Raw genomic sequence first — 71,124 nt, 5'->3', positions numbered from 1 at the left:
TTATCACGTAAAAGCCCAATAAAACACATCCCACTTTGTGGTTGTAACATGACAAAACCTTATGGGGTATAAATACTTTAGCAAGGCGCTATGTCTCCAAAGTAGGCAGAATGCTGCAGGATGTTCATTACGAACTACATTCTGGTGCCAAACGAGCGGTACTCTGACCCAACGGGTTTAAAAATAGACGTACAAAGCTGAACAGAATGCAGTCAGTGAATATTTTAGGCAAAGATAAAAGAAGTCAAACGACTGTTTGCAGCATTGATCATGATTCTGTGGGCGCCTACCTGGTGACAGCTCCTCTTTCTGCCAGTATGAAGGCAGCGGTGGGGTTAGCGGAGCGTACCAACTGCTGAACATGCTGCATGAGAGGGTGCTTCTCCTCTGCTGTCAGCCCCGTGAACACCACTGTACTCACAATACCTTGCATACAACACAGCACAGTGAAAACGGGAACTCAACAGGAATATGGATCTCTTTCCTGAAAATACAAAAGCCTGCCTGTCTTGCCACGACTGAAATGCCTTATTTTACACTACGTTTGATTTACTGGCATTTTTTGTTGCTTTGTTCTTTTTGGGAAAAGGAAAAAATCTTAAGTGACACTTTTATTCCTTTCGGTGACTTGGAAAATATCACACGTCATAACAAATTTTGAAGAAAAGACAAAAAAAAGGGCATGGGAGTATTTTCATACTGTGCTCAACCATAATCTTTCTTGTTGTTGTTGAACACAGCAGGACTAACCTTGACTGCACTGTTCCAACAGCTTGGGGAAAGCAAACCTGAAGTGAAAGACAAGAGACAGAGGAACTCGGGTTAAATTCACAAGTCACTTCACAAAGCAGGAACCGACCGGCAGACATACTAATACATCTCTGTGACTAAACCAAGTAATTCCATGTTACTGACCTCGGTTCGTGAGTGGATTATCTATCACAGGGATTTTCTTTTGGATGACATCAATATTTTGATGGGCTACCGACTAATGTAAAAGCTTTCTTTAATCATAATCGCATATTTTATTATCATAATTTAGCCTTGGCTTTCAGTCCAATCTGAGTCATAGAAATTCATTTCTGGTTGGCCAAGTGTTCCGGCTACCACCACAAAAAGCTCTTAGACACCCCGCAGGCTAAAAGGCTCGGTAATTAGAAGGTCATTTATCTTTGCTGTCTCGATGTAATGAACTGCTTTTATCCATCAAAAAGAAGAGATCATGTCTGACTGATGAGCTTCATTCGGAAGAGTGCGTTGATTACAAATGTGGATCTGGGGGATTAAAGAACTACGCTGAAGGGTTGAAAAAGAGGTCGGGCCTAAGCAGAGCTGGAAACTGAAAATTGGGATGTGTGTATGTATCTACCCCCTTTGCTATGAAGCCCCTGAAAAGTCTTCAAAAGTCTCATAAATGGTGAAATGAAGTCCACCTGTGTGCAATCTAAGAGTCACATGACCTGTCAGGATAAACAAACCTTTTCTGAGAGGCCTTAGAGGCTGCAGCACCACTAAGCAATAGGCAACACACCAGGAAGACCAAGGAGCTCTCCAAACAAATTGTTAAGTACAAGTCAGGGTGGGGTTAGAAAAATAAATATCCACATCTTTGGTGTTAGCCCATAGCACCATCAAACCCATCACCTTCAAATGGAAAGCACGTGGTACCACAACAAACCTGCCTAGAAAGGTCCGCTCACTAGAACTCACAGACCGGGCAAAGAGGGCATTAATCAGACAGGCGCCGAGACCAGAGGTCACCCTGAAGGAGCTGCAGAGGTCCACAGCAGACTGGAGGATGTGTTCATGGGACCACAATAAGCCATAAAGAGCGGGGCTTTATGGAAAAGTGGCCAAGAAAGGCATTACTTGGTGTTAGAATAAAGGCGGCATAATTTGAGTTTGCCAAAAGGCACGCGGGCAATTCCCCAGAAGTTTGAAGGAAGGTGCTCTGGTCAGATGGGACCAAAATTTACATTTTTGGCCACTAAGGAAAAATGCTAAATCTGGTGCAAACCCAACACATCCCATCACCTCAAGAACACCGTCCTTACAGTAAAACATGGTGGTGGCAGCATCATGCTGTGCAGATGTTTTTCAGCAGCAGGGACGGGGAAACTGGATGGATGGTGTAAAATACAGGGATGTTCTGGAGCAAAACCTGTTTGTCCGCCTGTGATTTCAGACTGGGAGAGAGGTCCAGCTTCCAGCAGGACAATGACCAGAAGCAGAATGCTAAAGCAACACTTGTCTAGTTTAAGAGGAAAGATTTAATCGTGGCTAATGGGGGATGATGACACAGTTATGCATGCTAATGTATGCCTCACATTAAAAAAAAGGAAAAAAATAACATATTTAATGGTGCAAACTCAAACCATCCATTTTCATTCCAGGTTATGAGGAAACAAATCATGAAAAATACAGGGGGGGTGGGGAAGAGGGTGTTTACATGGCACTGTATGCAATTTTTGGCAACAGGCTTTATGATGAGGTTTATTTACAATTCCTATCAAAATAAATTATCCAAGCTTTTTTTTAACCAACGGACCAATTGTGCCATTGAGAGTTTTAAAAACCGTATTGTTATATTATTTAGATTTAACATTTCTGTCATTTCTCTGGTTCCTCTGACCCTTTTTTCTTAGGTCCTTTGTCATCTGTGCCTCGTTTTATATAAGGCAATTGTTAACTAGGGGGAATATCTAATTTTCCAACTTTTGTCGAGCAAATTCGCCGCCATCGCTGAAAGGCAACCAGACCCCAACAGTTCGCCAAAGCTTCTAGATCAGGACGCACAAAAAAAGAAAGAAAAACATCCTGTAAAATGTAGAGACTGAACTAATCTTTATGTTAAGTATAGGGGTCTTGGTCCTGCAGTCAAAAGCCTCCTAATAGTCAGAGTGCAATGTCATGTTGTGTGTAACAGCTCTATCAAACTACAGCAGCGAGAAGCACTGTAAGCTGCATCTAACGCCAGGAACAAAAGCAGAGTGAAATTAAATGCAGGGCTGATCCTCTCTGATAAAAAAGAAAAAGAAAAAAGGTCCAGCCTCTAGCTTTAATAGCTCAAAGTGTCATGTAACCCTGTTCGGGAAGCATCCTGTGATCTAACAAATTTATCAGCATAAACTCCAATCTTTAATCTTCTTGTCTAAAATGTTACTTGAAAGCACAAATACTGATTTGTTTTAGCTTAACTGTTATGACTTTGCACAAAAAGCCAGAAAACAGTGCCTGGCAAAAACAATTCCCAACCCTTGAAATGTTCATGAAATCATACATGTATTTAATGAGCTTTAACTTCACAGACCAACACAGAGAGGCACAAATTTGTGAAGCGAAAGGAAAATTATTTTCTTGATTTGCAACACAAGTAGGGTCCATCTGTCTGTGACAAGTGGTAAAAAAACAACATTAGAATAGTTTGTTTACGGTTTGCCAAAAGCTATGGAGACGACACAGCAAACATGTAGAATAGCAAAATGCTGCGATGAGGAAAATCAACACGGAATATCACTAAGAACACACCACTCCTATAGTGAAAGATGCCAGCATCATGCTGTGGGGGTGCTGGCATCAATCAGGGAGGGACAGGGAAGCTCAGAGGTGATGGGAAGGTGGATTGAACCAACAAAGGACATTCCTGAAAGTAAACCTGTCAGAGGCGGTGAAATTCCTGAGACTGGGGCCTGGAGGCGCAATTTTAAGTCGAATAACAACCCTAAACATACAATCACAGCTACGATGGAATAGTTTAGAATGCATTTTCAAGTGTTGGAATCCAGACCAAAATCCATTTAAAAACTGGTGTTTAGGGTTGCTGTTCTCCATCCAATCTGACTCAGCTTTAGATGATTTGCAAAGAAGAATGGGCTGAATATTCATTAGCAAAGCCAATAGAGACATGCCCTCAAAAGAGCTGTAACTGCAGTAAAAGAGGTTTTCTGCAAAGTATTAACTCTAAGGGGCTGAAAAAAAAATGGAGACCCATTTTCATAAAATTATTTATAACAAATGTAAAGATCATTCATCATTTCCTTTTCACTAGAAAATTATGCATTACTTTCTGTTAGTTTATCACAGAAAATCCAAAGAAAATTGTGGTTATAATGTTCTAAAACATAAAAAAACCTAATGTACATAGGTACTTCTGCAGGGCCATGGTTGTCTAGGTATGGGTGTTCTTTTTTTAGCAATACCTTTTTCTTCAAGAACCATATTGCTGAGTAGAAGCTGGAAATGAAACTACTGGCTTGTAGGTCGGGATGGGTACCGAAACCCGGAATCAAAACGGCCCCGGGGCCACATCTGGTGGTGTTTTCCTCTTAATGGTATTGGGCACGGTGAACTCTGTGGTACACTGCACATTGTGTTCATACTGTCAGTGGCGCAGACTCCACTCAAGTATGTGGTGCTTAAGGACGTATTCTACTTTTCATGAAGGCTCCAACTCAAACAACATTTTGTTACCAATCCCTCCTCCTTACGATGTACACCTGCAGGGGGGGACTGTTGGGAGGGGTTAACGTTCGGCTCTCACTTGTTCGCCTTGCTAGCTCATCCAACATAAGGAAAAGTGCCCCGCTCCCTGATAAAGGTACAATGGCAGACCGCAAAAAAAGGTCCAAAGTTTGGCTTTACATTTCCAAAATAGTTGTCCACAACGCACGCACTGCAATACCAGCTTTACTTGCGAAGGCGGGAACACAAGTCATTTGACAAAACACCTCACGAATGTGCACCGCATACAAACAGAAAAATGCAAAGTGTTCAACCGCCCGAGCGCAGCAACAAGCTCTGCCTCTGAATCACATCCAGCAGCTAGCTAGCTAGCATGTATATATGTACGCACGCAAAGCAAACACATGAAGCTTTGACATGTTTGCATTCATTCTTGCATTTAATAAGTGCACCATGTTCTAATCGTGATGTTTAAAACAAACAAGAAATGCATGTGTGGTGTAAAAATTATTTGCACATTTAATTTTAATTTAATTATTTTATTTAAGTGTTGTCTGTCATTGTGTTTTCACCCTTTTGTTTGTTAAAAAAAGCAAAAAAAAGGTATCGATAAAGTATTGGAACGATAAGGAGTATCGTTAAGGAGTAGTAGTATCGTTAAGTCCTTAAGGATTCCCATCCCTACTTGTAGGTGGATAGAAAATGATGGAATATTGTAATGATGTGAAAATTCGGGTTCCAGTGGCTACTTTCTAATCGTAGCAGAATTGTGTCCCTGAAACCTTACCGATGTTCCATGCACGACGCGAGTGGGTTCACGCAGGCAGTGACAGCACCAACGGTGAAACAGCCTTGGACATCTGGATCTGGATGGAAGAGCACCGCCTGGACAACATCCAGAACATCTGTGTATCTAAACCGGGAGAAAATAAATCCAGTATGTCAAATCTTCCTTAAGAGTCAATTATAAAAGAAAATATTCACCAAAAAAAAAAAAAAAAAAAAATTCTTTCTGTAACAGTAATTAAAATAGAAGTGATACAAGCAGCGTTTTCTCCCGTTTTGCTGGATCGGTTTCTTTCCGATCGGATCTTTTTTCTTACCCGGGTGTAAGCAGCAACAGGCGAGGCTTAACTCGTTCTCTTTGGCTCTCTAGGAAGCTCGACAAATACTGCTGGAGGTGTGAGACTGAGAAGCTGTCAGGTTCATACACCACCCACCTATGTGTGTAATGAATAGAGACATTTGTATTGTGTTTGTTTTGGTTGTAAGTGGTGTATCTGCTGTGGTCGTTTGTCTTTGGAAAAATAGCTTACCTTCCGACATCCTTGTTCTGGTCCACTAAAAAGTTACAAAGGGTGCTCTTGTGGCTTCCTGGTAGTCCGGTGATTATGTTAATGGTAACCTTTCAATTGATTAAAAGATTGTTTTAATTGGTTTGAATTTTATAATAATTAGACACAGGAAATCAAAGAGGAAACTGAGGAAAGTGCTTTTAGTGTAAAGATTTTTTTTTTTTTTAATGATCGAAATTCACCAAACATTATGTCAGGGTTCTCACCTTGCGTCCCTTCTGATGGGTTTTGTTCCTAACCTCTGCAGAGGGGAACAGCGCCTCCAGGTGGTCGTACAGAATGGGCTCCTGACTGATGCTGCTTAAAGCAAAGTGTTGAAGAAACCTGGTAGAGGTCAAAGCACAGTCTGCATCAGCATAAGCTCATAGGCAAAGAAAAAAAAAAAAAAGAAATAGTGCTGTTATCATACATTTTTAACAAAAGACAGACTTTTAATTTAAATTATGCCCAAGCAAGTTCCTTACCAGATTAAGATCTGGTTTAGCCTTTAGATATAGACACAGGCCTACTGATAAAGCTTTTTTCATTACTGCGAATCCAGAGATCATTTAAGGCTGAATTATGCAAAGGAGAGTGATTAACTTATCACTGCTGAATCCCAGGTGGGGATCCCAGGTGGAAATTTCGGCTGAGGGGTATGAGGTATAACAACACCACGAAAGAGCTTCAGTGACTTGCAAAAGTAAATCACACTGTATTGGGATTTTATGTGACAAACCAGAAGAAAAGTACCGCATAACTGTGAAGTGAAAGGAAAAATGATACATGGTTTTCAAATGTTTCTAAATAAAAACCTGAAATCTAAAACCCGCAATAAAATCTGGTGCGGCCAATTGCCCTTAGAACTCCATCCATTCATCGTCTATACACATTTATCCTTGCAGGGTTGCGGTGGGGCGACGGGCTACACCCTGGACAGGTCGCCAGTCCATCACAAGGCAGCTTTTACAAGTCATTCATTCATAAATAGAAAACCTTATCACAGTGCTTTGTTTGATTGCACTGTATTAATACATGAGGCCTATGGTAGCTCTGGAGGTGCTGCAGAGACCTGCAGCTCAGGTGGGAGAAGCTGTTAACAGGACAGCAAAAATGAAAGAAAGTGCTTAGGTCACACCAAAATGTAACTTTGTGGCCTACATGCAAATTACTTTCATCGCAAAATCACCCTGAACACAACATCCCTAATGGGAAACATGGTAGCGGCAGCATCATGCTGTGGGGATGCTTTTCTTCAACAACAACAATGAGCTTAAATTTAATGGAAAGATGGATGGAGCTGGTTACAGCACAATCCTGAAAAGAAACCCAGAAAAATGCTGCAGAAGTTCACCTTCTAGCAAGACAACCTGTAATACAAGCTACAACAGAATTCTGGAACAAATATTCATGTAGAATTAAATGCAACTGAGAATTTGTGGCAAGACACGGAAATTGATTTTCTTCATAGACTGATTTAATCCAATCTGAAATTCAGCTATTTTTGCAAAGACGAATGGGCGCAAATTTCAGTCCCTACATGTGCAAAGCTGTTTTCGACACGTCCTAAAGGCCTGCAGCTGGATTTACAGCAAAAGATCATTCTACAAACACAAAACAAAAAACTGAAACCCTGAAACCTTTCCTTTATTCACTTCACTTCTTACAGCTCATCCCATAAAGCTTAAATAAATTACATTAAACTATGTAATGAGACAAAATGTCAAAAAAAGGGTTACTAAACTTTTGTAAGGTACTGAAAAACTCAAAATAAGACAAAAAGTGCTTTCATGCCTATGATTTAGTCCTACTGATGAAAATGCATTGTTACCTTTATCATTAAGCTACATGTTTATTGCACGTTCTTCTATCTCCTACTGTAAATGCACAATGTAAGAACTGTATAAACAAATAAAAAAGGCTTTAATGCCATTTAGATCATACTTATTAATGATTGAGCAATACTAGCATAAGGTTTATGACTTGCAGGGTCCACCTCAGAGGCCCTAAGATTCAGTTTGCCACCCTGTGAGTACTAACATTTCCTGCCCTGGCAGCTTGGAGTGGGAAGTCTTAAGGCTGCCTTTGCGTTTAGCAACGGGCGGTTCTTGACTGTCATGGAGCTTCTGAACTCTGGTGTGCCTGAAAAAAAAAAATACTACATTGCAATTTCTTTTGATATAATTATCAAACTTTTAAACGATTTTTAAACAATCATTTTATTTTGACTAAAACTGGAAGATAAACAAAACCTTCATACATGTTTCTTTGGTTTAAGGACAGCTGTTCTTGGTCCACAAGTTGCAAACTGAGTCCAGTTTCAGGATTTTTCCATGCTGGCAGAACCTACAACAGCGGAGGGGAGACGGTTTAATGAGATGATCTGTATCTCAAATCAGCGTACAAGGTAAAGGTCCAAAACATTTCCCTGTTACTGGAAAAAAGCTGAATGATCTCCATCCAGAGCCAAGTAGGTCGGTAACAGGAAAGTTCACAATCAAATGTAAATTCAAAAACACTTTAATAATGTCAAACGGAAATGGAGAAAAATTATTTAAAAAAGGCAACTCTTGATCCACAAAAAGGAGGGGGGAGAATTGAAGTCCCTTAAAAAGATTTGCAGAATAAAAACAACATAGCTACTCCAACATGTAGCTTCAGCAGTGCAATTCTAGAATAAAAAAGGATTACAATACATTCCTAATGCAGGGATGCTAAATCAGCCTGAATCATTTAACAAAATGAAATGATTCAATAAGTATATAAATAGGCAGACCACTTGACCACCCTAACGGTAGACCCAAAGGGGCCCACCACAGATAACAGTCACAGTGCAGATAGAGGGGCTGGCTGCCTGGTCAGAGAGCAGAAGGGATCAAAGATCGATCACCCACTTATTTTCAACAACCCCGCATTATGGCCGACTAAAATGACCCATTCTGACTGAGTGATTGTTGTATGTATAAAAAATGCATTACTTTGCCCAACATGCTAGCTGTTCTACAAAGATCTGGGTATGACTAAGTGATTTGCTTTCTCCTGCTGTTGGAAAGTATTATAATGAACATAACTGCACTACGACTAACTGCAAAATCTCAGATAACAGATTTTAAGTCCGATTTTTTGTCTTCGATCATACTCATTAACCTTAAGAGTTCAACATCTGCAGTTTTACATAAAGATGAATCACATCCAACGTCTCTTGCCCCACAAACAGCATTGAACGACCCTGGCTTGACTTCTCACCTTGGTAAAGAAGGCCTTGTAACTCTTAGATCTAGGCTGCAGGGCAAAGACCAGACACTGATCAGAGCTGTGCAGAGGGAACGGAAGGTGTGGCAGCAGGCTTGACTCATACTCCACAAACAGAGAACCCACACCGCAGGAGTCCTGGTAAAATGAGGAAACATACATTAGATGAGCGTGAGAATCAGGGAGCCCATAGAAAACAGGCTTGTGATAAAGTGTTTACTCTCTTGCACTTTGCTTATTTGGTCACTAAATCCTTCAGCTCAAAAAACTATTTTTTGTTTATATATATATATATATATATATATATATATATATATATATATATATATATATATATATATATATATATATATATATATATATATATATATATATAAAAAATAGTGTATAATGGTCAGATGGAAGGAAAATGATTTTCCTCAGTTTTAGTATTCTTTACAAGCAAATGTTTCCTTCACTTTACACTTAGGCACCATTTGTGTTTAAGTTTAATGGTTGTGAATACTTTTGCAACCAGAAAAGGTACAAGTAAATGACAATTGGAAATGTAACACAGAAGTCAATAAAAAAATACATACTGGAGCATAAAAGCTGATTTTACGGATGTGATCCTTTGTCAGAGTGATGCATCCTAATTGGGAGTGGATAAACAGGAGTCCCTCAGAGAAGAAAGTGATTTTACCTGCAGTTATACACGAGACAGAAAATGATTTCCTTTGATAAACTGGACTGATATATAATATAAAAATAAACCGAGTCTGAACTTCTGGCACTCGTGTAAGAGGTTCACCTTCCTCAGGTGAGCAGAGATGGCCACTGGAGAACACGTACGCAGAATCTGCTACGGTCAGAGAACCTCCTAGACAGCCACCATCCTCGCTCTGTTTGGGAAACACAATGTTTCACAAGGTTTTTATCTTGTCTACGTTAGTTTACATTGTGAAGAAAGGCTGGGGGAAAAAAATGGAAGTGTCTCGATAATGTGGAGCTTCTACTAACCTTAGTGACATGCAGGGCTTGTTCAGACTGCTTGACGTCAGATTCCATCTATAAACAGGACAATAAAAAAAAAAGCTATTTTTTAATATAAATACACGAGTGAAAAACAAATCGCTGCCAGATTTTAGATTAAACACGGCTGTGTTTTCATCATGCCACGCACCAGCCAGCAGGCGTAGCGAGGAACATTAGCAGTCAGGATGGTGTAGCAGCTGTCTGAGGACACAGTGCCATCTACAGAAACATAATCAGCAAAGCAAAAAAGCAAAAGATGAATGAGAAATGCAACGCTTGATGCAGGAAACAGAGCTATTTTTAGACTAGTTTCTGCTGTGCCACTGTGACTTTTGTCTTTTTCGGCTAACTGTGGCCTGTGGATTCATATTCCTTATTATATAAATCAAATTTCCTTTGTGGATTGAATCAGTAATCTATTCTAATAAGACTCAATCTAATCTAATCAAAACTGTACCTCTCTGTTGAATGTTGATGCTGGACTCCAGAAAAGAATCAGAGTAGACCACAGTGCCAAAGTCTCCCCTGTTTTCCTCTAGGTCTGGGATGTCGCTGACAATCAGGGAAGCCTTTAAGAAAGCAGAATAAGTAATAATTGTAGAAGCATAAAAAAACACAGGCTATTTCATTGAGATCCTAAAGTCTACTACAGAAAATGGTGGTTTTGTAACTTACGGTTTTGACTAGATAACGGCTGTCTTCATCAGCCAGAGGAATTACACTGACAATTGGTGAAAAAAAGCTTATTAGAGCCCAAGTTGCACATTTATAAACAGGATATTGTGAAAACATTGATTTGATAGAAATAAAAATTAAAGGATTGTCAGCGGGCCGGCATAATATCCCGAAAAAAGGGTTGGAAAACTTACATTCCTTGATTATTTGCAGCTTGAATGCTGAATTCACATTTGGACCTGCAGACCAAAAATGTGCAACAAAGAATATTGTTTTAGATCCCACAAAGGATGCTGCAGGAAAAAAGTGATGCGGGTAAATCCCTACCTGAGATGACCTCGATAGTGGCCTAAATTCATCAAGTCCAAGGTCAGAAGAAACGTGTTCACAGCAACATCTTTAGCCTAAAAACGATTGTTTTGATGAGAAACTGTTCATTTTCTAAAGCACAGCATGGAAAAGCAGGGCAGTTTCTACTTGCCTTAGTGAAACTAGAAGTACTACAGTAGCATTTTATTCCAGACAGGACTCCTTGAACAGCAGCAGAATAAATCTGTGACAAAACTCTGAAAACAAAAGAAGAAAAGAGCCGAAACTCAGCATTTTTACATTCTGAAATAAACAACAAAAGACAACAGGAAGATCTATAAAGAGAAAAATAAAAAACACTCACAAGACTTCTGTTTTCTTTTGCTCTGTCGTCTGAATTCCTGTGGGGAAAACATTGCTATGTGAATGGAATACTGCATGTGCTAAAAAGAATAAAAGTGAATTGCTCATATGCAATGCGTATACACATCCGAAAATTCTGGCTACCAAACAAACCCCGGTGTCACTAATTTATGTGGAGTGCAGGTAGTGGACGTGAACATAAGGCTCACAGGCTTTGGTCTTAATAAGCGTGCCTACAATGACCAGTGCACTATGGGCCACGTTCAAAAGCTGTAATATGAACTTTATTGGATTTAACCGTGGCGGAAAAAACATGATTGCAAGGCTCCACTGAGTTCACCCAAAGACAGAAAACAGAAATGCTGTAGTAAACCTCCGTTCACTCTTCACAAGTCCCCGACAGAAAAGAAAGATCCTGACGGACTTAAAGGATGGACTAAGATTTCAAGGTTTCACACGTTTATTGTGTCTAATCTTCATCTATATGTTGCTATCTAATCTGGAAACCGAGGAGGCGGTCAGGCTCAGGTGGGCTGCCCTGTAGGTAATAGCCCACAGAGGAAGAGAGTAGAGAGACAGAACAATCAGCCCGACAGAAATTTTCTTTTGCTTACTGTCACTTTTTAAATAATTCAAATGTGTCCAGGAATAACATAGAAAAGTTGATCAATATAGTATATGAACGCTCCGTGTCTAAATTAGCAGCGCCGTACGCCGTCATATCACTTCACTCACATTAATGTGGCCAAAACAACACTTTATTCAGGGTGATTGGGTTTTAGTGGATTATAAGGCTTCGACAGACTGGCGACCTGTCCAGGGTGTACCCTGGATTTATCAGTGTCCAATCCATGAGATTTTATTTTGTAGTTACACCCTGCTTTAAACATTTGTTCCTCAGCTTTCACAATGCTTTTTGTTCTCTAATGTTCTCTAGCAAATCTCCAAGTCCTTTGCGTCACCAATAGCAGGACTTCATCTACCAATGAGGGGAGTTCTGAAGGGAATTTGCTGCTCAAGATTTCATGTAAGGCTGGTTCCCATGGCCCGATCTCCCCTTCCGACAGATGCTGACTATCGGCACGGCTCTAAAGATAATCTTAAGAGATGTTCTTGCTGTGTGCGGTGTGTTAAGAGTAATCTGGTCCACTCGGTAGAACGTTGGGACCGCTCCGACCTGAAGGATTTTCAGCATGTTGGATTGTCTTGCCCTGATATCCTAGAGTGGGCGGTGTTCCCCGAGGACAAATGAGCAGGCAGCCTGTTAAATGTGATGTGTAGCCAATTAGAAAGAGAGGTGAGGGAAACACCGTAACAAAAAAACCCCCAAAAAAACCTGGTTGCGCTGTCTCCACTCCTTTAACCAGTGCCTTTTCTTTTTATGTTTTTTCTCTGTTAAAATGAGTCCACAAATTATCCCCATTATTCTTCCCCGTCGTCCATTTTTAATTGAACTTGCGTTTAATCTTGAGAGGTTTTGCAAGATTTCCCGTCTGACATCTGAATGCTCCTGAGTGAAATCTGTTTGTGTGTGGTGTGTTATGCGTGCCGTGTGACCTGTTATATCTAAAAATGTTTGTTGTTGCGTGTGGCGTCTCTCAGGCTTTGAAAATCGGCCGACTAATTTAAAACCTTGCTGTGTGGAGCAGCCTTTAGTGGCATCTGTGGCATAAATTGGGCTGAATAAAAAGCATACTCCACTCTTTGAAACTATCTCTGAAAAACAGTTAAAATCACAAATATTTTTCCCCCCTTTCACATATATACCGGTATGCTACTTAGAGTTGGCCAGCTCTAAATCTCACGTCTGTGTTTGTATGTGACAAAATGTTGAAAAAATAAAGGGTATGAATACATTTGTAAGACACTGCATATTAGCTCTATTAAAAAAAAAAAAGCAACATAATACTCTCTGGCAGTTTTCTGTGATGATTTAATTCAGTGATGTCAATACTTTTCGTACTTGGAGTATATATTTAAAAAAAATATTACAAAAAGTTATAATGTGTTTTTGTTTGTTTTTATCTAATAAAAAATAAAAAATAAAATAACTCATCAGATAAAGTAGTGAGATTATTTTATAGAACAGAAACAAGATAACAGAAGATGTAAAACTTAGAAGATTTTACATATTTGCCTTATTCCTTTAGGGTTCCATAAGAAAAAAAAAAGAACAGGATTTGGAGACAGACTTTCTTTGAAAACACTATCTATAATGAGTCAAGTTTAAGAAATTAAGATTTGGCGGTGCCAAAGACGGATTTGATTAAAAATCCCACCATAGATGTGGTTCCATTTACATGTGGTTAGAGACCAACACATTTTCCTAGTATAAAGATTTTAGTTAGTCCTAATTTTGCCCAAATTAAAAAGAAATGGTCCCCAACTATATCAACCCTCTGTGCTGATTATCTGTATTTGTACCATTCTTAAAGTGCAGTCAGGGTCTGCAAATGGGCCCTGGTCCACTCTTTTGAGTGAAGGTCCTGATTTAAAACGTTCGGTATTGAAGCAGTTTATAAAAAGACTCGCTTCACTTTACAGACTAATTTTCACTTAAATACAAGAAAATCCATAAATCTTTTAAAAATATGCATTTCATGAATATTAACTAAAAGACTTGCTTATTTCATTAAGTGAACCTCACCAAGATATGGGGTATGAGTAGTCCCAAAGAAATATGTTCGTGAACAGGCTAAAGGTCCTTTGGGAGCCACACACTGTAGAATCTAGGAGAGAAACAGTTTTGTTTCAAACATAAGGCAGAGGCAGGTCAGACTAGCAGCGCATTAGAAGCTTTAAAACTAGCATCAGCAATTATTTGTGCGCAATGAGAGAAAGTGTTTAGGAAATGTGCAACACACCTTGTTGTTCCATACTACCTCACCAGATGGTGCTGCAGTCTCTTTTTCTCTTATTTCATTAATATGATTTGGTCAGATGATAAATTACAGTTTTTATTGATTGCTTTGACGCAGCAGTCAACTCAAAACCCACATTTTTCAAAACAGTTAACGCAGAGGCCTAAACAGTGGCAACAATGGTCAAAATTACACATTTTGTTTGCAAAAGGCTCCAACTCTGCCAAAACATTTAAAATATGAACCAAAAGCAAATTTTGCCCTCAAACAACACAACCTGCACACAAATGTTTGAGCCCTTCCAATCATTCGTTACACAAGGGGCAACAAAATACAAAATACTGCACTAAATGTGAATCAATGCGGCAATGCTGGTCATTGTAGCCAATGACTGTACGCAGCTTACATGTCAGTGTCATTTGCAGTCAAATTTGTTGTTGCTTTGAGGAAGGGCATCTGCTCATAGGGGCAGGTGATCATTTACTTTCCATCTCCATGCACTAAAGAATTCCTCTAAAGGAATAGATAGAGATGTACGTATATACTGTATAGCAGCAATACCTGTTCTCTAGTCGAAAAACTCTTACAATGGAAGCAACCGTGTTTCTATTGAGAAAAGTCTGGAATCTTTGTCCAGCCTCTCTAAGTGAAAGGCCATGATTTACCACATGATCATAGTTGCCTACATTTCATCTGTAACTTCAGCCCTTCCAGCTACACCTCCACCTCACACATGGACTCCTCTTCCTCATAATCTTCTTCCCCCTGACCCATCTACCTTTTACTCTGACTCTCATCTGCCTTAGACCATCCATGCTTGCAAAGAACAACACACAACATGGCACCTTTTACATAAAGCCTGCAAACTGACTGCAAATTGAAAAAATGTGTAAAGAAGTGTCAATCAGGTGCTTCAGTGATTTCATTCTGATCAAGAAGTTTCTAAGAGCTTGGAACATATGGTTTCTGTTTGGCTACCACAGCTAAAGCAATGCTCTGCTGAGGTGGTGATGATGAAAACTGAGAGGTTGCCAGTTTCTTCAAACAGGTCAAAGCAACCAATAAAAACTGTAATGTGGTTTTAAATGCTGGATTTTGGTTATATCTTCTAAGCTGAACAAGTGTCCAACTGATTAGGAATCCCAGTAATCAGTGTGTTGGCTTGCAGTGATTTCCCACACTGCTGCTACTCACCATGTTTTTGGCTGTAGAACCTTGAGGCCCTGTGTTGCGAACCTGATGACTCTCTGAAGGAAAGTTGAACGAAATGTTCTCCAGATCCTCTGAGGATGAGTGCTTTCCAAAGAGCACAAAGGGCTGCCGACTTTTACTGACAAGAAAACAAAACCATTTTCCCCCATCAATTAGTTTATAGGAGCACAGATGAGCTGGATATTTAGTATTTAGAAAATTTTATAAAATATACCTTTTATCTGAGATGTTGTTAGAAATCAGCCCGTGAGAATAAAAAGTACGGAAAGCCTGTGAATGGATGATAAAGCCTTTTATATCATACAGGTATACTGGTACTGACATGCCAAACATCTTTAATTAATTAATCTTTTACAAAGTGTAGAATTAATAAGCAGATTAGAGCTGACTGAGCCTGACCAAAAGGGTAATATTACCTCCAGTCAGAGGGAATGTGTTAAAATGAAATAATTTTCACTTAACTGTATATTAGCATTTCCTGCTAACACTTGCTAACTAATGGCTAAACGGCAGTTTATTGTCATTTGAAGATTTAATAGAACAAAGTGCTGATTTACAAACCTCTCCTGCCTGTGCCTCAGAGAGATCCAAGATGGAGAGATGACTCTCGAGGTCGATGCTGGAGAAGAAGCTACTCCACTGCTTTTCAAAGATTCCCAAGTCCTTAAATCCAACAAGCACCACATTAATCACACTGCATTAGAGTCCGATACTACAATTTCAAACACGATACTGGGAGGAAGAAAAATACTCTATACTTGATATTTTCAATACGCCTGCAACATTTTTCAGAGGCACAGGGTTCTTTCTGATAAGCAGCATTAAAAAGAGATTCATAATATGAAAACCTGAACTTTCACACATTAACTTTTGTAACTAGGGTAAAACTAAAACATAGGGGACAGTACTATGAAGTATCCAAACTGACAGAATTAGAAATAAAAGCAGAAATATCTACATGCCCCAACAAATAAACCAACACATGCAAGATGTACTGAATGATTAATTTTTAAAAAATGAGAAAAAAAAAGAGATTTATTAATATGTCTTTGTTTAAAATATTCCATTTATTTCATTAATTTTATTGACCATTTTTATTCTCTATTTCCAACGTATTATTTATTGAAGCATTTCTTTTTTCCTTACAGGTTCTTCTGCGCCTGCTTGCACTAAGCCCCCGAAAACAACCAGAGACGGAGTCGAAGATGAGCACCGAGCAGATGGAGTGGAGTTTGTCAAAGTTGAGCGTGTGAGATTTAAACACACACACCAGTGTCACTGAACAAACACTCAGTATAAAACTATAGTTCTGGCTGAACGGAGCTGTCACCTTTCTTCTGATTGGTCAATTCTAAAGGAGCTGACCCAACGACAGACAGCCCAACTAATTTGAAAAATGAAGTAGAAATGCAATGTAATGTAAAAACAGAGGCAGAAAAATGTGAAAAAAAAAACACAACATGGAAATAAAAAGGCTTATGGGAAAAAAAAACAAATTAAGAAATTTCAAGACGGAAATAAAAGAAAAGACATCTATACATAAAACAACAAGATGGAAAAAAACTGATTAAAAACAAATGTTTAAATAAAAGCGCTGGAAGGAAATTAAGAAAAAAAGAAGGTTAATAAATCATAAAAGGGGTTAAAGTAAATATAAATGGGATATTTAAAAAAAGAGTTATATAAAACACTTTATTAATCAATACATTTTAAATGTAATGTTTTATTTATTGGCCCATTTATATATTTCTTCTTTACAGAAATATATAATTTAAATGTCACTTAATAGATGGATCTGGTGCATACCAAACCACTTTGGATCTGGTTAATCCAAATGATCAGCAGCAGCCCTGCACAGTTTCTGTCTTCAGATGTATTCTTCAGTGATCACCTACAGCAGCAAGGTAGGCAACTGCTGGTTCCCATTTTTTTTCCTCCTCTAATGGCCAGCTTTAGTGTAGCTCCACCATAGCCTGTTTTTTTTTAATAAATCAGCCAAATTAGTCTTCAGTAACAGAGGCAGCGCACTGGTCGTTTTATTGCGTCACCAGTAGCAGACAGAGCCGTCAGCTGATGAACATCTTCCCACACTGACTTCCACCACAGTAGAAAGGTGCGTTGTGTGGTGCAGAACTGCCGATCCTTTAAGCGCATCTGGCAGGTGGAGCTCAGACTGACAGAACCCCGTCACTGGGCTATCCCTGTCCATCAAGCTAATAACAGTTAGCGTTAGCTTATGCTGTCTGGGAGCTTTACTACTTCGCTGCTGGAGACACGAGCTTTACTGGCCTTTTTATTTTGCCTTCAAATATCAATGTTGTATTATCAGCTTGGCATGTGGCTCTGTTAAGCACGCAGTTTTTCTAGTCCATCTGCCTTATAGGGAATGTTCCTCCAGGAATGTTTGTGTTTATCCTATCAATAAAGACGGCCGCATATTTTTATCTGGCTGTTCTCCACAAGTTATAGCAGAGTTTAAAACTTCCAGCTGCAGCTCATTATTTTGGTCAGGTGAGCGGCTGCAGGGAGGCAACAGGCTGAGTATCCCTGTGTGATGCTGTCAGACGAAGTGAGACGATTTGGTCGAACATGAAGGACTTAGTTTATATCGATTTTGACACAAATCAATGTCTTTCAATAGCTAAATTTTATATTGTCGATACTTTCGGGGCAAATAAAAAAAAAAAAAAACTCCTCGTATGACTACAAACAAACTGAAATCATAAAAATAAACAAGGTGAACACATTTCATTATCTTCTCCAGCTAGCTTGTGTTGATGAAAGTAACAGACTTATGAATATTTTAGGTAAAGGTCATGACGGCCTGGTATATGGAAGGTGCATAGTGTAAAATCAAACATAATCTTACCTCCGCTAAGAGATTATCCAGAGACACTGGATCAAGTCTGTTGTAAACCTGCCACAGCTTCTCACTCATATCCACTATCTGTATAATTAAGGAACAGCAGGGGACAAGAAGTAAAATATCACACAAGCATTATACATCATCTGCTGATTTTTTGAATTTTTAGCTTTTTGACTTTGTTTTATGTGTACCTTGTATTTGATGGTAAAAAAGCTTCCTCCACCTATACCTTCAAGGGCAAACGCTTGAATCAGGGGCCACTTTTCCACCACAAACACATCAAACTTCTGGATGTGCCCTTCAAAATCAACAACAGTAAATGGGTTATTATTGCTGCTGTTTTCATAATCACACAGTGATAGTATTTGGTGACAAATTAGGCCATGTTATCTGTGCTAAAGCATTTTCCGTTTATCTGTTTCATCTTCCTTTATCCAAATAAATCTCATTGAGAATAGGGACGCAAGCAAATAACCAACTTCAATTACCGGTAATTGTTTATTAATGGACTACTAGATCAAAGTTTGTTCCATCCGACTGACTGAAAACATCCGCTTATGGGATTTTATATGATAGACAAACAAAGAAGTGCTTCATAGTGAAGTGGAAGGAAAATGATACATAACTTTCTATATTTTTTATTTCAAAAACGCAGCACAAGCAAATTGGTCAATTCCACACATCTGGGCTATATTTAGCAATTACATACAATTAGGTAAGTTTATGCAACAAAATGTGAAAAAAAAAAATTAACAGGTATGAAAACCTTACAAGGCACTGTAGGTAGAAATCCTCCAACAAAGCGTGTGAAATTAATGACTGTGGGGATTAAAATGTGATGGTACACACCTTGGGAGCTGTGAGCAACTCCAATACGCTGGCAGTCCTGCACCATTGTGACAAAGCTGGAGATTTTGAATTCCTCTGCGGCTTCTTCATCTTCATACTGTCAGGGAAGGTGGGAGAATTACAGCAAACAGAATTTATTTGGAGGACACAGAATGGCGTCGGAGGCTCAGTGATCAATTCCAGCTTTTTGGAGTAAACCACTTATTGACTAATGCAGGGTTCTCACCACTGCATTTCAGCATAAGGGCCCGTTGCACTGTCAGTTTTCAAAAATTAAGCTGAAAACGGTCTAATTAACGGCTTATTGGCTCACATCTGGGCTCCCTTTACACAGGGTTTCCCACACTGACATGTCTCCTCCCTGCACCCTGCATACCTGATGCTAATAAAGAGCTGCTGCTGCAAGTTTTAAAGTCTGCTAACATGTGGAAATAAGCCAGAAGAAAACATGCGACAAGATAAACACAAAAACTGTTGTTCGCAGGAACTTTCCCAGGCAGGCAGACAAAGAAGATGTAAATATGTAAATATTGTAAATATATGTTTTAGTCTAGTCTCTTTTTTGCTATGAAACTGTTGCACTAAATGGTTACCTGATTACCACACAGTTTAAATCACTTATTCACCTTGTTTAATGCGTGTGCTCTGATTACTATCTTTTTGGTAAAATTAGGATTTGTCCTTGTCACCACCTTAGTCTAATTTGTCTATTTGTTCATATATTTGTGACCCAGGCTGTAGAAGAGGTTTCAGCAAGACAACAAAGTTATTAAAGATAGTGATTAAGTGTGTTCGGAGCTAAACATGACCTTTATAAAATGATTTATGAAATTTAACACACCACTACATAAAACAAACTGTACCAAAAAGACGGTTATCAGAGGCACACGAAGTGAACGAGTAAAGCTGTTAAGGGAAATATTTTAGTACTACAGTTTCAGAGACAAAAAAAAGACTACTTTATTACTAAAACTTAATTACGTGACGAGGCAGCAGCTGAGATGTGCCTGTGAGACAGCGCTGAGGGAACCAGGAACCCTCATAGCAGCTCTCAGTGCTGCTTCAATACAGTCATTCCAGAACGACTGGTGCTTTCAGTAACGTTTCATATTTAAAGTCATTTCAACCCTGGATTATGGATAGTATAAGTGTGCAAATATAGGCTATACATAATATAGGGTAAATATACCCCATATGCTTTACATCGTTTTACCATATATTTAAAAAAACTGAAAAAAAAAGAAAAATTTAATCCAAAGGTGTGGCGGCTTTTATTTTGCCATGACAGTGCAAAATATATTTATTCATTATAACGTTATATATATATATATATATATATATATATATATATATATATATATATATATATATATATATATATATATATATATATATATATATATATATATATATATATATATATATATATATATATATATGCCTGTGGGCTCCCTTGCCTCTTCTCGTTCACTCATCGTGCGCGCATGTGCAATATCGTACATCCAGTTACATGGTCTTGTAGATATAAACAAAAGCTCTTTGCTTACTAACAAAAGGAGCAAAAACAAAGTGCAAAAAACAGAAATAAAATATAATAAGCCAACAGGGCACAATCATTTAATTTGAAAACCTTTGTATGCAACCATAGAGAGCTACTGGCACAGAAATGCGTAAATTCATAGTATGTGGATAGGACCCTTTAAGGACAAAAAACCCAAAACAATGACATTAAAAAAAAACAATTATTAAATTGTGGAATTTCAGCCTTGTAAAAAATAGCTGGAACTATTGTTTTTACTCATAAACCTTTGAAGGATTGTGACCAAGGCTTAAAGATTCTTGATATGGTTCATCTGTGTCTGGTTTAAAACTGCCTGGGAACTATAAAACCTTAACAAATGATGTACCAGTAGAGGAAGAAAAGTGTTTTTACCTCCTCCTCTGTCATGCAGTAGAGATGCAGGTTCCTCCAGTGTGATACATACGGCAATAGGTAACTATAGTTCACTGGGTTGCAGTATAGATGAACACACTCTGCCTTTATCAGCATGATCACGTCTGACAAGTCAAGACAAGCAATGGTTCAAACGTAGATTCAAATCTAGAACCAGCAGAACAACATGACTGAACAATTAAAAAAACTCACCGTCCAGCATTTCTTCGGGAAAGTCATCAAGCGCATGCTCCAGGTTTGGTTGATTCCATTCGTATAGCCCATAAAAGAGGTATTTTGCCAGCTCTGTGCATCCCTCGTTATATCTGCTGTCTATCCCTGTTTTAGTCAAAAAGATGTTACCATTTGTTGGCTTTGGAATGAGTGCTTTCTATTCCATTTATTTGTATAGCAACAATTCACAACACATGTCATCTCAACGCCATTTACAAAGTCATTTCCCTCGGATCATACATCCATTCCAACTGATCCCAGTTATCAAACAATGCAGTCAAGTTCAGTTTATTGCCAAATTAGTTATAGTGTCCTTATAACAATGTACTACTTTGTAAAAAAAAGTGTAGATCTTAACATACCAAGAGAGCACAAGATGCCGTCAGGAGTGACTGAGCCTCCTTCACAGAGCAGGGCTTGAACTTGACGCAGGCGAGAGCAACTGAAAAACAGAAGAAAAAAAAACATAACATTTCGTTTATCGTTTCCTATCTCTGCACAAGTCGAAATTTAGACACAAGTAGTAGCTGGAACTGTTTTTGCCACTATTCCAGATTTTTATAATTCTTCATAAGGACCATGCAATATCTTTAGGCTTTTTCCCCCCGGGAATTCTAGTTAGAATATTGTTTAGGATAAGATACAACGCCTTGCAAGAGTATTCATAGTCATTGATTTTTTTTTTCCGCATTTTGTCACATTATGAGCACAAAAGTCAATGTATCTTATTGGGATTTTGTGTGATAGACCAAAACAAAGTGGCACATTGTTTTAAAATTGAAAGAAAATTACTGTATATATGGCTCGTTTTTTTTTTTTTTTTTTTTTTTTTTTACAATCAAACATGTGTGCCTTTGCAACAAACCAACAGCCTTCAGAGGTCACCTTAGCAGTAAAATCCCCGTTTCTAATTTCAATTCAGGTTAAATCCAGAGGCTCTGTGGAGGCCGCATAGGTTTGTTAGACAAAAAGCATAATGAAAGCCGAGAAGCACAGCACACAGGTCAGAGATACAGTTGTGGAGAGCTTTTCAACCAGAGTTACTTAAAAAAAAAAAAAAAGCCCGAGGTTTGGACATGTTTCAGAGCAATGTTTCATCATAATAATTCATCAAGTTAAAATGGACAACAAATCTAACAAGATACATCTTTCTTCTTTACTGACAACAAGCCACTGATAGCAAGCCAAGATGTCCAAAATAACTGGAACTGCAGAGATCAACAGTTCAGGTGGGAAAATCATTTGACAAGGTAATTATCACCCCTGCATTTCATAAATCTGGCCTTTATGGCCTGTTGGAAGAAAACCAAAAGACTGACCACAAAGCAAGTAAAGAACAAGTATGGGAACATTTGAAAGAAGGTATTCAGGTCAGATCAGACCAACATTAAAAGTCTGAACTGCATACAGACACTGCACTGCCATCCACAAACACTCTGAAACAAGGCCACTGTAAAACATGGTGGAGGTAGCATTATGGTGTGTGTGGGTGTTTTTCTTCTGCAGGGAAGGAGAAACTGGTTACCATTAGGAGATGGAGCAGTATACAGGGCAATAATGCAATCCCCCCCCCCCCCCCCCCCCCCCCAAAAAAAATGGTTCTGTAATGCGAGGGTCTAGGGGAGCTGAACACAAATGCACGCCACACTTTGTTTGTAAGTTAATTTGAAACCATGTATCAGTTACCTTTAGCTTCAGAACTATTCGCTACTTAAGTTGGTTTAACACATTATAATTCCAATAAAATACAAAGAAGTTGGTTGCTTGTAACGTCACACAACAAAACAAAACGTTTAAGGGCAATGTATCTTTTTGCAAGTTGTCTTTTTGGGCGATTATTCGTACTGTACATAAACCAAACAAAATCATCAAATATTAGGTGAATGAGATATTAGCCTATATTTTATTATTTTTATGTGCCTTTACTTGCATGTTGGGTATATAGAGCATACAGACGTAATCATTTTTATTCCCATAGCCGTTAATATTCATTAACATCGATGCTATTCGTGTTCTAACTGACAGCGGGTAGAGCTAACGTTAGCCAGGCTAGCTTGGTAGCTGCAGTGAGAGTTTTTTTTTTCTTTTTCTTCCATAAACACAGCTCGATATAAACTGTACCTGACAGCGGGGTTAACTCCGGACAATTTCCCGTTTACTCTCCGTATACCGGCCATAGCTGTGCTTGTCACGGTGCATACAAAAACGAACACCGACGGCTTTTAACGTTTTCGGGCCGGGTTAGTGCATATTCCTCTCCATCACCCTGGAGAACGTCCACACAAGATGGCATAGCAACGGAGCGAACCATTCGACGCACGGGGGTGTGGGGAAAACACGGTTTTGCTAATTGTGTGTGAAAAATCCCGTTTTTTTTTCACTACAGTTAATTTTAACGATTGCTTAATGTAATGTCTCCAGATTAAATTTTAAATTAAATACTGAAACAAAATGTCTTGGTTAACTTGAACATGAAAAATGTCCAACAATTTATTTCGTGGTATGTTCCTTTAAGGGGCCGTTTTGTCAGCTGCAGGGATCAGCGCACAGCTGGGGATGATGGTGCAATCCCTCAGTAACAAGCAACAATTGATGACATCATTCACTCCCAAAGAGATAGAACTCCTCTTATAATGCAGACACAGAATATTATTACTGTTTATTAGATATTATTCAGTGTTTTGCTGTGGTTTGGTAATTGTAAAGTAAATAGAGTTAGGTGGAAAAGAATTATCTATCTGTTTGCACATGATTCTCTTCTTTCACACAAGTAAAATTCCTCTTTGGATCTTTTGCTCTTTAGGTACAGTAGGTTTCAAGCAATGGAGCTGTATTCTCTTGTAAATCCGGCACTGAATACAGCTTAATGAATAAATCTTGCAACTATTAATTATGTGGTTTGCAAAAGTATTAATTTACCTTTAACTTTTTCAAGTTTCATCACATTTCAACAACTAACTTGACCACATCTTAAAGGGATTTTAGTAGATAGACCAACACAATTTGGTCATAGTGTTAGAGTGGAAAGAAAATGCGACGTGAATTTCAAATCTTTGCACAAATAGAATCTTAAAAAGGGCAGCATGTATTTGTATTCAGATCCCCTGCCAGGTCTGGCCAGTTTCCCTGTCCTTGCTGTAAAGACAACCCCAGTGCATGACGATCTGACTACCATTTATCACCGTTTCAATGGTGTATTCAGTGTAATGGGCGGTAATGGGTACACGGTGTTTTACATGTAAGCCAAAAAGTTACATTTTGGTCTCGTATGACCAGAGCACCTTCTTCTACGTGTTATATCCCTCTCATGGCTTGTGGCAAATGGGACTGATCATTGCTTCCTCACAACTTTGGTTTTCTTATTGCCACTATTCTATAAAGGTCCAATTTATAGAGTAATTTATAGAGTTTATAGAGTAAAAGAACTGTTGACAATTCCCCCATGTGAGCTGCAGCCCCAGCAGAGTTTTTGCGGCCCATCCAGAGCAATCATTGGCCTTCTGACTGCTTCTCTGATCATGGCTCTCCTTGCCCAGCCTGTCAGTGTAGGTAGACAGGCTTGCTAGGTTTGCAGATGTGCCATGCTCTGTGAAACTTCCAAAAATGTAAATATATTTTTGAATAAAACCTTGGGTTAAACATGCCAACAACTCTGCCTTTAGTGTCTGCGCTGTGTTCCTTGCAATTTATAATGCTTCTTGTTTACTACACTCTCTGAGAAACCTCAAGGGCAGTCACAGAAAGCAACTCTAGTGGACCCTATTCACTAACTAGGTGAAATCCGAATGTGATTAGTAAGATTGGATTTTATTTAGGGGTATTAGAGTAAATAGGGCTGAATATGAATGCACATCACACTTTTAAGATTTTAATTTTTAAATGCTGAAATCTGTGCACTACTTTGTATTGGTCTGGTGCCGGAAATCCTGATAAAATCCCCAGAATGTTGTGTTTACATGACAAAATAACAAAAAGTGCAAGGAGTAGGAATACTTTTGCAAAAGGCAATGTACCAAGAAATAAATGACACACACTGTGTTAAAATGGGAGTTTGTTTGTGCTAACAAGCACGAGGAAGATTCACACTCTGTAAGGTTTGCATGCGTGGTATGCACTTCCTTGATACGAACAATAGAAATAGGTGGAATCAGGAAGACTTGTTTGTTACAGAGCCAGAGTATCCAGTTTCAGGTGTCCCTTTAGACAGACTCATCTATAAAAGACATGACACAAGGTGAGTTGCTTCTGCGTTATTTGTGTATTGCTAATCTTTTTTTTTATATATTTGTAATTTAATTTAGAAACAAAACATATTCTAACAAAAGGCTCCTCAAAATGCAGCTACTTATCTAGATTGGACTTACACTTACTGAGATGTTGATATGCTCTTATTGACAGACGGGGTACCCAGCTCAAAGCATACGGTGGCAGTCATTGCCATGGTGCAGGAATGGTCATCCTTGACGTCTCTGCTCCAGAAGGGTTCTGGAGATAACATTTACCAGACTACTTTCAGTTCACTGGGATCCGAAAAACAAGTCTGTGACTTGACAATGGAGGGGCACTTTATCAGACTGCACTACGAAGATTTAAAAGAAGACATGTCAGACGAGGCTATTTGCCAGACCATTGATGGCTGCTTCAAAGCTTGCAAAGGTGGGGTCAGCACGTTTCTTCTGCTGATCCAAGGTGGCTATTACACAAAATCAGAGCAAAGAATCGTCGAAATCCTGCAATCACACTTTGGCGCTGAGGCTTTGAAATATCTGGTAATCCTTTCTGTGGAGGACGGAAAGGTTATCGACACGCTGGACGACAGCCTGCTGGATTTGATAAATGTGTGCGAGGGCAGATATTGTCGCATCACGTCGTCTACCGCAAGTGGCGGCCTGCAAGCTTTGCTTGAGATGGTGAATAACGTGCTCACCGAAAATAGTGAGGCCGGCTACACCGAAGCCATGCTGGATGAATCAAAGAGAAGGTCTATGGAGGACTCGGCCATGAACATGCTTAGACAGAAGATGCAAGAAGCAGAGGAGAAGGAGCAGGCTTTCATGGAGCTGGTGAAAGAAAAAGAGGAAAGAAGAGCCAAGGAAATGGAGGACCTGAAGACTAAACACGAGGAGGAGAGAAAGAAGGAGGCAGAGGACCAAAGGAAACATGAAGCAAAGAGAGAGAGTCTCCATGAGGCAGTGATCAGCCACAGATCCATGCTGCAGCTGCAGGCAAAAGCCCCTGATGGTGAGTCAGTTTTCTTATACGGTGTATACGGTAAAAGCAAACAACTATTATGAGGCATCACTAACTCTAACTTTGATCTGAAGAAGTGTCTTATGTTCTCTCATTGTCAAAACAGGTGGAATTTTTTTTAAAATGCAAAGATTGCTAAAGGCTGCATTATAAAACTGCCAAAAGCCTAATGCTTTAAAAAAAAATCCAAATTATATTTGGAGAATTAGTGCCTGTGAAAATGTCAAAAAAGCACAGAACTGAGGAAAAAAAGATTTCTTTGTGATCAACTTAGTCATGGAATCTTGGAGAGTTAAAGCCAGTTAACTGAGACTGCTGCATTGCAAAAAAAAAATGTATCTGAGACTGTAATATGGAAGCTCACGGTCATTGGTCACTTTATTATGTGGACCTGGTTAGCACTAGGCTAGACCCCGTTTGCTATCAGAGATGCCTTTGGAGATTTTGGTCCATACGGACCTGCCAGCATTACACAGCTTCAGCAGATTTTTCAGCTTCATAATGCAAATCCCACATTCCACTACATGCCAAACAGGCTCTATTGGACAGACAACGTCTGACTTTGGAAGTCAATGAGGTGATTGTCATGTTGCAGAAACCAGCTCAAAGCGGTTTGAGCTTTGTGACATTGTACATTTTGCCATCTGGATGTAGCTGCTGGAAGATCAGTACTCTAGGGTCATAAATTTGGGTTATTGTTGGGGGTGGGAGGAGTTTGTTGTTGGTGATGTGTGCCAAGAAAATAGCCCCCACACCATCACACCAAAACCGCCCTAACCACAAGTCGGAATGGATCAGTGCTTTTATGTTAGTTTTTCCCAAATTCTGATCCTACCATCCGAATTTTGCATTTGCAATTAAGATTCATTGGACCAGTCATGCTTTCAAATCTGTCACTGTCTAATTTATGCAAATTTATGTGAATTATACTTCCTTCCGGTGAGGTCCTCAGCTGCTATAGCCCATCTGCTTCATCCGCAGGCAGAGATGCTGGTCTGCATTCCTTGGTTGTAACAAGTGGTTATTTGAGCTGTTGCTGCCTTTTTGTCAACTTGAACCAGTCTGCCCATTTTCCTCTGACACCTGACATCATCAAAGCATTTTATTTTCACCCAATCGCTGCTCACTGGATGCTTTCTCTTTTTGGCCAAAGGTCAAAACTGACTGGCTGCCGGGTTTTCTGACTGGTGGATTTAACTAATATATCATGAGAACAGGCAAAGCTGCTCGTGATATGTTTGCACAAGGAACTACTGTTCTGCAATGCGACAGAAAATTAACCTGTTTAAAAAAAATCTGATGCTGAAAGAATGATGAAAGACAGGGAATAATTTTTTTTAGGTAGGAGGGTTTGTTCTTTGGCCTTTGCCTCTCTCTGCACACTTGAGGGATAGTTGTGGGTGAAAATCCTAGTAGTTCATCAGTTCCTGTAACGCTGTGACCCCCTCGTCTGGGACAAACAACCATACAATGTTTAAAGTCACTTGAATCCACTATCCTCCCTGTTCTAATATTACATTCCATTTGCCTTGCAAAATAAAAGTAGCAGCTGGGAATAGGGTAAACCTGAGTAAAAAGTGTTCCGATTAATACAGTAAGAGAATTCGGGATTCCAAAATAAAAAACAAAAAACAAAAGGTTAGGATTCCAATATGGCATCAGCCAGGAAAGCTGTTGTTTTTTTCATAGTATGTCTTACAATCATTGTTTAAAGTCGTACTCTGCACATGCAAACAGCAATTTTAATTTGTAAAATAAATGTGTTTTATCACAGCTTACTGTTGTTTATGCGAAGAGCTGCCATGTTGGATCCAACAATTGGTCTTAAATAATTCCTCCCACTTTCGGATGTGACACTGAATTGTTGGAGCTTTAATTAAATTACCTGTAAGACAGGGTAAACCATAGGCATTGTGAGCCAAAGATGAGAGAGCCCATCTGTTTATTTTTGCTTAGCTTCCTTTACAGTCGCCCATACCCACAGCATGTCAGTTGAGTCTAGATAGCATCAATGGCCTGCTAGCTAAAAGGATTCCAGGAAATAATCCCAGTTTTAGTAGGAAAAGCACACAGGTTTGTTCCGGCTGCACAAAAGCCTTTAACCTGAAATACTTTTCTCATGTGTTTTGCATCTCTGTGAGAAATTCCCTCAATCTGACCAAAGCTGATTCAGACCCCTGCCCATGGCCTGCTTGTGACAGAGAAGTTTAGTCAAGAACCAATTGGCATTTTCACACCATCCTGCTTAAAAATTGTGATAATTTGTGGCCAGAATTTGTAGGCTGAACCCCTGCTGTTTAAAAGCTAGATAGTCTTTTATCCTTGCCAACTCGAACGGCCCTATGAAGGGTCTTATTATATATGAAAACAACAGGTTAAGTATGATGTCTTCCATGTGTTTTATTATGCAAGATATGTTAGCTTGACGCTGCAAGACTCAACATTATATGGGCAACCGTGAGCTAGTTTGACTGACAACCCCAGATATTGGCTATTTTTGTTAAGTTGTTAACTCTCCAGGCTTCCACTCTTTTTGCCCTCCCCCAACCCACCTCTTCTCTGGAAGGCATCAAATTCAAGCAGTCCTCCCTAAAATTCTTCAACGCCTAATCAAAGCTGTTTTACTAAGTTGCGCAAGATGCGGTTCACACAGAGTGTGGATCCTGAGTTGATGTTCATCTTATTGGGATGGTCAGTCATTAGCAGAGTTGCTACAGGAACAACTCACTCTGGCATTATGTTGCAAAAATGTTGTCAGACGAAAATTCAGGCTGCTAGCCAAGGGTGGTGTTGAGGCACAACAAAAAAGAGACGGCAAATAGGCCTTGTGTTGCACAGCCCAGCCACAAGAGGGTGTCAACACTGAATTACTTTTTCTCCCCTTGTCTGAGGTTGTGTTGGCGAGCTAAACTGTGTCAGTAAATATGTCAGCTGAAAGGGGCTAAATATTAGGTTTCTTAGCCTAGTTGAGAAATATTATCTACTCTAAATCGCAGGGTGTGTTTGCCAACATTCTTCAGTAGGAGCCAAAAGATGTGAGACAGGAAACCCAGTTGGATTTCTAATCACAGTACTTCCTTGTTCCAAAGAAGGAGGCTCAGAAGGTGTGCAGAGAGGTGTTGGAGCAGTAAAGAAGAGCCATTTCCTGACTTCGGTGTGATAAAAATGTATACTCTATGGAAATGCAAAATCAGAAATCAAATTCTGACTATGTGTTAAATTAAAATGCTGCAAGAACAGTTTGTTAAGTGGGTAGAACAAAAATCACAATATTATTTTTTGTGATTTCAGTTTTTAAAATTGTGACTTTTTTACGCTAGGTGGTTTGGGCATCAGATCAGGATGCCGCCTGAGTGCCTCCCTTTGGGTTTTTTTTTCAAGCGCGTCCCACTGGGAGTAGAGCCCGAACCCACTGGACCGACTATATGTGCTGTCTGGCCAGGGAACACCTTGGGGTCCCCCAGAATGGGATGGAGGATGTTGGCGGGGAGAAGGATGTCTGGGTTTCCGTCCTGTAGCTTTTGCCTTCGTGACCCTATCTCAGATAAACAGAAGACATCGGATGGATGGATGGATGGATGGATGGATGGATGGATGGATGGATGGATGGATGGATGGATGGATGGATGGATGGATGGGTGGATGGATGGATGGATGGATGGACAGACTTTTTTAGGCCCATGCGTTCTGCTGACTTAAGGATTTTGGTCCATGTAACAAAAAGTTTGGACACTCCTGCTTTAAACAGTTTGAAGAACAATATTGTTAGAGCTCCATCACTAGAAAGGTGGTTTCCAGCCAGGTATGACAGCCTGTGCATTGGATTCTTGAAAAGGGCAGAAAACAATTATCTCCTGTTTCAGGGCTGATAACTTTTCTGCAACTTTGCCATTAAGATCTATGTGTATTAAATCAGTTCATTTAATCATGTCTCAGGTATTCTGTCTTTCTATTTTTGGGATGCTTAAATGTGTTCTTGGGTTCTTGCGTTTCCTTTGACTGTAACATTTCGTTTCTCTGCTTCGTCTTCAAGGTGATGAAACCAAGAAGACGTCTGTTGTTCTGTTGGGCCTCACTGGCAGTGGGAAGTCCTCTGCTCTCAATCTGATCCTAAACAGAAGCGGTAACACGTACTCACTCAACAGCTCCTGTCAGGACCCGACTGAGTCAACCATCTGTTGTGAGAGAAAGGAGATTTTCACAGGTGGGAAGCGGCTCATCCTGGTGGACACCCCTGAACTGTGGGATGACGATGGGGTTGAGAACACAGAGCTGGTGAAAGACTGCCTGGCCTTGGCCTTACCTGGACCCCATGTCTTCCTGCTGGTGCTCCAGGTGGGACGCTTCACCCAGTGCGAGAGTGAGATGCTCGGACACGTGCAGAAGATCTTCGGGCGAGAGGTTGTGGAGCACGCCATCATCTTGTTTGTTCATTTCGACAGCAACAAGCACAGGCCTCTGAAGATCAACGAATACGTGGCCGGAGCTCACTCATCCTTGCAGGATCTGATTCGGAAGTGCGGCAGCCGATTTTATCTGCTGAATGTTTCAAAGTCTCACAGTGGGTTGAGCTATCCACAGGTGAAGGAGCTGCTTTCGGGGGTCGACAAACTGGTGGCCTCACATGGAGGTCGAGGGTATTCGGTCAAGAGGTTCTCCTCACAAGAGCTCCAAGAACGAAATCATTTGACGGGAGACAGAAAAGAGGCAGCATATTTATTAGGAGATAATTAATTTCCGTTTTGAGGCGTTGCAGTATAAAAGAAATTGTGCATAAGAATTATGGGGTAAAGTAAATTTAACAAAATGCCTCTATACAGATAGAGACATATCCATAACAGTTCAAAGTTATATATAGATCAAACTTTGCATTCTGTATTTGTAAATCCTTTGAAATTTTGAAAGTTTGAAATTAAGAATTAAGCCCTCACAGAAACATACAAAACACATTTTACCTATGGTTTTATTAGGTCAAAACATTGCAAATCCAATTTATGCAAAAGCTAATGACCATCATGGAAAGATTTTACTTGTAAATAAACTATTTTTGAGTTATTTTATTTGAGAAGTCATCCAGATAGCATTAATAAAACAAAGAAAGATAATTTGAACAAAACTGAATTATATTCCAAATGTATTATTTTTATAGTCGCTAATGTGGTTTTCTGGTAGGCTTTCAGAAGCTGAATAAGCCGGTAAAAATGATCCCTCTAAATTAGGGAAACTTCACTAAATCTTGCCTTGATGTAGTTTTAATAAATGTCTGCTTAATGTAAGAGCAATGTAAGAAGAAAAGTGGAAAGATTAATGGTGGTTGGTTGATTTTACTAAATAGAAGAACGCTACAGAAGTCACTTTAACTGTGTGCGTGCCTATTGAGCCAAGAAGGGAGGAAACGATGAAGTACAGCTGCTTCTTATTAACTTCTGGTTTTCTTCTTCTTTACTGCCCTCTCCCAAGTTCCTAAATTTATGTTCTTGAATTCTGGGTTGAACAAGAAATATAGTTCTTTTTTGGAATCCATACCCCACAAACAGAAACACCTACAGAAAAAGAGCTTGTTTTTCAATCCACTGTGCAGCTTGCAATAAAATCTTCTAATTTTCTGGAATTATGTAAGTCCACATGTCTTCATTTGATGTGCTTCCTCTGTAACTGATACCTCATGACATTGTATTTTCTTGTGGCTTAGGGCATCTTTATGTTGATCTTTTAATTTTATATGTGTTGTTTAATTTCATACGGGGCTTTGACACATGGTGCTTTGCAAAAATATTCATACTCCTTGAGATTTCTCAGATTTTGTCTTGTAACATTGAGTTTCGTTTTTTCCAGGGGTTGGGGGGGGGGGGGGGGGGGGGGGGTTACGAGACAACACAAGTTGTGCACAGTTGGGAAGTGGAAAGGAACACATAGTTCCTAATTGTTTTATTGATACCGATCTCAGCCCCCGTCTGTCTCTATCATGTCTCTATAGATTTTGCACAACCACAACCTAAAATATTTGTCCATCCATCTTTGCAAAGTAACTCAAGCTCAGTAAGTCTCCAAATTCAATTAGATTTAGGTCTGGATTTTGACAAGGACATTCCAACCCATGCCTTGGTCTGAAGTCTCTTTCAGCCTGTAACAGGTTTTATTAATTTTGTCCATCCCCCTTAAACTGAAGAACTCTTTTGGATCAGCGGTGGAACATCATCAAGGAACAAGAGGAAGTCCAGTTATCTTCTATGTGAGTACATGAGACTCCATCCATCCCTTTTGTTTTTATCTGATTAGTGTACCTTCTCCCACGTGTTTACTGTATCCCCTTGTGGTAAACTGAAAACAGGTATTACGACTTTGCTTCAGCACTGACCTTCCTCTTGCCAGTCTTCCATAAAGACAAAAAAAAGCTCACAACTAACAGCTGACGTGTCGACAGGTTTCCCCACCTAAACTGTGAATCTCTTAACTCTCGAGATTTTAGTTTGTGGTCACATTGTGACAAAATGTCAAAGTTCTCTGGACATGCATGCATGCGCAAAGCTCCCTATGAGATAATGAACAAGATAAAGCAAACAGGAAACAATTGTGACAAAGCTTGCATTTTATTCTTGGATTTAAAAAAACATGAGATGCAGCGTTGAAATTAATCAGATCATACATGTGGTTGCAGTATGGACATAGTAATAGAGAGTGGGGCATTGACAATTCTGGTTAACGCCGCAACTGGCTCATAACTGTGAAGCTTCCATCTTCCCTTTAACTTGTTTCCTCTTGAGCTGCGGTTGGCTGAGTGCCCATGGTTTTGTCTATCCACTCAGTGTAGTGGGAGATGATAGTGTATACCCCAGGCTTTTTAATCTGCCCGCACTTTTTCCCTCCGTTGGAGGTGATACCGACAGCAATGCCATTGTAAAGCAGAGGACCACCAGAGTCACCCTAAAGAAAACAAAAACAGAAGCAGACAGATAAGAGTAACTAAATAAATTCTTCATTTTTGACCAGTTCCAGAAGAAACTGTGGTAACGTAAATCAAACAACAGAACAAATCTTGATATTTTGTTAAACAAAATATGTAGGATTTATGAAAAAATAAAAGATAAAAGACGTAACTCACATCACAGCTGTCCTCCAGTCCATGAGAGTGCTCGCAGTTGTCTCGGCACACTTTATGGGCGCAAATCATGTTACTGGTAAACTTTCTCCCAAAATAGTCTGCGCGTCTGCATTTACCCGAGCTGATCACCTCAATGGACACCTCTTTGAGCTTGTCTGGCCTTGACCCCAAGTTGTCTAGTGATCCCCAGCCAGCTGTCTCGACCGCGGCACCTGTGTCGGGGTTTGTGCCGTCTGTTCGCAGGAATTGCACGGCGCTAATGGCTGTAGAGGAATTGAATGGTCGATCCAACTGTAAAGATGTCACACAAAATAAATAAATAAATAAATAAATAAATAAATCTATCTATCTATCTATCTATCTATCTATCTATCTATCTATCTATCTATCTATCTATCTATCTATCTATCTATCTATCTATCTATCTATCTATCTATCTATCTATCTATCTATCTATCTATCTATCTATCTATCTATCTATCTATCTATCTATCTATCTATATATATATATATATTATATATATATATATATGTTTGTATTCAACATAAAGCTAAGGAAAAATAGCTGCGGGTTCCTTAATAGAACTAGCTAGCAGTTCTGAATCCAATTAGAATTGAAGGATTAAATAAATATTGAATATAAATTTTGAATGGGGATGGGGGATCTCTTTTTCAAACAATGCTGGCAATAAATTTAACTTTACCTTAATGAGAGCAATGTCATTGTCATAATTCTCTATGCTGAAGTCAGGATGATTGTGTAGTTCCAAAATGTCAAAGGTTTGCTTCGTATCTTCTGCTTCACTCAGAGAATGGACACCCAGCACTACTTTCCTTCCATTTGGGCTGTGCAAGAAGTACAAAAAAAATTCAATATGAGAACAAATTATAATTGCTATAACAAAATCACAAAGATTTCTTAGCAAATTCTTCTGCAGAAAGAAACCAAAAACACCACTAACAGACATTTGCACAGCAGGTTTGGTCTTCACTGCTTCTCCGGTGGTTAAAAAAATGCTCTCTCACCCGTTTGGCATACAGTGGACTGCAGTCATCACCCACTGATCTGCGATCACAAATCCTCCACATTCATGCTTCAGTGTGTCTCCCTCGGGTACCTGGATGGAGGCCATGTAAGGTCGAGAATGTGGCACTGCCTCTCTGCCACCGATTATGCCCTCCCCTGACGGAATTAAAAACCAAATCTTCCAACTTTTAGAATGATACAGAGTGCAACAATGAATCAAACAGAAATCTTAGCAAAAAGTGTTTGAAAACTCACCCTGTGAAACGAGGGCAATGAGAAAAAGAGCTGCGCCTGTGAGCACTTGGTTCGTCGACACCATGGTGTTGTTGTAACTAACCCCCAACCCAGACACGGGTCTTTTAAAGCCTTCCTACCAAAAGGGAGGAAACATAAATCAAGAAGATGTTGTGCAAGAGGCAGGGGGGGCTGAATTCCTTCTTTTCTCTGTTTTTTGAAACCGGGATAACATTAAACTCTGAAGAAATGTTCTGCTTCCTCTCAACGAGAAGATATCACTGTTTGTGCGTGAGACGCAAACTTTGCTTATTGGGACATAAAGAAAAATGAACACAGTTGTGACCTCTTAAAGTTACATAATGTTCAGAGTCGATCCACTCCCGAACTCATGAAGCTGAGCATAAAACAAAAAAAAGGATTATGTTCTGGACATCTTCCAGGATAAACACAGCAGAAAAACAACCAGCAAGGCGAAGCAATTTTTTTGCCAAATTATGTGGTTTCATGCTGTTTTAGTATCCACAAAAACTTCTGGGGCATTTCTTTAACCCAAGTGCTGAGTTTAAACTGCTGGGACATAAGCTGAACAGTTTTAACCAAACATTGGGTCAAAAATTGTTGGGTTAAAGAAGACCTCAGAAGGAGCTTCGTCATTCTTAACAGACTGCCTGTCTGAACTGTCCAGAATACTTAATATAAACCTTTTTCCCAGCATGAAAAATAAATTTTAAACTGGCACAATAATGCTCTATGATGGTGCTAATGTCTGGTTGTATTAATGACTGTAATTCATTTTGCGAGTTTAATAAGGTGACCATATTATGACTTGACCGAGTTGTGAAAAACATTAATGATGCTCTGTTTACTTAAAAAACTCAACAACTATAGTTTAAACAATAGTTAAATAAACTTTGGTTATGGTTTCTCAACTCAACAAGTTTGAAAACTAAATCTCTATAATTGAATTATAGAAATAAATAGTCTTCTGTTTTAGAAAGTTAACAATAATAGCTCACTGTCATACTGGACAAACAAATGAACAAGAATGGAAAATAATATTCGGAGAAAACAAGCATTCTAGTGTTCTTTTTTTCTAGCAATGACAAAAAAGCAACAGTCTCACAAAGTTAACAAATAAACATAACAAATAAAAAAGTGCATACTCCAGTCATTGGTTTTCTTCTAGATCCTTATTTTTCTTCTTCTAGATCCTTATTTGTGTCTTCATCCTCCATGTCTGCCCAACCATACATTGCAGTAAAGCTGATCTTACTTATCAGTTTTTTGGTTGCTCATCAAATAAGCAAGTCTTTGCAAGACGTCTCTTTGAAATCACATTGCAGAAGTAGAACCCCTATCACTGACTCAATGGAGAGCTAGCTCCTCTCCTTGGTCCACTGGCACCGCATCAGTGGCCTTCTTAAAATTTGGTCAACCTCTGGTAAGCATTTGCCTGGAGTAACAACAAACTCAGTAAACTGGAGCAGTTATTTGGTCTTTTCCTGTGTCCATGTGACTTTTAAGATTTATGTCACCTTCATCATGGAAACACATACACCGGCTTTGCACATTTTGCATTCTCCCCAGCAAAAGTGTGCATGGTGGCAAATGCTATTCTGCTAAATCAGAGAGAAACATTGGATGGATTGAAAGAAATTACAATAGTACCGAGTAATTTCTGTGATGTTAATAATCATCATGTTCGCTGTCATTGCAACATACATTCCAATGAAATGTGTTCTCTCCATTTAACCCATCACTTAGAGAGCGGTGGGCTGTCCCTGTGCAGCACCCAGGTAGCATTCCGGGGCCAGGGGTTTTGCTCAGGGACCCAGAGTGGCAGTCTGTGGCAGTCAAACCAAGTACAGTGCAGTCTCTCCAGGTCGCAAGCACCCCGTTCTTTAACCACTAGCCCACCACTCCCACACAGTTTTGCTTTCATTGATCAAACATGAAAGTTATGTCTGACACACACATTTAAAGAACTTGTTAAAGGATGTGTAGCATGGAACTCCACACTACTCCAGGCATTTGAATTGAGAACGCTTTCAGGATGGGAAGCGAAACGCCTTCAAAAGTCCAGTTGTTTTGTTTTTTATCTTTTTCGTGTAGCATACCACGCACCTTGGCAATCTTGTTCACCTTCTTATCAGACGCTCCACTTTTGAGCTTGCACGGGTGTGGCCGTATCAAAGCGTGCCTACACCCAAATATAAACAAACACCAAGTGAAATTGCAGCTTTGGCATCCCCGGCCTAGAGTGTGAGGATGTTGAGGCAGTGCTGTCTCTAGGTGGAATGAGGTTTGGGTGCTGCCATGGAGTGGCAGTGGCTCTGCCTTATTGGTGCTGGAGGAGGAAAGGATGTGGATGCCTGAGTCTATTGTGGAGAGTGTGATCTCCTCTGCCATCATCTGTTGGGATAGCAGCATCAGAGCAACTGACTAAAAGAAACTCAGCAAGTTTAAAAGAAGGCAGGCTCTGTTCTGGGGACCCTTCATAGATGTGCTACACCACAGAGAGACTCTTGAAAGGTAACACATCTAAGCCCTAAAAAGATTCTACTTTTAATAAACCATTCTAACATCGTACATTTCATTTTGGTAACAGATCCTACCAAATAATTTTAACCTCTTTCAGATCATCCTTTTGTTCAGTGATCTGTGTGTATTTATTATGGCTCATAATCAATGGTGCATGTTTTTTGCAGAACTATGACGGAAAAGAGCTTTCGGTCATTGAAGGTACTGGTTCAGTCAGCCTCTATTCTGAATCATCACATGCAGTGTCCTGCAGAGCAAATCTCTGTATGTTAAATGAATGAACAAGTTAGAAATGGTCACAAGCCTTATAATGGAGACAGTTTGTGTGTCAGTACAAAAACTACAGTTCTGTTTCGTTCCATCCTGACTGCCAGTAGCAGTAACAGTGGCAGGCCACTGCTCCCTAAGTGGACAGGTCTCCTGTCGCTCCGCTCAGGTTGAGGTTTTTATGTAAACAAAGTCAACTATGTGACGTAGCCCACCAGGGTGTGACGTCTATACGCAACACCTGGTGAGATACGGTCGGTCTCTTTGATCGAACATAGCTGCTCTTTAGTTTGAGTGTGTTAGTGCAGAGTTGCTTGTCCTTGTGGTGCCATGAACTGGCTTCCTTTTCAGTGTGGACCCAGTTCTCATCTCCTGACTGATGCAGACTGGAACCACCCCCTCCTGACAACTCTTAAAGAAATAAAGGTAAGAAGATAAATAGATAATTATTTTGATTCTGAATATAATTTTTAAATCATCCATACTGTAGCATATGATTTTCAATCCTGCCTTTGTTAGCCTTGATGTAGATATTGATCACTGTAACCCAGAAAGTTTAACCCAGTAAGCTTGGTCAAACCCATAACTCAACCTTGTTGTCATAAATCTACCCAGCACTGCATTGGTTCCACCTTAAGGTTGAACTGGGTTGGAAAAATACCCTGAATTGTTTTGTTTTTCATCAAGCACTTTTCCCCCATATGTTTACATGCTATGCCAGAGCAGTTTTGCTCTACAAAAAAAAAAGAAACTATCCTAGACAGTTTCCTAATTGTGTGAAAATTACAAGTGGGTATGACGATATTTTAGGCTTCTTCCAGACCATCTTTGTGGTTCTCAAAAATCGTAGCATATTTACAAGAACAATCATTTAAGAAAATTAAATGGACCATATCCTTTAAAACAGAGGCAATGGAGGCAATAGTGGTGATTCGATGTTATGAGATGGAATTCTGAAAAGGAATAGAACAGAAAAGCGTTTAAAATATTTGTTTTAGTACTACCAAAAATAAAAGGAGCCCCTTACAGTAAAGATTCATCAAAACTTAAAGCATGAATACGTTAACACATTCACTCGACATGGTGTGGAAGTGAGAGCCTGCACAACAGAGGAAACACAACAGAGGGATGCAAATGCTGCAGTAAAACAGCCAAGATCAGAAAAGAGCAACACAGAGGAGGAGGTAATAAAAGCAGGGCAGTTACAGCAACAATAAAACAAAACAAGGGCACTATTACATGATCAAATAGGGTTGACAAAGAGAAAAGAAATTCCTGATGCACAAGTGTAAAGAAGTTATGGTAGCCTATGTTCTATTTGTCACGGAATGACATCAAATACATACAGTACAGAGAAAAAGTATTTGCCTCTTGGAGATATCTTGTATTTTTGGCACATAAAGGGTTCAAAAGTTGTAGCCCTTAAATACATTTTGTTGTGTACTTGGAGTATCTAACAATCTAGGAAAGTTGAATTTAATCTTTACAGGTAATGTGTATATTCATATTTTTTAGCAAATCCATTTTCTCTGTTTTCTGTTACGTTTTTTTGAACAAGGTCATAGGTCACATATTTTGCAAATCCGCCATCTTTGTTTTTTGCTGAGATTTTTTTTAGCTAAAGATAATAGGCGTTTTCTGTATAGAAATCCCAAATCTGTGAGTACTGGAATCCAAGCACCTGTTGGTATTTGTGAGAGTGTGCTTGTGTATGTAAGGTTTTTTCATAAGAAAAAGGCTCAATAGAGGTTGTGAAGAGCAAGAGACCTGCTCCCAAGTGCGCCGAGGCAGACACCAGGGGCATCAAAGCCCTAAATGCCCGAAGGGACCCCCAGAGCAAAGGTGCCCAAGAGGGGCCAACACAGGGAAAGCTGCCCCTCACATCTGAGGGAGGAGGAGAGATGGGAAACCCCCAACAGCCATAATGCCAAAGTCCCTGGGAGCCGCAGGGACGAGTCAGTGCGCTTCTCTGGCAGCCAGCTATGTCGAGGCCGATCCAGCCATGGGCCCCAGGGACCCGAGGCCCAGGGGCATCCGGTTACGTTGAATTACTCTAGAGTGAAAGCTAGCTCTCCAGCTCAGGGTGAAAGCTCTCATTTGGGATCCAGGCCTGTGTGATCTTTGTCTGGATCTCCTGTACACTGCGCCTGGTCTGTGCTCGGCGTCGTGCTCGGCCGTGTGGAGGATCTCTGCATGGCCTACAGGGGCGCAGCTTGGTTCCCGGGACAGCTTTCCCCTGCAACAGCTCAGAAAGATCACCAGCAGCCAGTTTCCATGGCTGGCTGCTTTGATGTTTTAAACAGATTGTACTTGGCTTTGTCTAGTTGTCTGAGCACATGTTGCACATCTCTCTGGTGTGAAACACCTCTGCACGTGGGCCCACAGACAAAAAGAGTGTCTCTCTGGAGCTGGCCAGATCGTTGAATGCCGTTGTCTGAGTAGCTGTCCAGCACTCCTTGTCTGAGTCTCCTGTTCATGACCTCATTCTTGGATCCCCCCGTCTCACTTTGCCCTCACTCGGACTCCATCATCTCTGACTTCTGGTCACCACCTGCAATGTTTTTGACCCTATTTTCAGCCCAACCCTTTTTAGACCTGTCTGCCATTGTCTGCCTGTCATTCTCCTGCTGTGTGCAGCCTATCAGCCCTGCCAGTATCCTGCTTCTTTTTGGACTTTCGCCTGAATTTATTCAGTTTTTGTTTTCTGCTTTTTTTTTAATAAACATTTTAAGCACAATAATACATTGGATTTGTAATGCACTTTATTTTTTTACAAATCCCAAAGTGCTACATTGTAAAACAGGCAAGTGCTAAATAAAATGGAGAGCATGATAAAATAAAGACAATAAGTAAAAGGGCAAGAGTTCAATTAAAATCTCTCCTAAAAAAAGTGGGTTTTAAGGCCACAGTTAAATGCATTCACAGTCTGTTGGGTCCTCAGGTGGACAGGGAGAGCATTCCACAGCCTGGGAGCAGCTGTGCAGAAAGCCCAATCTCCCATTGTAGGGAGCATCATCCTTGGTGTCAGCAGATATGCTGAGGATGTGTGTTGAGGTCTGTGGGGTGAGAAGTTCCTTGAGGTATGGTGGGGCATCACCATGGATGCCCTGGTGGGTAAAGAGGGAGACCTTATACTCGATCCTGAGTGGGACAGGAAGCCAGTGTAGTGACTTGAGGGTGGGGGTGTATGGACTGCAGCTTCTGAAGGCTTTTCCCAGGGATCCCGATGAGGAGCGCATTGCAGTTGTCCAGCCTGGAGGAGACAAAAGCGTGGACAAGCCTTTCTGCGTCTGCATGAGTGAGTGTGGGACGACAGCACAATGTCTGGCTGAATATCAGGTTCACTGTCTGAATGTTACCCCTGGGGTTTATCTCCTCCATAGAGAGCTAACCCTAACAGAGGGAGGAAAAAGCTAAACCTAGGTCAGTGGATTTAATACGACTTCAATAACTTCCTGTTGGCATCGACTTCAGGTTGCACTGACTTTTGCTGAGTTCAGGAACCACTTTATTTTTTAAAACTTTGTTTTAATTCAAGTCATGAACAGCATGAATTACAGTCAGGCGATCACGCATGTAAAAACTAAACATTTCGGGGCGACTTGCGGCAATTTCACTAGACTTCCTGGTGTGTACTTCTGGTCATCGATTGTAAAAACGGTGGTGCCCTGCCGCTGCGGGGACCTGTCGGGGAAAAGAAGAAAGCTGTTATTGTCTTGACTTCATAGGGATAGCTAAGAGATGAGAGAAATGAGGCGAGTCCTTTACTGATATGGTAGAAGAGATCCAGAGGGATGTAAGCTGAACCACAGAGACTGTTTGGCAGCTGGTGGAGAACTTTGGTTTGATGGTACTGTCTCTTACTTCTGTCAGGAAATGAGCATGCAGGGGACTGGATGATGGACAGGCAGACAAGTTTGAGGTAGGTTGCAGCATGGTGTGAACAGGTGGAACCAGGAAGACAAGCAAAGAAACAGTGAACAGCACTGATTGGTTTCCTGAAAAAGAAGATTAAAAACTCTGATTAAAATCAGGGCAAAAAAATAACATAGGGAACATAAACCTGATTACCCTGCTGGGCAGGCAAATAATCTGACATCTGTATTGTGACGTCTGTTTGTCTTTTATGCTCCTCCTGATTCGTCCTAATACGCTGCAGCTGTGAAACCACACCTGCTGGTTACACCGTATATGAAAGTGGTGAGTAGACACACATGGGTATGTACACACCAACCTAAACCCAGCTCTATGGATCTGACATGGTTATTTCCTTTTAATTAAAAAGGCTCCCCCAGATGTTTTGGTGTTTGTGTTTTGATGGCATCCACAAGGGTTCCCAACATTATTCACTGGGAATAACGTTATCCGGTATGTGTAAAGCTATTACAGCTCTAGAAAGGGAGAACAAACAAGAATCTACAGTCATATTTCATACATCTGGATATGTGTTGAGGCTTGACTATCAGATTAAAAGTACCTTTTGAAAATGACAACCCTTAAGCAGGTATTAAACATACTTGTCAGTAAGCCCACATTTCTGTAATAAAAGCATTTTTTCTGTTATTCTGATGTCATATTGTAATCTTAGGTGTCGTGTTTTCATCATCTGCAAGTGAAAAATCCACAGAACTAACGGAAATAAAGGCTCGAAACCATCTGTGTGTAATTAATCTATATAATGTGTTTCTGTCTAGCTTCAACTCTAATAAGGCAAAGGTTTACACTTTATGCCCCAGTGGAGAAACTGGTAGGATGAATATCTGATGTTAAGATTTAACAAAAACATATTTAGCTACTGCTGAAGCTGAGAGAGAGTTAAATTGAGAAAGGCGTGCTTCCCTTTTGTTGGACACTCAACACACAAATAGAAAGATATTAGAGCTAAAATGTTTCGCCTGCCACACCTGTCTGAGGATCAGGAAAGAGAGAAGCGTGGAGGTTTCTGATAACTTTGGATTGTCAGTACTATTCTTGCTCCTTGAAGGTTGTCATTTGGATTTAGATCTGGACTTTGACTGAACCTTTCTGACGTATATGCTTTGATTCACACCATTACTTTGTATCTCTGGCTGTTTAGGGTTTGCGTTTTCCTTTCAACAATGGCTTTGTTCATGCCTTTCTTCCATAAAGGCCAAATTTGTGGAGTGCACAAATATTTACGGATTCGTCTTCAAGAAGCTGTTTGTTTAACTAATGTTCTCTGACAAATCTCCCAAGCCTTCACAGAACAGCTTGATTTATACTGAACTCTGTTTGCTATTTAGCTGACTTCTAGAAGAAATTTGTGAAACCAGATTTTATTTAGGAGTATCAGGGTAAAAGTGGCTGAATGCAAATAAAACAAATGCATGACACATTTTTCAGAATCAATTTGTTAAAAAGAAAAGGCAGGTATCAATTTCCTTACAATTAGACACTAGCTGGCGTTTGGTTTATCAAATAAAATAAAACTAAAATAAGCGTGTCATGGAGAAAAAGATTTAAAAATTATAACTTTGCAAGTTACAGTTTATCTGTTTCTATAAACACTTTTGCGACTGAAAACATTTTTGTTCTTTCTTAAGGGGAAGTGGTGGCCTGGTGGATAGAGAGCAGGGTGTTTGCATCCGGGGGAGGCTGCAAGGTTCTGGGTTCAAATCCCACAGACTATCACTCTGGCTCCCTGAGGAAGACCCTTAGGCCACACAGTGCCAGTCCACCCTATTCCCTAACGGACTGAATAAATGCAGTGGATAAATGAATGACAAATAAAGATTTTACTATATTACATTTTAAAATGATACAGTGTTACAATTCTGTCATAGAAATATGATTATGTTTAATTTAGTTTCATCTAAGTTTTTGTTATTCACCTGAGGAATATGAAAATGATAAGTGGATGAATTGCTCTGTGACAGACTGGGGATCTGTCCAGGGTGCACCGGGCCCCTTGCCCAAAGACCGCTGGAGACGGCCCCCTCCCCCCATACATTTACTTATGTGTAGTGTACACTGATGTCTTTAAGAAAGCGCTAAAGTGTGCAGTTCGTCATGGGCACAAGCTCATATTTATACCATAAGATAGAGGAGATTTTGAACCACTGGGTCAGTCACTTGGTGTGAGCAACTCTGACTCATGTGGCTGCATCAGCACAGAGGTTATCTTCTTCTGTTGCTATTTCTGGATTTGATGGCCTGCAGCATATATAAGCTGCAGATCCAATGCAAGCTGGCTACATTTATAATGTGGGAATGCAGAGGCTCTGAGTTTAATTAATGATGAAAGTGCTTCTTATTTGACATGCATGTAAATTATGTGTAATAAATAATGCAAATACACCATAGCTTGCGGCAGGCGAGACATTAAACAGTAAGTCTTGCGACCAGGGTGTCCAAAAAAAAAAAAAAAAACAGTCCACAAGTCAAGTCAGTAATGGTTTACAGCTAGAAATAAAAGGCTTGACAGCAGAATGTTTTTTTGCTCAATTTTAGACTTTTACTGCCCTCTGCAGATACAAAGAAGAACTGCTAGAGCAAACTGATTTCTGTTAGGAAAAAACATGTGCTGACCATTTACTGGGTACTATTTAGCTTAATTCATCCATATTGTAAGTTTTGAGGAGGTACCAGAACAGTGCATGGAAACAATTGTGCGTTGCAAAAGTATTCATACCACTTGACTTGACCCTTTACAACCATAAACCACAATGTGTTTTATAGAGGTTTTATTCTATAGACCAACTGAAAGAAGTTGTGCAGAGGTAGAAAAATAATGCATGATTTTCAGTACTTTTACAGTGAGCTCTCTCAGCTGTTCTCTTATTCAGGGCTCACCACAGCAAGTCATTGAAACGTGCACCAAGATTTGGCAAAGACTTGGATTTAGCCTGCAAACTTTTCAAAACTTTTTACTAAAACAAACTTTTTACAAAAACTATGGCATGTGTTTATATTTAGGCTCTGTGAATCAGTTGTAGCTACAGCTACAGCTTCGATATTTTTAGTATTTCTATAATTTTTGTACATCTATGTACATCTAGGGACCGAAGCATTAACCCATTCATCTTCACAAAAAAGCTCAAGTTGAGTCAGATTGGATGGGGAGCGCCTGTTAAACTCTCAAGGGTTACCAGAATTTCTCACTGTGGTCTGGACTTTGACTGGTCCAATCTAACTCATGACTATGTTTGATTCCATTGTAGCTCTGGCTCTGGTTATTGTCCTGTTGGAAAGTGAACTTCCTCTCCAGTTTCATTCAGGATTTTCCAGCATGAACATGTCTTGCAAAATTAGTCACCCAACCTGTAATTTAAATCTTTTTTAGTCTTATTTTAGGTGATGTATCTGCAAAAAATAGTCTAAGTTGGTGAAATTAAATGAGAATCTCTCTCTCTCTCTCTCTCTCTCTCTCTCTCTCTCTCTCTCTCTCTTTATTTAAATATATATATATATATATATATATATATATATATATATATTTATTTATTTATTTAAATATATGTATTTAAATAAATAAATAATAACTGAAAATTGGCACGCTCATATTTATCCACCCCCTTTGGTATGAAGCCTCTAAAAAGCTGTGCTGTAAGCAATTACCTTCAAAAGTCCCATAATTAGCTAAATTAAGTCTACCTATCCGCAGTCTAAGGGTGACATGATCTGTCAGTTTAGACATACCTTTTATAAAGGGCCCCAGAGGCTGCAGCACCACTAAGCAAGAGATGTCACATCATGAAGACCAAGGAGCTCTCTAAACAAGCCAGGGGCAGAGTTGGTGAGAAGTACAAGTCAGGGTGGAGTTAGAAAAAAAATCCAAATCTATGAAGTTCCCCTGGTGCACCATCAGATCCGTCATCATTAAATGGAAAACATATGGTACCACGACCAACCTGCCTAGAAAGGGCCGCCCACTAGATCACAGACCCGGCCAGAAGGGCATTAATCAGAGAGACAACACAGAGAGCTTTATGGAAGAGTGGCCAGAAAAACAACAACTCCATAAATATACAGAGGAAGGTGCTCCTGTCAGATGAGACCAAAACTGAACTTTTCAGCCACCAAGGAAAACGCTTTGTCTCGTGCAACCCCAACACATCTCATCACCCGAAGAATGCCATCCTTACAGAATAACATGGTGGTGGCAGCATCATGCTATGGAGATGTTCTTCAGCAGCATTGATGGGGAAACTGGTCCTAGTCAAGGGAAAGATGACTGGTGCTAAATACAGTCAGTCTGGGACAGAAGTTCACCTTCCAGCAGGACAGTGACCCAAATCAGAGTGCTAAAACAACACCCAATCAGTTTAAAGGGAAAAATTTAAATGTGTTAGAATATCCTAGTCAAAGTCAAGACATCAATCCAATTGAGAATGTGCTGTCAGACTTCACTGTTTACAAGCAAACATCATCCAAAGGGGGTAAAAAAAATGGGGGTGAATACTTTTGTAAGGCACTGTATTTAGCTCAGTCCATCAACTCTGAGGATCTTTCCTGTCCCAGCTGAAGATAAACATCCCCACAGCATGATGCATCAGCCGTCCTGTGTTAAAATGGGGATGATTCATTCAGGGTGCGGTGTTTCCTTCACCTACATGTTGTTTTTATGTGTTCCAAAGAGTTTAAATTTAATCTCATTTGACACAGGCACATTTCTACGCTTGGTAGACTTTGGCAAATGGCAAATAAAACTTCTTCTTGTGGTTTTCTTTGACTATAGCTTTCCTCTCACTGGTCTACCATAAAGTCCAGATTTGTGGACTCACAAGGTGGCGTGCCGTGCCACGTGAGCTATGGATCACTGCAGCACCTCCAGAGTTACCATGGGCCTCTTGGCTGCTTCTCTGATTAACACTCTGCTTGGCTGGTTACGGTGGACAGGTGGACAGGCAGGTTTTAGTTGGTATGCAGTATGCGATCATTGAACAGCGCGGGATGTTGTTGTATAACCTAACCCTGCTGTGAACTTCTCAGCTTTATTCCTGTCATATCCTTTGGTCTCCATGCTTGTTCAGTAATGTTTCCTAACAAGCCTCTGTAGCATTCACACAACAGCTGAATGCTTAACAGGCAAAACTACAACCCAGCTGGTGTCTGTTTACCAGACAGGTGACCTCTGAAGGGGGCTGGTTATCTCGGATTGTATTTAGTGGTATCGGGGTAAAGAAAGTTGATTATAAATGCCCACCATACTTTTGCCATTTTATTTGCACTGAAAAACATACATAATCTTTCTTACATTCAGAGGTGAGTGTTCATATCTCTCTTTGCAGGTGAAGAAGCGGACTCAGAGGACATAGTATTGCTCTCCCTTTCTCCTCTTTCTCTTTCACCTTTTCTCCATTTTAGGCATTTTGTCTCATCTGTTTCTCTCCTTCTTTCCCTCTTCTACCTTCCTGTTTCAGTGTCCATTTAACATGAAATAGTCCCAGCATAAATTCTAATAAAAAATTGCATATATAAATCTAGCGGAGCACTACGGCGGCAGCAGTAAGGCTCCACTTGTGAGAGTAAAATCTGCTGGCCTCTTTGTGGCATTAAGACAACAATTCTTATTGTCACATTGCCAGACAGGTAAAAAAAATGCAAATACTGAACATTGAATTTTGTGGTTGTAACATTTCCAAACTGTGGATAGGTTCATGGGGTGTGAATACTTTGCAGGGTGCTGCAAACTACATAACTCCTGAAATAATCTGGATGACCCCAGTGTTTCCTCAACGTCACCTTGCCTCATTTTTCAGAGATCTGTCTTGAGGTCAGATATGTTACATTACATTAAGTGTCGAAAAGTATATGAGCACCAGTTTTTAATTTTATAACACTTCCAGCTCCTCACATGTTAACAAGGAAAGTCGTGAATCTGAGCGATAAGTACATGTCTGGATGGCCAACTGACAATTTCTGTGTCCAACCGTGAACAAGTCAAAATTTTACTCTAAAATGAAGGAACGTTCTGGGAGTAATTAACATTTAGTTGAAAATATCTTACTGTTTAATCAGTGCTTTCAATGCATTTCGCAACACTAAGAATGCAATAATATATCAATTTAAATCATAGCCTGTAAGGTTCCTTTATTGCAACGCTGCAGCTTAGACTCTCCATTGTCAAGTAACTACCATTGTAGTCAACAATGAGACGAATTACAACTACAACCAGAGCCCTGAGCAACCAAGCCCACCCAGCGATGCGTGTGCATGTACTGTTACTTGTGTGTGTGCGCGCGTGTTTGCGCAGATATCCATATCTGATCATCCTTGTGTGTGGTCTGGAACCGAACCAGCCATCAGAGATGAGTTAAAGTCATTTTCTACTTGTTTTTTCCCCCTACAGCTTTCATTACTCGTTCGTTCCCTTTCTCCCTCTCCTCCCTGTTCGCTCTCTCGCCACCTCTTCCTCTCATTCTCAGACACTGAGTCAGCAGCCTGTCAGTGCGTCTGGCAGCTTTTCCTTCTGTCTGTCAGTCAGTCATTCAGCTCCACTCTGTTTACGTCTTTGATCTCTCCATGCTATTGGCTCGGTGGGGTTGTCTTTTCATTTCAAGCCAAAGTGAACAGAACACTCTGAGCACTAAAAATCCAAGTACTGAAAACAATAAAATGAAATAGAAATAAAAATAACATAACCCCCGATTTTTCTTTTAGTGTATTTGTAAGGCACCATAAAGCTTTATCTTGATGAAGACTTCTAATTAATTTAATATTGGAAAAAAATTGTTTGTTCATCCAAAGAATTTATGAGCTTATTTTCAACCGCTTGTTAAATCACTTGAAAATAGTCTGAAAAAGAACATGTGCTCTCTAAAGTAATGCACACTTATTGTTACAACACAAGGACATTTTAGACCTAAACACAAGGCCTTGTGAAGGGTTTTATATAAACTTTTTTCACATCTTGCGCATCCACAAAACTTAATTTGTGTTAGTGATACTTTGTGTGACAGAAGAACACAAAACTGGTGATGATTTTAAAGTGAAAGAATGTTTATTCTTTACAAATGGAAATCTGTATCATCTGCCGTGCATTTGCATTCAGTAACTCTGAAGCCCTTCAATAAAATCCAGATATTTTAATTTCCCTCTAACATCACTTAAATTGACATCCTGCTGTGTGTGTGTGTGTGTGTGTGTGTGCACGCTCCTGTTTAGCCATCAGACTGAAGACCATTTTTCAGATTTCACCATCAAAGTGAGGACATTTTGCTTTTCCTCATGACAGATTGCCATGTTTCCTCAGTTTAGGTTAAGGTTGGGTATGCACTGGTAATGGTTAGGTTTGGGATTATTGTCAGGGTTAGGGCATCGAAAGGGTTAAATCAGTGGAAATTAATGGGAGTCAACACAATTTCCTCACTACATATAGCAAGATGAGAATAAGCCAGGAGCCTCATGGTAAAGCCTGATTTATGCTTGATGCATCCATGAGATCCATGCAGCCATATTATGTCATTTTGGCTACAACGTCCCTCTGCGTGGCCCAAAGTTTCTGCTCCGCGCACCTAGGAAAATTCCCAACTACGCAGGCAGTCTTGCGTGGAAAAACATGGCGGACGAGCAAGCGCTCCTTCTAGCAGAGGTTCGTAAATATAGACATCTTTATGATTCGGCCCGAAAAGATCACTGTGATCAACTAATTGTTAACAATTCCTGGACAGAAATCACCAGCCTCTCTTGAAAGAAGGTAAGAGGCTTTAAAATGTTGGAAACAACTGTGGTATCTACATCTACATGTAGTGGAGCGTAGTACGCAGAGCTCTCAACTCTCACGCAATGAATGTGTGACACACGCATTTCCCTGACTGCACACGCACATGCGCCACACATGGTATTCCTCACGCATAAAAATAACAATGGGCCATCGGGGCTGTGGATGATCCGTTCACAGCACCCTCCCGTTCAGATCTCAGTCTAAACCCCGCTATCTGCTGAGCTGTTTCGGTTTCTTTGACAACTTGCAGCCATCAGTAATTCCTGCTGCAGTTAGAGTTAACAGAGCAGCAGAGGAAGAGCAATCAGTTATAAATAATTTTGGTCTTAACTTTGTTCAGTCATTATTTGTACATTTGTGGTCTGTTTCTTTTGATCCATTAATGCAGGTCTATCTCGAAACTAAATATTTTACATGAATAAAGCAGAAAACTGGAATGGAACTAATAAAACTACTAAATCCCAGAGAGACTTTTGAGTGAAAGGTGATTCAAAACCCACAGACCTCTCCACATTTTAGCACGTTACAACCAGAAACTTTAATGTGTTTCAGATAGAATCACCTGTTCAAACTGAACTTATTTTGGTGACATCCAAGACTGGTCACATCATTGGCTTGTTCTAATGCTACTTTGCTGTCAAAGAAAGCTGTGTAGAATGAAAGTGAAAGAATAATTACTCATTTCTTTTTTTTTAACAAATAAAAATGCTTCAAGTGTGGTGTGTGTTTAGTCACCGGCTTGGGTTCAAATCCTTTTGTCCTGTAGGTGTTAGTGCTTTCTGGTTCTATTTCATCCCTACTGACCGCCAGAGGCGGTACTTTAAGCACTGAATGATCATTCTTGGCATGCGCAGGTCGAGTACTAATGACAACAAAGTCACCTGTGACCTGCCGGGGACCCACGTGACTCTATATAGTCACATGGCACCCGGCGTTCAATCCCTTCGTTCTTCTCGCACGCAGGTATGGTCGTGTGAAGCTGACTGCTTCTGTGTGTACCACATGCTAAACCTAGCTGCTTGTTGCCGGTAGCCCCGTGACCGGGTTTGGTCGGAGCTGCGGGTAAGTTTCGCCATCCAGGGGCTGCACAAGCTGCTTTCACCTTACCAGATTTGCGGTCACCGTGACATGAACTGGTAAGTTTTGTTCTTTTCTCAGCAGTAGTTTACTGCTCGCGCTGATTTACCACGGTAATTTTGTGGTTCTTTTTACTCACCAGTAGCGTTGCTGCTCGCGTTGAGTTCTCTATAAGTTGGTTTGTCTGACTCACCAGTAGCATTTTCTGCTCGCGTTGAGCTCACTATAAGTTTGTTTATCTGACTCACCAGTGGCGTTTTCTGCTCGCGTTGAGTTCATCCTTAGTTAACAAGCGGACTCGCTGGTGGCGTTTCTGCTCACGCTGTGTTCGAAACCTCTAAGGGAGTTTTCCTACAACAGAGTCGCCAGTGGCGTTTCCTGCTCATGGTGACTTCTTGTTGGTGGCGGGCTGATCACGCCTTCAGCATTATGATGCTGGAAAATTTGTGCTGCTCGACCTGTCTGGCTCCGCTTCAGCCCGACGACGGGCATGATTTGTGTCCCTCCTGTCTTGGTGTGGAACATCTCCGGGAGGCGCTGTCGGATAATGCCTGCCCTAACTGCTCCGTCATGCCCTGGTCGGTCAGGCTGCAGCAGCCTACTGACTGGGCAGGCGCTGCGCCGCATAGTCTGTTGCCGCCGGGAAAGACGATGTGCAAACGGCCAACTGTGGATGCACCTTTGGTGCTGACAAAACGAGCCAGACAGACTGATGCAGGGAGGTTGTCCACAAGAGTGGATCATCTCACCTCGGAGCTGGCCGAAATGAAGGCCCTTCTCCAGTCCTTTCAGGCTGGGGGTGATGGCAGCGCGGCTCTCCCTCCCGAGCAGGATGAAGTGTCAGTCACGGATGATGATGCTATTTCTGTGGCGGCCTCTGGCACCCACTTCTGTGAGGACCTCCCGGAGCTGGGCTCCGGGGCCTCTGGGTCAGACTCCATTGCCTCCCAGGAGGATACGGGGGAGTTTGTGACAGCCGCCGTCCAAACGGCTCTTGCCAGTTTACATATTGATGTTCCTCAGACCCAGCCTGCAGCTTCCAGCGCCTTCTTTAAGCGCAGTAGATCAGAGACTGCCTTTGTGGTTCCTCCATCTGGGGAGTATATACGGGAGCTGCATGATTGCTGGTCAGACACCAAGGCGCTTTCACGTCTGACAACAGATGGGAGGGTCCTGGCAGCTATGCAGGAGGCACCCAGGGTTGGCTTGGGGCAGATGCCAGTGGTGGAACCTGGCATTGCCTCTCTTATTGTTCCACCTGATGAGGTTTTGCGGCCCAATGCGCGTTGTCCGCGCCCTCAGTGTCGCATTACTGACGACCTTCTCTGCAAGGCCTATGACTCTGGGGCCCGCATGGGCCGGATTGGGAACTCTCTCTCCCATCTTATGTTGGCCCTTTCTTCCTCCCTGGAGTCTGTTCCACTGGACCACGCCACGCAAGGCCTGGTTGATGCATCTCTGCAGGCCTTTGCTCTCATGACTAGAGAGCTTGGACGCACACTGTCCACGCTGGTTCATGCTCGCCGCCAGGTCTAGTTGGCGCAGTCGCCTCTTACTGATCCTTGTAGGAGAACCCTTCGGGCCCTGCCTGTCGTTCCGGGGGAACTTTTTGGCTCTGCAGCACTGGATGCCTTGGACCGTACAGCTCAGGCCTCTAGAACAAGGCAGCAGCTGGCAGGCCTTCAAAGACGTGATCGCCAACCAGTCCGCACTTTGGCAGCTGCGGGTCCTTTGCGGAGGCCTTCACGCCCATCTCTTTCCCTTGAACCACAGGGGCTGGTACCAGCCCAGACATCGGTCCAAAGGCCTGCTCCAGGTCATGGGAAACAGGCTCAAGACCAAGCTGGGGCAAGGTCATTTCGTTCCTTTCGAGCCACGCAGTCTGGTCGGCGTCCTCCCAAGCCTTCAAGGGGCCGGGGGGCCCGCAGATGACGCCTTAGGGCCTGCGGTCGGTTGTTTTACCCCAGGACAGCTCGGCTTCTGGGCTGCCCACACCCCAGATTTGTGGGTGTTGTCCACACTGTCCAGGGGGTACCGTCTTCAATTCCGCCCCAGGCCACCCGTCCCTGGCCGGGTCAGGATGACTGTGATCCACGACCCGGTGAAGGCACAGGCACTGAACCAGGAAATCTGCACCTTGCTGGCCAAGGGCGCTATAGTGCCTGTGGACCCCCTGCGGGATCCAGGGGGCTTTTATTCAATATATTTTCTGGTTCCGAAGAAGACGGGGGGCCTGCGTCCAGTCTTGGACCTCAGAGGCCTGAATGCGTACCTGAAGGTCATGCCTTTTCATATGCTGACCATCAAGGAAGTGTTGCAGGCAATTTCCCCAGGCGATTGGTTTACTTCAATAGATCTCAAGGATGCCTATTTTCATGTTCCAATCGCCGCCGCAACAGGGAACCAGGCGGTCCAAGATACCCGGTTAGTGCTCCATCATGTGGGATGTTTGGGTTTGCAGGTAAACATGGAGAAAAGCAGTCTGACTCTCTCACAGGAGACTGTTTTCCTGGGCATTGCCATGGATTTTGTGTCGATGACTGCTTGCCCGTCACCCCAGCGGGTGAACAGCATATTGAGCATCCTTCCGGAATTCAGGCGTGGCATGGCACCACCTCTTGTGCGGTATCTTCGCCTTTTGGGCATGCTCACAGCCGCATCTGCTGTAGTGCCCTTGGGACTGCTGTCATTGCGGCCCCTCCAGATGTGGTTGAACCGCTTCGGTCTGGACTCCACACAGAACACTCACCGTCTCAGACGACTTCGGGTGGGGCCTCAGTGTCTTCAGTCTCTGTCCCAGTGGAGGGTGAGGGCATTTATGACGACAGGGGTCCCGCTCGGCTCCCTCCCGTGTCGTCGGGAAGTTGTGTTTACGGATGCATCCTCCACGGGCTGGGGTGCAACCTGGCGAGGCCAAATGGCACAGGGGACATGGTCCCAGCGGCAGTGCAGGGAACACATCAATGTCCTGGAATTACAGGCTGTACTTCTGGCTCTTCAGAGCTTTCTCCCAGGCTTGCAGGGAAAGCATGTGCAAGTGAGGTCAGACAACACTGCTGTGGTTTTTCACATCAACCACCAAGGGGGTACCAGGTCAAGGAAACTGTTGTGTTTGACTCAACAGCTGCTAACCTGGGCAGCTCCATACTTGGCCAGCCTCAGAGCAGCCTACATCCCCGGGCCAGAGAATGTGCCAGCAGATTTTCTATCCCGCCAGAAGCCGCTTCCAGGAGAGTGGAAGCTTCACCAAGAGGTAGTAGAGGACATCTGGAAGGTCTTCGGCAGGGCGGACGTGGACCTTTTTGCCTCAAGGGACGCATTTCACTGTCCCCTTTGGTTCTCCTTGGACGACAGCAGCCCTCTGGGCCACGATGCGCTGACACATGACTGGCCCCGGACCCTCCTTTACGCCTTTCCACCATTCAGTTTGCTTTTTCAGACTCTCCTAAGGGTACGCCAGGATGGGCAAAGGGTTCTGCTGGTAGCACCCTTCTGGCCAGCGAGGACTTGGTTTCCGAGCTCAGCTCCGGCTCGCCAATGCGTCTCCCCTGCAGGACGGATCTCCTCTCCCAGCTGGGGGGTCAGATTTTGCACCCCCAACCGGACCGGCTCCAGCTCTGGATTTGGCCCCTGCAAGGCCGGGGTCCACTTTCTCGAGATACACTGGGTCAGTAGGGCATACGATGGCTAATGCATGGGCGCCATCCACACGAGCTGTCTGTGACTATATGGAGTCACGTGGGTCCCCAGCAGGTCACAGGTGACTTTGTTGTGATTAGTACTCGACCTGCGCATGCGCAAGAATGATCATTCAGTGCTTAAAGCACCGCCTCTAGCGGTCATCCGGGATTCATAGAACCGTAGTTACAGCAGTAACTTTCGTTTTCACTCGTGTTTGTAATTAATTGCTTTCCCTTTGGGTTTTTAAAAACTGTCACAAACGTTGCTTCATTCCGTTATGTGCTGGTTTTCACTAATTTCTAGGGTTCTGTTCTCAGAGGATTTCGGTTTAGACTTTTCTTTTTAGTGTTAGTTCGTTTCCCCTTTTGTATTTTGATTCAGCTTCCTGTTTTCACCTTTCTTTTCGTTCCCCGCTCAGTACTCTCACTAACGCCGTTCTGCAAGTTCCTGATTGTTCTCACCTGGTTTCCATGTCACCAATCACATCATGACACCTAAATAGATACCTAAATAGTAAGGGACTTCTGAAATTGTCTTCAGAAGTCCCTTACTTAGAGTCCATCTGTGTCATTTAATCTCTGAGTGAATGCAGCTGCTCTGTGAAGTTTTACTTAATAAATCAGATCAATTTAATAAAAAGAAAGTTTGAAAAGGATGCATCACTATACAGTGATGCAATTTAAGTCTTTCTGTTTCAGAAATTGTAGTCTTTAGAGGGAAGGTGATACATGATAATATTTAGATTCCAGCAAGAAAACCTTGGAAGTGTCATGGGTTCTAAAAACAATTATCAGTTAAAAGGTTTGGTTCATTTTTCCTCCCAGTAAATTTAATGTTTGTTTCCTTTCATATTTTTGTTATGAATCTATTTCTTATTATGTGCTTACATCTGGTGGCAGACAGTGATTTAATGTTATAAAGAAAACCTCAAATCATTAATTTTCTCCAAATGCTGTTAAATTATAGCTCCAAGGTATTTTTATTAGTCATGACAGATTGCCATGTTTCCCTGATAAATAAAAAGAAAATAAGTAAACTAAAAGAGAAGGCATTAAACAAAACAAAATAAATATATTCTCTGATTGGACCCTAATGAAGCAAAAAAATAGTAGAAAAAATTTAAAATCAAATAAATGGCATCTATAGAGGATTCTGGAGAAATTAGGGAAAACCAAAAATAATTTCTCTTGCATAGATTAATCATCAATATTGTGTGATTGGGCATGTCGGCAAACTTTAAAAAAAAATTTAAACTCATCATATCAGTGTTTTGTTTTTGTTGTTTCGCGGTTGCAAACCGTTGTTCTGTCGCTCTCTGTCCGAGTGGTGGTCTTCTGCTGTGTCCTGGCGCAGCGCCAGAACAAGGGGATTACTGCTGAACAGGTATAATCTGGGCTGTTTCCTCCATCAGCGTAGGCCTATTTGATGGGAGCTGGTGTTTAGAAGAGGCTCCACAGGATGAGATGCTCTTTAGCTGTAATCTCTATAAGCCCTTTACTTACTGCAGGCCGGGGTCCCACAGACGTTCCCTTGTCATATTTTGCAGCTCAGTGCTGCAATTCTTCCAAAGCAGTTTGACATCGAACATTTTCTTTTCTTTTTTTTTTTTTTTTTTTTTTTTTCATTTCAGAAAACATACCGTTGCTTTTTACTTAAGATACTCCGTAATTATTTGTATACATGCTTCGGTTATCTATTCAAGAGGAAGGCTTTCCAGATGTTTGCGGGAAGGTTAATCAATGTTATTGCCAATGATTAGTGTTGCAGGGAAAGAAAATTGCATATATAAATTTATATATATATATGCACAATAAAAACTTATATATACGTGTGTGTGTATATATCTAATTATCTGCGTATCTTCGAAAACTTCTCAAATATTGAAACTTTTTCACAATTACAGCTCTCAGATGACATGAGTCCTTACCTCACTTCCTTTGTTGTTATTTTTAAACCTATATAGATATTTCTCCATCTCTGAAATTATTTTATTTTTCATAAGAAGCAGTAAATCATTTGCATTAACCCATAGTATGTCATGCTTTGAGAAACAATAAATGTATTTCATTTGATTGTATCAGTTTAAAAGGGACATCGCTCAAGAAAAGACATACAAAGAACTTAAATGCAAATGTACCTGGGTTTTCCAGTGGCTCTGTGGGAAGAGTAGTCATTTTACAATCTAAAAGTTGTTGGGTGAATTCTCACTTCCTCCCACTACATCTGGATGACCCTACGATTGGTGTATCGGTGGATGAATGTGTGATTTGGTTAATGTGCCTCTCGTGTAAATTGATTAGAATGGTCAGTGTGACTAGAAAAGCACAATAAAAACTTAGTTTAGTGCTTTTTGTGCTATATGTCAAATAGAATAGAAATAAACAAACACCTGTACATGAACCTGAGCACACACCATCACCAACCTGAAACATGATGGCGGCAACGTCATCCTACGGGGATGCTTTTAGTTGAAGGAAAGAAGGATGGAACTAAACATAGGAATATCTTAGCAGAAAACTTGGAGAAAGCTGCAAAGGACTTCTCCGTCCAACATAACAGTGATCCTACAAAGTATAGCTTGGTTGCAAAAGGCTTGCATCAGAGCAACAATACCAAACAGCATACGCACAGCTATGATGCAATTTTTTTGGATCAAAGCATATTCATGTGTTACAATTGCCAGGTCAACGTCCAGATCTAATTGAGAATAAGCGGCAACACTTGAAAAGATCCACTCACAGATGCTCTCTATCCAATCAGACTGAGTTTGAGCTGTTTCACAAAGAAGAAAGGACATCTTTATCGGTCTCTGGATTTGCAAATGTTTTCTTTTCATCAGGAATATTAAATAGCCCACTATAACACATTACATGTTTAACTTTAAAACATTTTGTGGGAGCGTCCACTTTCGATTAATTCATTCAAAATGAGTACATTTAGACAAGGGGCTTGCTTTTATTGGGAGCCCCTGTGGCTGATGTACAGTACCAGACTTGTTGGACTGCATAGCCTCAATGTAAAATGTCAGAAAAGTACATCACATTAGGCACACTACCCCAAATTGTAAACATGAGGAGGCAGCATCATGCCATGGGGAGGCTTTTTTCAGCAGGGGAAGGGAAGGTGATCGACGCTGACGGGTAAATGAGTGATGCTAAATACAGGGTAATCCTAATGGAAAACCATTAGGATTTGGAAAGACTTGGGGACTAGGGAGTAGATCCACCTTCCAGCAGGATAAGGTTCCAATACAAAATAGCTAAAGCTATAATGGAATGCTTTGGATCAAAGCACATGCATGTGTTAGAATAGCTCTGGTAAAACATCTGGATCTAAATCCAACTGTGAATCTGTGGTACGACTTGAGAGACGGCGCTAACAGATGCTCTCCATCCAGCCTGACAGAGTTTTTAGCAAAAGAGAATGGCCAAAAGTTTGCGTCTTCAGATGTGCAAAGCAGGGAAAAAGACATCCCAAAAGCCTTGCAGCTGTAATGGCTGCAAATGGTTGTTCTACAAAAATATTGACCTTGGGGACCTGAATAGAAATGCACACCACACTTTTCAGACTTCTCTTTGTAAAAATAAATTCAACCGGCCTGTCTCCTTTTAATTTCAGCTCACAATTCTATATTATTTTATTTAAAAAAATAGCATCATGATAAATTGAAGTCATGATGTGACAAAAAGGGACAAAGCTCAAGGTGTCTGAATGTTTCTTAAGTAGCTGTTTTCAGCATCATCTTGAGTACACCGTTTAAAACTATCTAAAAATAAGTTACCTACAAAACCTAAAGGGGCAAATATTTACAGGTATGAAAGTGTTCACCAACAATTTCCCATGTGTAGATATATCCTTGCCTTGCCTTGTTTTTATGGACGTGTATTGCTGTGCCGACATAACCATCTGCCCACTGGTCAAACCTTCCAAAAATTGGAACTACACGTGTCTAAATATGCCTGTGAGTACGTGTGAAGCCCCCCAGCTTGTTTTCTCAGCAATGGCAAAATGCGCAGAGGTTATTTGCTCTCGATCATTAATCACATTTTCCCAGTCGAAATGTGTGTGAAAGTAAAGCTCTATACTGCATGTAAGTGCGTCAAAAGCGGCGGGTTTCCCAGGAGAACTCTGAATCCCGCAAATCTTCGCATCTCCATTCCTGATGTTGGTCCCAGGAGGATCAGCGGGAGATTCCACCTTTCCCACATTGCTCCTTGATCCACCTGACTCCTCCTCGCCTCGCCCATAAGCCTACCTTTGTGCGCAGCCATGGGTTTGTTTGAACATCCAGACAAACGTGGTGAGAATGTGCCATAAAATGGAAATCTGGATTCTCGCATGCCCACAATGAAAGAAAGCCCGTCTCGAAGGACTTTGTTGAAGAACATGTACATGTGTAATTTCCTTGAAGAACTTAATATTAATCCCTCAATAAGCAATTTGACTCGGTAAATAACTGGGAAGAGGCATCTGTGACACCCTAAGATAAACATTTCCTTAAATCATACATTTGGTTTAACTGAATTGGGTTAAACTGTTGTTTGAGCAATTCTGCTTTATTCCGAATTATTGGCAATGACTTCTGGTTTAAAGTTTTTTCTGAGATATATTTTATGTAAGATTTAGAGATGTGCTTTTCATTTCCTTTTTTTAGATATTGAAACTTTAAAAAAAACACACAAAACATCCTAATACCAACTTTACAAAATTACTTTCTTATGGTTTATCGTGAAGAATTTGTGATTAAACAAACAAGGACGCTTGACTGAATTATTTCTTTGTTGCCTGATCTTTTGTATTTTTGTGCTCTAAATTTAATCTGCTGGCCAGTGTTTGTTTTGTTATAGCTTTAACTTTTTTTTATTAAATATTAGTAGTCCACCAGCACCCCGCGACCCCATGAGGGATAAAGCGGATCAGAAAATGGATGGATGGATGGATATGTGTAGTCAACTTTTGTAACTGACCTTGTGAGACTTTGTGTCACATTGTTGACAGTAAAACCAAAAAGGTTGTTTTTGTGAAGATATATCTGGCTCACGAGACAAGACAATGAAAGACATAAGGTCCATGAGGACGAAATGAGAGTTTATTCAATGTTTTTGGATTCTTAATTTCTTTGTTTTTGCTAATAAAATGAAGGTTTCAGGACTTTGGATGGAAATTGTATTTTATAATCGGTCCGGAATAACCAGGCCCATTTCTGGCTATGTATGAAATCTTTGTGTTTTCCAAAAAACAATACATGTTTTCTAAATCTCTTTGTTTCAAATAATCAGTTCTGTTCTATTTGGAATAACACAGTTTAGGTTTGGTCAGTCAAATATTTTTTTTATTTTGAACAGGGGATAATCAAAAGGAGTTCAGACTAATTACTGTGAATGCAGTAGGCATTTTTACTGTTTAAAGTTTGATTCGCTTCTCCTCCTACAGTTTTTGTCTGATTTCAACCATTTAACTTTTAAACTATTCAGCTTCTTCTGGAATCGATGGCTATATCTTTTTGTACTTTTAACTTTTCAACTTTTTAAAATATTCAGCTTTTTCTGCAAATTTTCAGCTTTTTTTTCTCCCATAAGAAATGAGTGTAATTCACTAAAATTCCGCTCATTTCAGCTGCTTTTTGACAGCTTACTGCTTCAGCCTACTTTCAGCTAGAAACGCCATTCAACTTTTTAAATGTAGTGATATCTTTCAGCTATTATGGTATATTTCATCTTTTTCATATCTTTTACCATTTTCATATAGTACCTCCTTAAAATAATTTAGGCTTTTCAAGAAATTCAGAAAATAACATGCGTTGCTATGGTCGTCAAGGAGGCAGTTATATAGTGCACACTGTAGAAATTCAACAAATTCTTCTTCTCCGAACAACTTCTTCTCACTCGTTCAATTTTCAACCTATCCACATAAATGATACATCAAAACGTAGGAATTTTTGTCTGGATTCGGGAAATGTAACCCACATTGGTGTAGCGTTTATAGTTTTTTCACAAATCACCTCAGACTGCCAACAAGTCTAAACCCTCCTCATTCATTTCCAATGGAGCGATTGTGAAAAATGACACCTGAAAATTCCAAACAACATATGTTTTCAAATCGTCACTACTCCTAAACCGTTTAATGTACATGCATCAAACTTTCACACATTCAAGTCCCGACTCTTCTGGCACTCACAAAAAGGAATTTTGTGGATAACTGTTACGGTTTGCCCGCAGGAACAATTTGTTCGGGAGTAGCGAATGTGCAAAATCCTGAAAACGCTTTGGACCTCCTTCCCCCCAAATTATCCACTTTTTTACATCATCGCCATGCCTACACTGATTTTTGTACAAACATAAAAATTAGCACCATAGTCCTCAAAACCCTGCTGATACTCAAGGTGAAATAATTATTTTAATATCTCTTATACTTTTTCAGCTAGAGCGATTTGTTTAGGACAATGTTTCTGGGATTTTCGCATTTTCCTCAAAATTACCTTTTTTCCAGGATTTTTTGTGCCTAAATCAAAATATTTCCAGCAAAAACCGATAGCTTGTCTGGTTACCCTATCCATTACGAAATAAACCCAGAAAAAATTACGTCTCTAACCTTTATCGTTCCGGAGAAACCAAGTGCTGCTCCCGGGGTAAATCGCAGCTGAAACAGGTTCAGAACTCCATGCCCCCAAATTATGCACTTTTTACATCGTCGCTATGCCTACACTGATTTTTGTACAAACATAAAAATACGCACAGTTGTCCTCCAAAGCCGGCTGATACTCACAGTGAAGGAATTATTTTGATATCTCCTATACCTTTTCAGCTAGAGCGATTTGTTCGGGACCCTTTTTAAAGGATTTTTGCATATCCATAAAAATCCTGTTTGTATCATAATTTTTTACGTCATTATTAAAATATTTCCAGCAAAAACCGATAGCTTGTCTTCTTCTCCTGTCTGTTATGAAATAAACGCAGAAAAAATTACGTCTCTACCATTTACGGATCAGGAGATATAAAGTGTTGTGCGAGGCAATGTTCTCCATTATAATCCAATGGGACACAGTCTGAGCAAAGTGTCTGCACTTCAGTAGACTGGCCCGCTGCAGGCGTGAGTGAGTTTCCATGACGACGGAACTCTGCTGGCCAGAGGTTACTACAGGTCAGGGACAGGCTCTATTGGAATAGAATGGCAACTTTGGACACCCACTGCAGTGGCTGTGATGAATGTAGAAATCTGAAATTCGCACAGTCACTTCCTCTTAACATTTTACATTTTTCAAGTGATTATCAGGCATGTGTGAATTTTCTGTCACTTTTTGGATTTCACATGCTTTCCTATTGGGCCTTTGACTCCAACAGGACCTGGCAGGATGCCCAGACACGACCCCCCCGGCCAAAACAGCACCACCCACCTGTGGGAAATGGCACTACACACCATTTTGGTCAAATGTTGAGTTCTGGCCCCAGATTTGGTGAGGCTGAGTTGCTAGAGGAGGCCGATCTCACCCATGAACTTTGGTGACATTTGGTGACATTAAGTATTGGCACCCTTTTTGAGGCACTTCGCAGTACAGGATTTGGACCAAATCACATGGTGATACTGAACACAACCATGTTAGCGGCTAACAGTTAGCATGTTGCTAACCGGAAGTAGCCCTAGGAAGCTCGTACAAACGTCCGCTTCACAGAGTCTGTACTTCCTTTAGAGAGAAAGCTCCACCAGAAATTTGGCGTACGTCGCATAAAGCATCTCCAAGCTATGAGGTGTCAAACATCAATGCTTTTCAATGGGGGACGAAACCCCTTATACTCCTAGAAACGCAGGCCCACATATGGCTACAGTATATTCAAGTTTGAAATTCTACTTCTGCTTTGTTAAACGATTCAGTGTTTAGAATGAGTTAGTAAATGTTTGGTGCCATTCCCTCAGTTTTTTTTCTCCTTGTAATCATTCAGCTATTGTTCTTTCATGTTCAAATTCTTCAACTTATTCAAATTCTTCAACTTTTTCAACTTCTTCAATGCTTTTTAGCTATTTTTTCTCTTCTTCAAAGAACTTCTGCATCTTCTGCTCAATCATTCAGCTTACTGCATTCACAGTGCATTTTCGCAGGAAATGCAATTTTTTCTAGTTAGAATCTGTCTTGTGTTGACAGAGTGAGATAAAAATGTCTGGCAGGGCTGGCTTGAAGCGTCGGTTTAAACCTTTTAAAATCAAAACTTTGTGAAATTGTTGACTCTTAAAATTTGCTAATATAATGTTCCATCGCCATGATGTGAACAATTTTAGTTTGAGGTTTTTCTTTATTGCTAAAGTTAGCTAAAACGGATGGTACACATCTCCTTAGCGTTTTAGCTCCTACCACGAGGTTTCGTGCTTATATATTGTTTTCCAACAGGTAAGGGGACCATTATCAATAAAAAAAAAATGTCAGAACCTTACTTCCAAACTAACTCTACGACACTCGGAACGCATTGAGAAAGCCTTAGTGGTTAAGAGTTTGTTATGGTATTCCATCCCCTATCAATTTCCTTGCTCAGGTACCCAAAACGCTCCTACACCAATGATTTAAAAGTAGATTCTTCCATAATTTTTAACCATTTGTTGGTGGTGGTCACAGGGCCCGGTGGCGCCGATATATGATTGCCTCGCCTCTGTCAGTCTGCCCCAGGGCAGCTGTGGCTACTAACATAGCTCACCACCATCAGGGTGTGAATGTATGTGCGCTAAAGAGCTACAAAAATACAAGCCATTTACCATTTGCTTCAATCCTGCACAGTAACAAGTCTTTTTGAGTCAATCTGTCCACACAACAGGGCCAATGAAGACCTATTTCCATTCTCACATCAAAAAAAGAGTCTGAAACAGATAAAGGGTGTCAAGTTTAAAGCACTCACCATAATATCTGGGGCTCACACCATACCACGCAAAGCTTCATCTTTTTCAGTGTAAATGTCATAGCTTTTTCCAGAGATTCCAAAAAAGGTAAAAAAACAAAGCAACTGGACTTGTTTTCCGTAGTTGAAGACGTTTCGCTTCCTCTCCAGGAAGCTTTCTCAATTCAAAAAGTCTGGAGTAATGTGGAGTAACAAGCTTTATACAATTGGCAAACAAAGGCCTTGTAATGGCTTAAATAACATGCAAATTCAACAGAAACAGGACCACCCCTTAGTAATGGGCGGTCGTTAAAGCCATTAAGCCAGCAGATTGGACCGAAACTGGTCCACTCCTCTTTAACGAGGAGTCGTCAGGGTCGTTATTGGCTTGGCTTAAAGGAACAATGTTTTGATCACCTGAATGAGGGTGAGAGTTAATGTGATGGTTGGCCGGAATTAATCCTATAGCTGTGTTGTAAGTTTTTGAGAGTTGAAACCTAAGGCCTCCTCCTCTGTTCAAAGTTGTTTTTTCTCTCTTAACGTAGATGGCTTCCTTCACACCCCTTTCAAACCATCTGTCTTCTTTGTCCAAAATGTGAACATTTTGGTCCTCAAAATGAGTGTCCTTTGTCCTTAAGGTGTAGGTGGACAGCAGAGTCTTGTCCTGAGGAGGTAGCTCTCCTGTGTTGAGCCATGCGTCTGTGGAGAGGTTGTTTGGTTTCTCCAATATAAAGATCAGAACATTCCTCACTGCACTGAACTGCATACACCACTCCACTCATCTTAGGTTTGGGGGTTTTGTCCTTGGGATGCACCAGCCTCTGTCTGAGGGTCCTGTTTGGTTTGAAATGTACTGGGATTTTGTGTTTGGAGAAAATCCTCTTGAGTTTTTCAGAGACTCCAGCAACATATGGGATGACGATGTTTTTGCGTTTATTCTTCTCACCATTATGTTGTGCAGCGGGTCTTTTGGATTTTCTTGCTGATTTGACAGAAGCCCAGTTAGGGTATCCACAGGTTTGGAGGGCATCTCTGATGTGTTTCTGTTCCTTGTGCTTCCCTTCTGTTTTAGTTGGGACATGCTCGGCCCGGTGTTGTAAGGTTCTGATGACCGAAAGTTTGTGCTCCAGTGGGTGGTGTGAGTCAAAAAGAAGATATTGGTCTGTGTGTGTGGGTTTCCTATACACTTCAATGTTGAGGTTTCCATCTCCTTCCATGTTCACCAAACAGTCGAGAAAAGGTAGCTTGTTGTCATTGGCATCCTCTCGAGTAAACTTGATGTTGTTGTCCACCGAGTTGATGTGTCTTGTGAAAGCTTCCACCTCTTTTAACTGGATTTTGACAAAGGTGTCATCCACATATCTAAACCAGTGGCTTGGTGGTGTTCCTCAGAAGGTTCCCAAAGCTCTCTTTTCCATTTCTTCCATGTAAAGATTGGCTACAATTGGTGACACTGGAGATCCCATGGCACAGCCATGCTTCTGTCTGTAAAAATGATCACTGAACTTGAAATAAGTTGTAGAAAGACAAAGGTCCAGTAGGGTACAGATCTGGTCCGGAGTGAAATTTGTTCTGTTATTTAGGTTATTTTCCAGAGATTTTGCGCTACAAATTCTTGTTACTCCCCTATTTTCTATTCATGTTGTTTAAAGCTAGCAGAATGGCTTGAGGCACTCCTGTTGTTGTGGAACTACTTCTGTTGTTTTTTGCAATAAGAGAGAAAAACAAAAGAGGGGTCAGCTGTGTAACATTATTTGAAAACATCACCTGAAAAATAGAAATCACAAATAAAATCACACAAAGGGAAACCAAAAACGAGCATACAGAGAGAGAGAGAGAGAGAGAGAGAGAGAGAGAGACTAAGAATGATCTATGTCCGTAAGCCTCGTCTGAACATGTTGTGAAAGTGAGGTTTTCAGACGCTGTAATTTACACAGATTCACATCACTTTGGCACAATATCGGACCACCTGCACTTCAGTTCATGTGACAGACTTTCAAACTCCTGAGAGCTGGGAACTAGAAGTAGGCTTTGCCAAAAGCATGAGATCTGAGGTCAGTGGCAGCCCGCAGTCGTTCTGTAACAGCCTGACACTTCCAGGGTGTTTGGATGTACACGTGTGTTTCTCAGCCTGCAGGTATTCTCAAGGATTAATGCAGCTGTCAGTTTCAAGGAAGATTAATTAAAATTATAAACTGTCAGTGATTTAATTATCTGGATCAAGTGTCTGTTTCTTCCATTTGATTTTCCCTCCAGAGGTTATGCGTCCCAGTCTCTTTATGAAATTAAAATGTAGTGTTCTTGGAATCGTTTCTATAAAAATTTAGGAAATTGGTTGCAGTGGATTTTATTTAGGGGTATTAAGGTAAAGGAAGCTGAATACAAATTCAGGAGCCGGTTTTATATTTGTGAACAGCTCAGAAAATAGACAATTGTTCTTCCAATTCAGTTTTACTCAACTTTGTGTTGCTCTATCACATTGAAATTTGCAATTGTAAAGGAAGAATATGTGTAAAAAGTTCAAAGGGTATTAAGGTTTTTAAAAGCACTGTTAGCTTATAGGGATTTCTCTAACCAATATACTGGTTACTGGTTGATAGAGATGTCTTATCCATAAACATGGTGTACTTAAAAAATAGGCAGCATAGATTTTATTTTAAGAACCCTCAAGTTAGAAAAAGTATTGCAGAAGCCATTTTCTAATGTTCTTATGGTTTTACACTGCACTTAGAGGATATTCTGGCACTGGGGAAAAAATTTAAAACAACTATTTACAGCTCTTTAAGCTTGAAGTGGAGCTACACGGTTCTGTACCTGAAATCTTCATATGAGCTCAGACACACTTGAGAAAATCCTTATCAGTAAACACCATCTGCCACAGCAAGTCTGTAATGCAAAGAAGACCATAAAGATTCAAAGGAGCAACTGCTGTTGGTAGGCCTGAGCTGATTCAAGAGGCAATTAGACAGTATGGAAGGTCGTTTTTTCTGGTTTAATTTGATTAGCACGCCTTCTTCCATGTGTTCCTTCTTCTACATGACACAGGGGAAATTGCAAACAGGAATTCTATGGTGTTCTTTTACTATGGCTTTCTTCTTGCCACAGAATCATGGAGTTCCCAGCTAATTTGTCCTGTTGACAGTTTCTCCTACTTGTGAATCTTTGCAGCTCTTCCAGAGTTACCATGAGCTCCTTGGCTGTTTCTTTGATTACTACTGTCATTATATGGTCTGCCAACGTAAGGCTACGTTCACCCTGCAGGCCTTGATGCTCAATTCCGATTTTTTTGTGAAATCTGATTTTTTTTGCGTGTCCGTTCACCTTTCCAAATATATGCGACTTGTATGTGATCTCCTGTGTGAACTGCATTCATACACCTAAGTGTCCCGCATGCGCAGTAGAGGACGCGATGACGTCATACGTAGCAAGCTTGCTCATTGTTTGCGGAAGTAAACATGGATCGTAATGCTGCAGCGTATCTTGCGTTCTTTACGTTATTCTCCAACCGGAGCCAGCACATTACCGACGCAATCTTTTCAAGAAGATCGAAAAGGAAGAGAGCCAAATTTTAGTGAGGTGAGCGGCTTTACTGATACGGACTTCATTCATAATTTTCGAATGACAAAGGCAACCTTTATGTGCATCTGAACGGATCTCTTTAGCGCTCTCACGTAAAAACACACATCTTCGGCGGCCGTGGGGCTGTATGGACTTGCAACAGGTGTTTGTTACCGCACAATAGCCAACCTTTTTTTTTTTTTTAGTCAACCTCTTTGCCATGGCCAGGTCCACCGTTAGTGACGTTTGTCAAGTATCAATGACATGTAGGTCGGATGAATGCGACCTGGCCGAACAGACACAGGTCGCATTTGAAAAGATCAGATACGTATCAGATTCAGGACCACATATCCAAGCGACCTGGGTCGCATTTGAAAAAATCCGATTTGTGTTGTTCAGAATGTCATAAAAAAGATCAGATACAGGTCGTATATGGGCAAAAAAATCGGAATTGATTCACTTCAGGCTGCAGTGTGAACGTAGCCTAAAGAGTTGGCCATGTCTTGGTAGAATTGCAGTTGTGCCAACACTAATGTTCAGTGTTGGTTACATAATTTCAGATGACTTTCTGGGCAGTGCTTCATGAGATATTCAAAGCTTAGAATAATATTTCATAACCTAACGCTACTTTAAACTTTCCCACATCTTTATCCCAGACCTGTGTGATGACTTTGTAGGTCTTGATGAAGCTGTTTGCTCTTGAATGATCTCCACAGAATTTTATGGCATCACAGATCAGCTGGATTTATTCTTCAAATTCTACACAAGTGTAATTCATTTAGTATAAAGGTGACTTTGAGGGAAACTGGTGGCACTTTAAATTATGCTATAAGGGTAAATGGGGCTAAACAGAAAAAGCATGCCAAACGTTTTGGATGATTTCTGTAGAAATGCAAAATGCTATTTTAATTCCAGTTCTACTGTTCTGGATGTGCTGGTCTGTGGCATAAAATCCAAAGTTCAATGGGGTATGAAAATATTTGCAAGGTACTGTATAAAAACAAGTGATTCCCTCTGAACAGACTTTACATTTTTGTTCTGTAGCATTTAGGTGTTATTGCGAATCATGTCAACATGCTCTATGAAAGCATGCTATAGATATACCAAACCCGGGTATTATAGGCACTAAAGCGCTACATAGCTGATCATTTATCATAAGAACTAGATAAAAGCTTTAAACGGGCATACAGTGAGACTGGCAAAGACGCTAAGGGTGTATACTTTGATGTGGATGATGTGACGATTTGTCTCCTTTGAAGCCAGTGGTGGAGGCAGACATAGACAATTTGCGGAGTGAAGAAATGGCTGTGGGTCACAGACAGCGGCTGACCCCACTAACCATTTTCACACAAGATTGAGAGTCACTCAACGGGGAAAGATGCCGACTAAAACCGATTATCTTTGATCCTGGTTTTTAGAATTCTTTCACGCAGAAATGCATACGTCAGATCTGGAGATTTAGAGTGGCATCCTAAAGGGGGTGTCATCCCCTGCCCTCATTCACAAACACAGCAGCAAAGACAGGATGCTGAATCTGAATCTTCTGCCAGTCCAAGAAAACTCAGAAAACCTTTCATTCAGAGGGAGTATTAACATCCGTAGACTCCCAGACTAATTTGTTCAACATAGTAACAGTTGTCAAGGTGAAATATGCCACATTAGAAGTTCTTGTTTGGAATTTTTTTGTTGAAATTGGTTGATTCCTTTGCCTCTGGCGTATTATGGCTAGACAGGCTGATTGACAATAACAGTCACCCACAGAGCTGTGAAAGAAACAATGCCCATCTGCCTTTGCCTGCTGTGTAATTAGCACTAAATTCAAATGCAGTGTGTTGAAATGCAGGCAGGAGCCCCTGCCAAGCAAACAAAAAGGTGTGTGCCTAGAGAAAACATCAATGGGTGGCATGACAGGACATAATCGCCCTTTTCCTACTCGCAAATGATGCAGAACTGGGAAACAAAGCCATTATTGTAAGCAAATAAAAAAAATGATGTGCCATTATTCTGTATTGTTGTATGCTGTTGTGGACTAGAGAAACGGATCTCTAATTGACCTGTCCTCCCGGGCCTCAAAACAATACAAACAGGCTCTCTTGGAAAAAGAAACAGAGAAGTACTGCAGTCCACGCTGGAATTAAATAAATGTGAATATTAAAAGCACTTTTGTATTTGCACTCCTTCTAAAAGCACAAATAAAGTTTTTTTCTGATTTATCAAGAGGTGACATTTGGTGAATGTATTTAAAGAGCCTTGTGTTCTTAAAGGCATACTATGCAACATTTTTCAGTTAATTAATGTGTTCCATACCGTTTTGGATGATTAAATGAGTCATTTCAGGTCGAACAAAGGTTTTCTCGGCCGCCCTGGTGGTCTTTGGGGTAAATACCGTACTTGCAATTGCAAGAGCCCTCGGCCCGCACCCACAGGCTCAGAAGTCTCGTGCAAGACCCCGAGAGTCGGTCTTGCTTTACGGCGAGAACTCCATGTGTTTTTGCCCTGCCATTCACTATATGCACCAGTGTTGTAGTCAAGTCACTATGCCTCGAGTCCGAGTCCAGGTTCGAGTGACCAGTGTTCAAGTCCGAGTCAAGTCCAAGTCATTAAAAAAAAAATCTGAGTCGAGTCCACTACTCATCCGAGTCAAGTCCGAGTCGAGTCACTATTGATCCAAGTTCGTTGTAGGAACATGCCGTGACGTGTGATGTATGACATGAAGCACTAACATTCCATTGCACTAATAACTCTTTCGCTGTAGTTACCCTTGGTTTTACTCGGTAAAACGACTGCTTTTCCAAGTCTAGGATGTCGCCTAACCATGGTTTTTAAACATTGTTGTTATGGAAAGTGCAACAGCGACTCGAGGTACGCTGATAGGCCGCATATGAAGGATGTTAAAGCCGCAAGCGGCGTCGATCGGCCCTCGCAGCCAAGCGCACTCCGGCCTATTGGCCACCGCCGCGGTGCCGGCGGGCGGGGTTCGCGCACCGCCGGCCACCCGCCACCGCAGATGCTGTCACGCATTTTCCTCGCCCGTCCACCGGGCGATTCCCACAAACGCGTTCGGCAGCGTTCCCCCATTACTCACAAATAATCTGGTGCAGACCGGTCGATGCAGCGAGGAGATACAGCCGTTGGATAATGATAATGCATTTGGCCACCGGACCGCACTAAATTGTTCGGCTGGCCGGAAAATTTATACCGATTCCTGGACGGTGACTACAAACAGAAAAAAAACGGCCGATGACGCCATGAACGCCAAACAGGAGAAAAACAACGACTTTCCCGTTTTTCAGTCTATACGAGCCCTCTACACTCAAGCCATCATTTGAGCTGAACGTTGGTATGTTGTTCCACAGTTCTACCAGTAAAATGGGTGCCTGGGACATCCTTCTGTGAAAGTTTAACAGCTGTAAAGTCGGTCATATCCTTGTATCTGTTGCATGTGTAATAGCTGGTTGCTACGTGCGCTCTCACACTGTTTGCCCAACCTTAGCGGCAAGGGGCGTTGCTCATGAGATGGTGACGTCACGTGCGCGGTACGACATTTAGATATTAAAATCATACACCAAATAATATTCTAATGACATATTAAAATTATAGCCTAATGATATAAAAAAAGTCGAGTCTTTTTCTCAATTTCCGAGTCAGAATGATCAGAATGTAGGAGTCCGAGTCCAAGTTCGAGTCATCAGTGCTCAAGTCCAAGTCAAGTCACGAGTCTCTAAATTTAGCTAATGACTCGGACTCGAGTTCGAGTCTCGGACTCGAGTACTACAACACTGATATGCACGCGCAAAAGCAACAACAAAGAACCACGTGTTAACGTCAAATAAACATGCAAGCATATGGAGTTTTTATTATTATTATTATTTTTTTTTTTTTTGAATGTTGGCGAGACGGTAGCGTGAGTTTGGCGAGGCGGCCGCCTCGCCAAGATAGCGCTGCGGGAAGCTTGATGTTCATACCTTCACTGTGTTAGTCATTGTTTGTACTGCCGTTTTTTCCACTTTTCGTTGCATTCGCCTGTCTGCTAAGTTCAAAACAATCGCGCCTGGCTTGACGGAGAAACCAGAATAGCTGAGCATCTTTATGACAGTGCACTTTTACTTTCGCCCTCTGGGGGGAGCCTCGCTGGAAAATCAACCCCGGTTGCATAGTATACCTTTAATTTATTTTCTGACAGACATTTGCTCACCTTATATTGTTATACATTTTGTCACTGTTTTTGTAACTTCCATAACTTCTGTTCCATCTTTTTACACATACTTTGCAATCTTTTCAACTTGTATTTCACTCTTCAGCCCTTAACTTATAGACAAAAGAGTTTCGAAATTTTATGGACTTTGATTTGTCCAAACCAATCAGACGAGACCAACATATGCCATATCTACCTACATTTGAAATGCCGTGTATCCTACACGGACTTGCTGTTTTTTTTTCTTCCAGTCATACACCAGCTACTGCATTCCTTTATTTA

General features: G+C 40.8%; 3 protein-coding genes and 1 long non-coding RNA gene across 4 annotated transcripts in view; 1 reads left to right on the top strand and 3 right to left on the bottom strand.

Annotated features, from left to right (window-relative positions):
• LOC118561049 (uncharacterized protein C20orf194-like) overlaps positions 1-23,640 on the bottom strand; it is a gene marked incomplete at its 3' end in the record, with an annotated part of 28,010 nt that extends 4,370 nt beyond the window's left edge. The window contains exons 1-30 of the mRNA XM_036132797.1: positions 23,485-23,640; positions 21,726-21,805; positions 21,343-21,468; positions 21,130-21,254; positions 19,197-19,293; positions 18,539-18,645; positions 18,351-18,428; positions 16,043-16,144; positions 15,696-15,751; positions 15,464-15,599; positions 14,056-14,137; positions 11,410-11,446; positions 11,218-11,302; positions 11,064-11,140; positions 10,931-10,975; positions 10,737-10,782; positions 10,519-10,630; positions 10,210-10,280; positions 10,047-10,094; positions 9,838-9,928; positions 9,626-9,729; positions 9,042-9,185; positions 8,056-8,141; positions 7,836-7,937; positions 6,023-6,140; positions 5,778-5,866; positions 5,565-5,681; positions 5,249-5,374; positions 751-788; positions 291-426 (exon numbers count right to left, since the gene is read on the bottom strand). Of these exons, the coding sequence (XP_035988690.1) occupies positions 291-426; positions 751-788; positions 5,249-5,374; positions 5,565-5,681; positions 5,778-5,866; positions 6,023-6,140; positions 7,836-7,937; positions 8,056-8,141; positions 9,042-9,185; positions 9,626-9,729; positions 9,838-9,928; positions 10,047-10,094; positions 10,210-10,280; positions 10,519-10,630; positions 10,737-10,782; positions 10,931-10,975; positions 11,064-11,140; positions 11,218-11,302; positions 11,410-11,446; positions 14,056-14,137; positions 15,464-15,599; positions 15,696-15,751; positions 16,043-16,144; positions 18,351-18,428; positions 18,539-18,645; positions 19,197-19,293; positions 21,130-21,254; positions 21,343-21,468; positions 21,726-21,805; positions 23,485-23,540 (2,717 nt within the window). The remainder of the gene's footprint in view (positions 1-290; positions 427-750; positions 789-5,248; positions 5,375-5,564; positions 5,682-5,777; positions 5,867-6,022; positions 6,141-7,835; positions 7,938-8,055; positions 8,142-9,041; positions 9,186-9,625; positions 9,730-9,837; positions 9,929-10,046; positions 10,095-10,209; positions 10,281-10,518; positions 10,631-10,736; positions 10,783-10,930; positions 10,976-11,063; positions 11,141-11,217; positions 11,303-11,409; positions 11,447-14,055; positions 14,138-15,463; positions 15,600-15,695; positions 15,752-16,042; positions 16,145-18,350; positions 18,429-18,538; positions 18,646-19,196; positions 19,294-21,129; positions 21,255-21,342; positions 21,469-21,725; positions 21,806-23,484) is intronic.
• Positions 23,641-25,776: 2,136 nt separating this feature from the next.
• LOC118556336 (GTPase IMAP family member 8-like) lies at positions 25,777-31,915 on the top strand. The gene is made up of 2 exons (XM_036132798.1): positions 25,777-26,604; positions 30,647-31,915. The coding sequence occupies exons 1-2, from the start codon at positions 25,803-25,805 to the stop codon at positions 31,345-31,347; spliced, it is 1,503 nt and encodes a 500-aa protein (XP_035988691.1). The 5' UTR covers positions 25,777-25,802; the 3' UTR covers positions 31,348-31,915.
• A 1,269-nt stretch (positions 31,916-33,184) lies between these two features.
• Positions 33,185-35,122, bottom strand: LOC105932846 (complement factor D (adipsin)). Its single transcript, XM_012872141.3, has 5 exons — positions 34,998-35,122; positions 34,742-34,898; positions 34,420-34,561; positions 33,716-34,006; positions 33,185-33,537 (listed from the first exon to the last, which is right to left on the bottom strand). The coding sequence occupies exons 1-5, from the start codon at positions 35,059-35,061 to the stop codon at positions 33,358-33,360; spliced, it is 834 nt and encodes a 277-aa protein (XP_012727595.2). The 5' UTR covers positions 35,062-35,122; the 3' UTR covers positions 33,185-33,357.
• Positions 35,123-40,971: 5,849 nt separating this feature from the next.
• Positions 40,972-41,858, bottom strand: LOC118561050. Its single transcript, XR_004929745.1, has 2 exons — positions 41,556-41,858; positions 40,972-41,471 (listed from the first exon to the last, which is right to left on the bottom strand). It is a non-coding gene; the product is annotated as an uncharacterized LOC118561050 (long non-coding RNA).
• Between the last annotated feature and the right edge of the window lie 29,266 nt (positions 41,859-71,124).

Source organism: Fundulus heteroclitus, unplaced genomic scaffold, assembly GCF_011125445.2.
Source record: "Fundulus heteroclitus isolate FHET01 unplaced genomic scaffold, MU-UCD_Fhet_4.1 scaffold_540, whole genome shotgun sequence".
Lineage (NCBI taxonomy): Eukaryota > Metazoa > Chordata > Actinopteri > Cyprinodontiformes > Fundulidae > Fundulus > Fundulus heteroclitus.
This window is presented reverse-complemented; position numbering and strand designations above follow the sequence as displayed.

What these genes read in the sequence shown, in the direction of transcription:
- LOC118556336 (XM_036132798.1), top strand. Translation starts at nt 25,803, where the DNA reads ATGGTGCAGGAATGGTCATCCTTGACGTCTCTGCTCCAGAAGGGTTCT. An exon ending in GCAGGCAAAAGCCCCTGATG is followed by an intron (nt 26,605 to 30,646) that starts GTGAGTCAGTTT and finishes TTCGTCTTCAAG; the next exon opens with GTGATGAAACCAAGAAGACG.
- LOC105932846 (XM_012872141.3), bottom strand. Translation starts at nt 35,061, where the DNA reads ATGGTGTCGACGAACCAAGTGCTCACAGGCGCAGCTCTTTTTCTCATT. An exon ending in CATTGCCCTCGTTTCACAGG is followed by an intron (nt 34,899 to 34,997) that starts GTGAGTTTTCAA and finishes TAATTCCGTCAG; the next exon opens with GGGAGGGCATAATCGGTGGC. An exon ending in GTCCACTGTATGCCAAACGG is followed by an intron (nt 34,562 to 34,741) that starts GTGAGAGAGCAT and finishes CTTCTTGCACAG; the next exon opens with CCCAAATGGAAGGAAAGTAG.